The following is a 59,593-nucleotide window of genomic DNA, read 5'->3' on the forward strand; positions in this document are numbered from 1 at the left end:
ATATTGGACTAAAGTTCATAGACCACGTTGCTTTGCACATTGAATTAAAGTTCAGGAATTACATTGCACATTGGGCCAAAGTTCATAGATCATTTGTGTCATTACTCTCTTTTTTTTTTTTCAATCATGTTTCTTGTTCTTAGTACTTCTTCGGGAAAATTGTCAAAAGAGTAGAGTCCTAAACTTATTTTAATTTTGTCATTGCCAATTCAGTCATAAACATTTTTTTTTGTCTCGATTCAATCCTAAACCTTTTCTATTTGTGTCAATTCAGTCCGTGCAGTCAACTTTGATCAACCAACTCTAACATGGATGCTGGTTGGCACCGATATGGGCGCCGACATTGATGTGGATAATTATTAATAATATTTTAATATTTTTTTCATTTTTTCATTTTTGTTTCTTTCCCTTTATTCTCTCTTTCTTCTTCCTCCGTTTGCACTGAACTAGTATCCCTGTGTCAAAGAAGTCAACATAACGTGGAGGAAGAAAACCTTGATGCCGCCCCCATCGCACCGCATGGCCAACCCGACCCCTTCGATGTCCTCACCGAAGAGATCATCCACCTCATCCTTGACCACCTCGGTGATGACAACCCTCTTGCTCTCAAGTCCTCCCTCTCCACGAGTCCTGCCACCACAGGTCTTCAGACCCCTCTCCTCTCTTCAATCCCTCACCGTTACCCCTTCATTTCGCGGCTTGATCTCTTGCGCTGCCCTTACGTCAACGATGGGATACTGACCTCGTCTCTCAGTCTTGGAGCTCCACCCTCGGATCCATGGATCTCTTTGGCCCATGTTCTTCAGATGTGTAGGGCTCTCGAGCCTGGCCACGAATTGTGCAGGCCTAGTCGAGATCAAGCTGAAGAATTCAGCAGCAGCAATGATCGCCCTGATCTGGCTTGGTCGAGGCCGATCTCGTGCAGTGCCAGCGAGGCTTGCTCCTCCAATGTCCAGCAAGGTTGAGCTTTGCCTAAGCTCGCTGGTCTTAGCATCTAGCCGGTTGCCACTGGTGAGGCCATCAAAGTGGTTGGGTTGGTCATGGAGTGTGGCGACAGCGGCGGCGGTGTGGTATGCTTCTTCTATGTTATATTCTTGAGTTTCTTCGGGACACGAGTTCAGTGTAAACGGAGGTAGAAGAGAGAGAAAGTAAAAGGAAAGAAACAGAAAAAAAAAATTTTAAAATTGAAAAAAAAAAAATCATTAAAATTTGTTCACGTCGCTGCCGACATCTACCTCAAGACTGGTTGGCATCCATGTCGGTGTCAACTAGCCAATGTTAACTAGATAGATTGAATTGACATAAATAAAAAATATTTATGACTGAACTGGCATAAATAATAAATGTTTATGGCTAAATTGACAAAATTAAAAGATTCAGAATTGAAATGACAAAATTGAAAAAGGTTTAGGACTTTTTTGACAATTTTCCCGTACTTCTTCTGGTAACATCTTTACACGATGCAAGAATTCAATGTCGATATTGTGATTGCTTCATCTTTCAATATAATTATCATCTATTGAATGTTTCTGGACAGATTCGGATCCAGACAAATGATTTTTTTTTCTTTTAGTGGAAACCTTGACGGTGAGTTAAGCTTAGGTATTGTTGGCATAATCACGCCATCTCCACATTCCGATAGGATCAATTTGGAGTTACATCAAATGATTTATGGCATTGTTAATCACAGATCGTGGATTTAAAGTTCAGATATTCATTTGTTGATACCAATTTTGCGACGATCATATAATTTCTTAGTTCTTACAATCTTGCCATTTTCCTAAAAAATAATGGTGTGTATGGAAAAAAAAAGTAAGACAATATTTGAAGGTGAGAAATCTATTTATTGAAGGGTTCACTAGGACAATGATTAAAAGATATCTTTAGCTAAATCCATGTTCGACCAAAAAAAATTCTTCCTGTTTCAAGTGGGATGATTCTAGTAATGCTCTTAGCTTTTGGTGATGGGCTAGATTGCATTGCATGATAAAAGATGAAAATATGAGAGTTGTGCAATACCTGTATATGTAGTATACTAGAGAATATTTATAGATTGTAGGTGACAATACAAGGTAAAACAAAAAAGGACTAATATCTTGACTTACAATATCAATTACAATCAATTATGTATTTAGATAATCAAGGAGAGAACTACGACAAATCCCATTAGTATTTCTAACATCACTCCTTCAAATGTAAAGTGATGTAAAACAAGTCAAAGTGTATTCAGAGAGAAAATTCGCGCAATGCCAGCATATATGTGTCTTCGTGAAGGCAGCACAAGATGAAGAATTCCATTAAGCACCTGTTGTTGTCCATTAACAACCCGATCTTGTACAAAGTAACAGTTGTCAATGTACTTGAGATGCTCGTGGAAAACATAGGACCTATTTGGTTCAGCATTTGCAAAAGACTTTGGGGCTCTAAAGTCCCTTGGCCAAATGCAAATAGCAATTGGTTTGTTTTTTGCTCAACTTTGAGAAAATGCAATTACATCTCTAAAGCCCCTTAAAGGCCTTTTGCTCAAAGTACCTTAGAGGTACTTTGGGAAATTGCATTTCCGGAATGCAACTATTTTTTTTCGTTTAACTTTGTCACCTCCACTTGCCCCCAATGATCGCCGCCCACCGCTGCCCGCCGCCCACCACCGCCCACCACGGCCTACCACCATTGCTCGCCGCCGCTGCCCACCACGGCTCGTCGTGACCTACCATCACTACTTGCCGACACCGCCAACCATCGACCACCGCTGCTAACCTCCACCACCTACCGTCGCCGACTGCCGCCCACCGACCATTGCCACCCCCGCCGTCGATCGTTACCCGCCATCGCCCACTATCGCTCGACGCTGCCGACCACCGCCCGCCGGCCGCCACTACCCGCTGCCACCATCGCCCGCGACCAATCGCTAAGCATCGCAACCACCGATGGCCGCCGACCAACCATGGCTGCCAACCACCACCGCCCGCGACCAATCGCTAAGCATCGCAACCACCGATGGCCGCCGACCAACCATGGTCGCCAACCACCACCGCCCGCCGACCTAGCCCATCGTCACCCATCGACCGCCTTTTTTTTCAAAAAGTAAAAATACTTTACAAAGTTTATTTTTCACTAAACGGCATTTACGTCAAAGTTACTTTTCAATGTGTTTTTAAAATATATTTTGCCAAATACTACTTGCCTTTTGGAAAATACCTTTAGCCCAAAGATATTGCATTTTCTCAAAGTCTCTTTGCAAAATATTGAACCAAACAGGCCTATAATTACTTGCTATTGGGAAAAAATATCAAAAAAAGTTTTAAACCTATGGCAATTGTGCTAATTTGGTTCTAAACCATTTTTCCAATTTCATTACAAGCTTTTTGCATTTACGACAAAGTTTTAATATTTTTATATAATTATTTCAAATTTTCTATTTCTATTTCTTTTTCTTCTCTTTAATTTTTTTTCCTATGCTTAGGCCTGGCAATGGTCATAGATCCACCCTCACTAGTCACAGGTGATGGCCGCGATTCCCTCGCCATATGCGGTCGGGCGAGAGCACCGCGGCTCTCACCAACCCCAAGCAAGGGCGTTGCCGCTTGCAAACCTCGAGCGAGGGCTGCAATGCCCTCGCCATGTGCTAGCAAGTGTATCCAACCCTAAGCAAAGAAAAAGTAAAGAAACAAAAATAAAAAAAGAAATTAAAAGAAAATTCAAAATATTATTAGAATTTGTACACATCGGTGCCAGCGGTGCCACGTGGATAGCTAGCATCTACAACAGCATTTTCCAGGCAAGAACAGACTTAATTGGTAAAACTAGAAAACATTTAGGGCTGATTGGCAACAAAAAAAAAAGAAAAGAAAAGTTTATGATTGAGTTAACGTAATTACAATAGATATAAGACGTTTTTAGAAATTTTTTTCCGTGTTATTAAACAGCATTCCAGTTGTCATGAGGGATGAATGTCCCACTAATATGACGAACTCCTGTGTCTTTGAGTAACCATCGTAACCATAAAAGTCGGGCGACCGTCTTAGCAAGAGTACGGTATTCTTATTTTGTATTAGATTAGTAACGACGATCTGTTTCTTGCTCCATCTGGAGCTAACTGAGTTGCCCTGAAAGAAATAATGACCTATCGTTGGTGGATCATCGATCGAGCTAGTCATGTCCGAGTTAGTGGACGAGCTAAATTCGATGGTCTGCTTCTTATCTGTATTAAACAAACTAAAAGCCATGTCCAAGTCAGTGGACAACAGATGGAGGTAATGAACGAGCAACGTTCGCGAGGGCGAGGCCAACTATCGTATCTTGACTTCTACTTTGGCTTTTGTTGACACCTAAATTTTGATTTATTTTTTTAGTCATTTATTTTGCATAAAAAATTAGGAATTAATTTTAATTATTACCAAAAATAATCAGATCATTTTTCATATTTATTTTAAGCATCGTATTTCATTACATTGCATTTATATTTAATCGGATCGATGGTGAAAAATGGATTGAAATCAACGAGCAATGGACCGAAGCTCAAAGACCATAATTCGGCCAGCTAGAGAGCAATTTCGAAAAATTCATCGGGGTCTTGAGGTCTAATTTGAGCTTAAATCAGCCCATTTTAATTAAAAAAAAGTCCATTAATTAAGAAAAAAGGTTTTATGGACAAAATATTTTGTCTTCGGATCAAACTGCGATTATCCAAAGTCGAGGGATAATTTTGCAAATAATAAAAATAACACGAAACCCTAGCTCACTATTATAAATAGGTGCTTTAGGGTTCACATAGGGGGCCACGAGAGATTACAATACACGGCTGAGAAAAAAAAAGAGGTTTCGGTGAGAGAGAAGAAAATATGTGAGAGGCACGAGGAAAGACGAGAAAAATTGGGTGATCAAGCTCCCTCTAGCCGCAAGTCTTCTTCCAATGAAGACGTTGGGCCACTGTGTGCAGAGAAAGATGGTAGAAAAGGACGAAAAGGGAGTGTCTCATGTCCTTCATCACGTTATTGCAAATCTCCCTATGTTTTCTTTCTTTACTTCTATTTCTTTTGCAGAAACATCATAGTCTCATCAGCATGTCTACGGGGTCTTCTGGTCAGCGTCTGTTAGTCAAGGACCAGCGCACTTTTGATCTTTCTACAGGTCTCACAGTTTTCTAACCACCACCACCACCACGAGCACCCATGGTTGCTATCATTGCGAGCTTAAGACCGCCGCCGTCGCCGTCGCTACGCATTTGTAGATCCGAATTGCCAGTTTTCGTTCTCAACATCCACAGCAGTCCCGTTGTCGTCCGTAGATCAGTAACGAAGCCTCAATCCAAGACACGACGATCTTCAATAAGTGCTAGCAAAAATCCTCCTGTTCCTACGGTGCCATCTTTTCGGGCAGGCTTGTTGTTCTTTTGCAGGTTCTGTGCGACAATTGGAGGCTATTCGGATGAACCAAGAGGGTTCTGTTGCAAGAAAGTCCTTCATGATCAGATGACACTTTGATTATTTCTTGGAATTAATTTGGTGAACACTTGTTTTCTCATTCAGTGAACATTTGGAGCCATTGTGGACAACACTTGATTGATTCTTCACAGGTTTCCAAAGTGTATTTGATTTTCTAAGCCAGCCAATTATTCTCGCCACAAGTCAGCAGGTACTTTAGAGTCCACCCAACCGAGTCCATTCGTGCGTCACCGTCGCTGCCTCATCGACCATGAGGCCATCGTCCGAGGAGTCCGGCCAAGCACAAGAGTCCCTAGCCGATCCACAATCCACGAGTCGATCGTGATCTGCAAGCTGATTTGATTTCGTTTCAAAATTTGTAAAGAGAATATTCATTGGATAAGATAATATTACATATTTTTGAAAGGATGTAAACCCATGTGGATATGTAATTTTATCCTATAGTTTAAATTAGGCTCTTATCCGAAGGTAAGAGATTTTATTTTTGCATCTTATCTTATCTCTTTATTTTATGTGCATCTCATGTTTATCATATTTTGGTTGTTAAAATTTGCACATTAACAAACAATCTTGCCCATAGCACATGCTCCCTAATTGTGCATTGTCCCTCGGAAAATGTACATTAAATGCAAGATATGGCTTCGATCTCGAAATTCGATTGTGCCCGTACGTGTGAATTAGACATCATTCCTAAATAGAATTTCAAGGTTTGCCCTATATATATATAGGGACGACGTAACTCTATAATATATTCACTTGCTAGCCCCAATCTCGGGGAATGTTGTGAATTAAAATCAGATTTTCGGAATTAAAGGTGTATTATGGGAAAATTTGTTTATTTTTGTTCAAATTTTGTGTTTTCCTCTTTTCATTAAATTCCCAAAAAATTCCAAAAAGATGACACCTTTTTCTTGAGTAAATCACATTTTTTTCATGCTTTTTCATGACATGAATAACATTTAATATAAGTTGGGACTTTGAGAAATCAATTTCTAAACTATAATGAATGTTTTTTCACTTCAGGGTAGTTTTTACCTTTATTTTTCATAAATCCGAAAATACATGAGAAAACACCAACAACAACAAAAAAATCATTCGCATTACATATTATATAGTTGTACGTCATATTTTCCATGTCATTCATATTTGCCACGTCATTGTGCCATGTCATGCATTCTACCATGTCATCTTGTCCCGTCATTCATGCATGCTTCATATTATGTTGTAATTGCCATGTCATTCTTTTACGTCATCGCATTTCACATGTCATATAGTTAATTTACATTAGCATTGCATTTAATAAAGAGAAAACCCTAAAAAATTAACTCAAATCACCCATCAAAGGATCTTAATGAAAATTGGTACCAAAAGGATATTAATTGAAAATTTAATGTAACCAAGTCCTCGAACTCATAATATCTGGTTCGTAGAAATAAAATAGTTCTCCCACTATTTTATTTAGATTTCTTATCAACCTACTTTAAATGATTACTTGTGACTCCAAGATAAATCTTTGCATGAAATTGAACTTGAGTAGGGCTTGGGAGAGTCCGTAATAGGTTAGTTGAATACAACCTAATAATCCATTAACCTGGAATTTTCTAATTTTAGGTCACGATAGCTTGTCGAACGGATTGAACAGCACTTAAGCAAAGGAAGGAGTAGGCGAAGTACACCTTGAGTAAATGAGGCAAGGCGCGTTCAATTACACTCAAGCACCAGCGATGGCTTGTGGACAAACACAACTCCGGGTCTACTCACACTCGCGGCAAGTCTTGACCTTGGTATGAGGGGAGAGAGAGGATAAAACAAGGGTGAGCCTAACGGAAGTCTAAGGGAGAGTGGTTAAGAAAAGAAACAAAAGGGGGATATGTTCACTGAAGGTCTTAAAACTTGTCAATAAAGTGCAATTGAGTCCTAAAACTTGTCAGAGCAATTTAGTCATAAAATTTGGATGAAATGTTAAGAAGAATGAATTACCACATGGATGTAGGTTTTGTAGAAATTTCAAGCCAAACATACGTTGGGAAGTCCCACTTTGGTGGTCTTAAATCGTAGTTTTTAGATTGGTTCACTAGAGTAAGGGTCGGCTGAAACATTCTTGTAGAAATGCAAATTCAGGGAGCTACATGAGCCATATGTCGTTAGAAAATAGACTCAAAGATGCTTGTTGTGATGTGACCGATGTCTAGCCTGCAGTTCTCCAAGTTCCATTGGCCTTTAACCAAGCAGGAGAAGCCGGGCAAAGAAAACTGAGTAGAAGTTCTTTAACTCTAGTGAAAAAAGAAAGTTGATGATTTCATGAATATCACTGGACTATCCTTTCTATATAAACTGTGATCGATAGGCTATTGATACCCTAGATCTAGAGGCAAGATTTCAATTTAGAGTGGTTCCAAAAAATAACTGAAAGACGGCTACAACCTTTCATCTAATTGGCTACATAATTTGGATTGTGGATCATGGAGGCTAATTCCAACTTCTCTGTCAGCCAAAAGCAAGCCCCATCTATCGGTGTGCTCTTTAGTTTGGCTACATACCTACCTCCATTATTTATCTTGACTATTATTAAATTCTTATCTTTTTTAGTTTAATTATAATCTCCATTATTCATTTTTTTTATGTTTTTATAATATTTCAGAGATATAGACATGGAAACCCATTGACCTAGAGGCTTGTGAAACTCCATGCATATTCTAAAAACCAATAAAAAATCAAGCTTCGGCCAGAATACATAGTCCCAACTCAAAGTAGTTTGTATATAGTGATGAGATTCGAACAAATAATCTGAAATTTACATCCTTTTTAGCGCATGACGTCCTCTTCATGTTGAATGTCACCGAAAACACAAGTTCTATTATTTTCTATAGTTCCCTTGTTACTGTCCACTAGGCACGCGAGCATCTTCTGTTTCTGGTCATCCCTAGATTTAATGTCATCGTGTAAGACGCGGAGCGAACATGTGCGTGTTGGGGTTCCAAGTTTGAGGTACTGCCAGGGCGATCGCCAATCTTGAGCCCAGCAATGGTTGTTGGGTCGCTCAAAGTTGAACAATCTGAGTAAATGGACTAAATTGACCCAATGGGCCCGTCCGCAACTTAAGAAACTAGGATTAGATTTTTCGAACTTGCATTAGGGCATCTCTTGAAAGTATATTTTTATTAGGTCAATTATCGGCGCAAAACATGTTTCACGCAGTTAGTTGGATGACTGGCATGTAGAAGAGTTCGATTGCAAAACTAACCCCAAGAACAAATATTATTCATCCAACAATCAATGTGGAAAGTTCTATACTGGTGATGGGCCTAATAATAATTTGAATAGTATTTTATCATAACAATAGTAAGGCCGAAGCAATTTACTAGTGTGCTAGGAAATTTTTGCAATTTAGGAACCGGAGATTTCTTGTTTTCCTATTAACAGTGTGTAAATTTCTCTAGGTAAAGATCATAATTATAGATAAATGGCTTGGACTTAACTGGCTTATGGGGCTTGTAGGATGTTTTATGAGCGTTTGAATAGCCAAATTCTATGCTTGTGCTCTTGGATTGTAAAAAAAAAAAAAAATCTCCTCTTTCCATGTTAAGTAGGTGTATCAACAGTTTGGGCTTCTAAAATACTTGAACCGATGCCAACATGTTGGTACATGTGGATGCGCGACTAGAACCATCAAGTACACATTTGGTACATGTTTGTTTAGGGGCCGAGGCCAGTCCCTAATTTTTTTTTTGCATTTAATTTCTAAATAATTAGCCAAAATTTTTGCACATAAAACATCCGACCACAACTTGGGTTCTTAATTCAAACATGCAGTTAAACTTACCTTAGGAACCGCAACTGATGGATTATGGGTTGGTTATGAAACCAAGTAAGACAGGGTAGTCTAACATACTTTTGTCAATTGGAGATTCAATGGATACGAAAATTTGATTTTCAGCAGCTTTTCTTTTTATGTGAAAGCGTTTGCATGCAATCTTTTTGTCAATTTAGCATGAAACCACTAACATGTAATAATGATCATGCACGATGCGCAACAATAAAGTAACATCCAATATTCGAATTTGTAAATAAATTACTGGAAATTAAAGAATCTGGATGTACTAAGCAAAGCAAATCCTCACTATCGTCCATCGCAATGAGGTTTTCTGCAAACTATGACTCAGGAAGCAAACAGTTAATGATATGATGTATGCATGTGTTATGAATCTCAATGGCGCCAAGCTAGGCACTTCGTCGATGGACTGGAGCTCGGGCGTTGGGGATAGGGTCATGGGCACTGGTCTCGAGCATGGTCACGATGGGCTCGGGCCCAAACGCCAGGAGCTCAAGCCTTGGTATGGAGCCCAACCTTTGTAGATCTAAGTCCGACATCCATGGACCTAGTTTCGACCTCGATGGACCAAGGAGTCAGCATTGGGGAACCGTGTCATGAGCATCGGGGTCTTGGGCCCCATCTCCATCACCTATGCCGAACCTCGATGGGCCCAGGGGCTCGGGTTCGTCAAGCTCGAGTGTGGAGTACTCATGGGGTCTCGGGCTCAGCTTCTGTGGACCTGGGATTGGTGCTAGTGCTCGGGTTCTCAATGCCATTGCTAGGGTCCATAGTGGCCCAGCCGAGTCCATAGAGGTTAGGCTCGGACCTCGGTGTTTGTGCTTGATTTCCCCACTACTCATGCTTGAGTAAGAGTAACTAGCGCTCACATAGTATATCTTTTCGAGAAAATAAAAGAAAGTTTTCCTCATCAAACTACGAAAAATATTCTCAAGTTCATTTTCAGGTTTAGCCAAATTTCGAAAAGTACAGTCATTTTCCAAAAATGACTTTTGGGAAAATACTTCATAAAAATGTCATACGTATTCATAAAATCAACAGCGTCTTAATGCATTGGTGAAGTTCATGTGGATATTCATAAAGAGTTTCCAAACCCGTAGCGAAGAAAACATGGCAAAAGTTCTTTTCTCTAGCATTGCCGGTAAGAAAAGAATCGGTGATTCCATCAATATCAGTTTAAAAGAAGCTGATGTTTGATGGGGGGAAAATACGTTTCATGACACATATGAACATACATGAACTGTGATAAATAGGCTTCTGACATCCCAAACCTAAAGGAAGATTTCAATATAGAGCGGTTCCGGAAAGTAACCAAAGGACGGCTATCACGGAGGCCAAGAACTGTCTTTAGTAAGCGAAAAAGCAAGCCCCACCTATTGGTGTGCTATTTAGTTTGGCTATAGCGTATATGCCAACTTCCATAATCATCTTGACTATTCTCTTTGTTCATTCATTTTTCTTCTTCACTATTCATTCTTCATTTTCTTAATATGCTAGGGGCATAGACACGTAGACTCGGTCACTTAAACTTATGAAGCACCCTACAAGCCTTATGAGCCAATTAAGTCTAAAACTTAGCGGTATGAGATACAAACCTGTAATCTCCTATTCCTAAATTGAGATGCTATCGATGCCCTAGCCAACTATGTTAATCCTCAGTGCGTATAAGTGAATGGCCTGGACTTAATTGGCCAATGAGTTTTGTATAATGCTTCATAAGCTTTTCAGATAGTATGTCTGTAGGCTTGTGTCTTTAGATTATATACAAAAATGAAAACCTATTTTTGCATTTATGGTCATGGGACAATCTCTCCTAGGAGTACAAAACTTCAACATGATAAACAGGTGGAAAAATTTTAAATAAGGGATTGAACTACCATCATTTTCTCAAATAAGGTTATGAATTAGACAATTTTCAAATAAAAGCTTGAAGTGTCACCATTTTTCTCAAATATATGCATGAAATGTCCATATAAGTCTCTCACTTTCCAACTGGTCAAAGGTATTTTCATCCTTTACATTATTGATTTTTCTTCCTTTTCCTTTTTTTTGTTTTCTCCTTACTTTTCGCCCATGGCCGGTCTCAAGTAATGGCCAGCCATCGACAATGCTTGGAGAGGGTTGGGCGAGGGGCCAAGGTACCCCTCGCTTACCATAGGAGAGGGACGGCCTCACCTAGGCAATGATTGACGAGCCCTCGCCAACTCTCGATGGTCGCAACAAAGAAAAAAAAAGAAATGATAAAAAAAGAAAATAATACATAATAAATAATGTAAGATTAAAATTATCTTTCAATAAAAACTCCTTAACCGACCAGCAAAGTGAGACCCTTATTTGAAACTGTCATAGCCACTTTAGACCTTATTTGAGATTGATATAGCCACTTTAGGCCATTATTTGAATAAGGTCCATTTCAGATCTTATTTGAGAAAATGAGTATACGTTAGACCTTTATTTGTAATTTTCCTTGAAAGAAGTGGATCTTCAAACGTTTAATGGGAAAGGTACCAAAAAAGCCCTAAACCTATTGTATTGGCACTAATTCAATCCTAAACCTTTGAATTGGATCAATTTAGTCCTGAACTTTTTTGCATTAGTACCAATTCAGTCAATCCAGCCAATTTTTAATATTATTTTTTTAGAGGTTAATTTTTAATTATTTTTTTTTCTAAATTTTAGCTTTGGCTTATAAGGGTTGTTGGCAGCCCTTACAAACAGCAGGGGCTGATTGGCAGGGCCATCGCAGCCTTGATGGAAAGTCAGAAGCCTGTTAAGAGGAGAGAGAGTTCGATGATTGAACCTCGATCTCCACCAAGCTTGGTGAATGCGAAAGGACGAAATGAGAGAACCCAGAATGCCAGGGGGACGAGGCCAAGGGGCTAAAGGGTCACATTAGGTCTAAAAGAGAGACAAAAATGAAGGACACCCTCCTCCCGTCCTCTTCATCTTCCTCCCTTCACACACTTATCTCTGTTCTTCGCTATTAGTTCTGGGGCAAATCGATTCATCTCTCCTCCGCCTCACATCTCTCTATTTTCACTCAGCTTTTTCGAATCTCTCTCAAGGCGGCCCTTGCCCAGATCTAGTAAGGGCTAGGTGCCAAAGGCCGGCCAAGTCTAGCTAGCCCTTGCACGGGGCCTGGTGAGGGTTGGGTGGCAATGGCCAGCAAGGGCTAGCCAACCTCTGCACAGAGGCTGGCGAGAGCTGCTTGCGAATCTCGCCGACCGAAGCTAAATTTCATAAATAAAAGAAAAAACAATTTAAAAATAATTTTGTTTACAAATTAATATTAAAAATATTCACATCGGCGCCGACCGTCTTTTGTGGCATCGCCGACATTCACATCAGCGATGCCCATCAAAATTAGCCGGATGGACTAAATTGATAACAATACAAAAAGGTTAAGGATTAAATTGATTTAATTAAAAGGTTTAAAATTGAATTAGTACTAATGCAATAGGTTTAAGAAAATTTTGGTACTTTTTCCTTCAACAAGGTGTGACTGCATTCATTGACCCAGTAGGTTACATCACGATCCAAATGATCTATTTTGTTTCATTATGCTTAGCAGTTATTCCCTTTGGTTTCATTGTGGGAGCATTTTAGGCAAATTTTCGTTGTTTTGGTCTACATGGCTGTGCATGTTCTAATTTTCCTTATATAATGGTGGTGACTTATCGTTATTTTGAAAGATTTTGCATGAATTGTTAATCAATGTAGGTTATAGGTATTTAATGACGATATCTAGATTGACCCCCACTGCCGATAGATATTCCCCACAATCTCTAGTTTGTAAGTTATTCGAACTATCAACTAGCTAATCTAATGGAAGAAATTCCTTAAAAAACCAACTTGCGCAAACACTCAAGGCGCAAGGATTACGCGAGAAATTCCAAAATGAAATATCCTTATAAACGCGATATATTATTATTTCATGACTTTCATTTGAAAATTCCAAAAAAGGGTTGTTATTGTGAGCCGTTATTTCATGAAATGAAACGGCATAATGAAACTAGAAATGGGAAGAAACAGAGAATCCCAAGGTTAGAGCCTGGCTAGTTGGGAAATAGTGAACGGGTAAGTGAAGAATTCAGCTTCGTCGCTGAGCAGCTTTCTGGCAATGACCAGATTGGCGGCTTCAGTGACATGGTAAGAGTCCCAAAAGCAGTGCTCGTCCCTGTTCTTGCGTGGAATTTGGTTTCTAGGACAAACGATCGAACCACGCTTCCTTCCAAGCCCACAGCAAGCAGTTGTGGTGACTTTGAAGCCTGAAAATTAACATCATAAAAAGGCTTGTTCACCTGAACGGTTTGACATCATTCCAGCACCAGAAAATCATCCGAGAAACGTAGATAATTTGGATACCATATCGCGAAGGATTGTCTAGTAATTCATGAGAGATAGCGTAAGCATTCAGATAAGTGAATTTAGCATTGGGGAAGTTCTCGTTCAAGTAACCGACAAGAGGTTTACGCTTCTCATTGAATGTCCGAATAGAGAAATTGATGTGGTCTATGCACTTCGAAAAGGTTGGAGGACTAAGTGCCAATGCATATGGTGCGCACCCAATTAAGTTTGCCCCCACTAGGATCATCTTCCTCGTATCGTACTTGTACAATTCCTGTAATACAAGGTACAATCCTCTAAACGGTTTTGATTTAATACTTTAGTCGTGAAATAAGAGGAAAAGACTAGATAGAAGTTCAGGAAATTGAACATGGTGAACTTTGTTTCCCTTTTAATTTGTTTGCGGCAATTGTGATATTGTGAGGCTAATTAAACAGATATGGCAAGGTAGGAGTGAGGTAACGATAACCAATTCTAAAGTACTTAATAGAGAACAAATAAATAAAGAAAAAAAAGGATATATAACTTGCCTTTATCTTTTGATAATATGTTCAACGAGAAGATTGGCATATAGTTCCGGTGTATATAGCTGTTTGACATCCGCGAAAAGGTAGTAATTTGCGAAATCGTTATTGCCAATGTCGACATAATATAGACACTTGCTTAGATGAGATGTAGCTCTCTTTTATCTTAAAATCTTCACCATTTCTGAGGATATGTATCCGTGATGCCTCAGTTGATCAGTAAATGTTGTTATATTTCCCTGTAAGAAAGGACACATAGGAAGAACATATGCGCAATCAACAGTGGACCCAATCTAAACAATTACATACTCAGGAAACAAGAAACTTGACCAGGTACTTGAATAAACTATACCAATTGCTTCCCAGTTTTATCAAGAATTCCAGCACCACCAGAGGCATAATTGACACCCCGAAGTATATCTCTACCAGTTGCATTTGCATATGGAGGGATAAAGTTGTGAAAGCCCAAGAATTGCTCTGCAATGACAAATTAATGCTAGATGAGATTATGCTTACTTTTCACTCCACTTACATTTGAAAATTAGCAATAAAGTAGAATTAGAGAATCTTTGTATTGCACACGTCTAGTTTAAACTTCTTTTCTGGTAAAATTCTTCTCTTTCTGAAACAAGAACGTTTTATACCTCTCACCTTGACCTCCAATATAATGATACCATCAAGAAGCGCTTTGATTTCCTAGGATGGCGACCCAATTCCGACCGTTGGTGAACCTTCCTGTTGGTCCGTCAGGAAAATCGACCCCATATGGCACATAGTTACCTTTAGCAGTAGTATTGAGGTTGTTGTTATTGCCGTTGTCGTTGAAGGAGTCCCCAAACATGAAAAAGCAGGGTAACAATGGCTTTGCGACGAGTTGCTTGAGGGTTAGCAATAACACAAACGTAAACAACTTTTGGTCGGAATGAAATGCCATAGAAATTTAATCAAACGAGTAGGAAAAGTGTGATCCGGCAACTGTATGTGTCGGAAAAAGCTGAATGTGAAGAATTTGGTGAAAGATTAGCAAGCTAAGATAAGATAAGTAAAGAAGCTAAAATCTATGAGTTGCTATATATATGGAGAAGAGTTGGAAAAATTTAGGGGGAAAAACCTCAAGGTTTGATTGGGGTGTCGAGGAATTTCCTGCTTGAAAAATAGGCCTAACCCCCTAAGAAAATTCTCAACTTTACGTCCAATCCCAATTTTACTGCAAGCTCTTTTTGTCTCATAGAAAATCCCAAACTTTATGTCCACTCCCAATTCTGCCCTAAACTCTTTTTGTCTTATAAACCACCAACATTTACTTGAGTCCCAAATTTTCCCCATTGATCCTCCACTCATAATTACTGTCTAACAACTAAGAGATGGAAAACTCCCGAGCGCAAGCTATTTGAATGTCCCGAGTTGGAGTTCTCTAACCATGAGAGATGGAAAACTCTTGAGAACGAGATAGTGAAAACTGAGCGCAAAAACGAAGATCTCAAAGTAGGATGAAAGGAAGACTCTCTTAGGAGTAATAGTAATTGAAGAAAGCCAAACCTAGTTGCCCTAGTTTTTATCCAAATTTCATATCCAAGTATACATCATATGGACTTGGATATGAAATTTGGGCAAAAGCTAGAGCAATATTGTGGAAATACCGTGCATAATTCCTAAGGGCGATTATGGAGGGTTAACGGAGGAGCCGATATGGGACCAAGCAAAAATTGGTATTTCTTTTTATGAGAAAAACAGTTTAGGGTAGAATTGAAACTAAACCTAAAGTTGGAGGTTTTGATTGAGGCAAAAGAAAGTTTAGGATAAAATTGGGACGACAACTAAATTTGAGATTTTTTTTTTAAATTATTAGGCCCTGGTAAATAGGAGATTAATTGTTCAAATATCACTCGTGCAAACTCTTTCAGATCAGAATGACTTGCATGAGCCAAAGGTCTTTTGGACTTGGTTCATGGGGCTTGAAGGTTAAACCACTAGCATCCCTTTCCTGGAGAAGATTCCTTTTCTTGACAAGGTGGCAAAAATATGTATTGAGAGAAATATTACTAATACGGGCAATTTAATCAAGCATCAAAATTTGGCCAAAAATAAATAACAAGCATTAAAAGCTTTAGCCTCTAGCGTTAGCACGTCGAGTGATTTCAATTCAGAAATTAGAGGTCACCTATTAAAATCTTACTCTACTGCATGCAAAATGCTCTGGTTTAACGCCGTCTGCACAGCCCAAAGAACTGGACTAAATCAATTCGGGGTGCTTGCAAAATATTCCATCATTCTTCAGGCCTTCTACGCTTTTGGCCCTAGATCGTCTAAAGCATCAAAAGCTTATGGACAAAAAGTGAGAACATAAAGGGTTGACAGTGCCTTGTTCGGGTTATTTTGATTCTGCGATCCTTAAAAATATGTGTCGGGTCTAAGTTTGCACGAGTGTCGGATCATTTATATGGCATGGTGATAAGGGTCGGTTGCATGTTCTTTCAGCCATGATTCGTGTCTGGGTGCCATTCGGTTGGAATTCATCAGTCTGAATTGTCAACCTTTGTTCTACTTACCATAACTACTTTGATTTTTAACATTTGGGAATGATCATACAAATTTGCAAATACGAGAAAACGACCGAGAACATTTACATTATTTCGAAAATAAAAAAGCGGAAATAGCCAAAGATTTACTTTTAACATTTTATGTAATTGATTTTACTGCATCTTCTGCTTGTCACTAACCTCACTTTCACAGATATCAAACCATCCATCTCAACTTTATATTTAAAAATGGTTTTGTAAAGATAGATATCATATACTATTTATGAGATGCACATGTTGGATATATACTGTTATATAATCAAACGTGATGAATTCTCGCACAATTTTTTTTTTTATCATTATAATATCAACTTGATTTTACTCAAATTATAATTTATTGATTCGGTTAAAATGTTGCAGGGAAAGATTATCACGCATGCGCAAAGTACTTCATAGGTTCCGCTCCATCGGAGTAATAAGGCCATTATGCTTATTAATTTGTCGAAGAGATGAAATAGGGTCGCCTGTTAGGAATCGCACACCGAGCCCAAGAAAAATAATCCTAGCAAACAATTCACACTAGCAAAATATAATAAGGGCCTCGGGGCTTTAGGGCCTAGGGGCTTGGGGCTTTGAGGCATAGGGCTTGTAGGTTTAGGGCTTTAGGACTTAGGGGCTTAGGGTTTTGTGAGTTTAGGATTTAGGGGTTTTAGGGTTTTGGGGGTTTAGGGTTTGGAAGTTTTTGGATTTTAGGGCTTAGGGTTTAGGACTTTGGATTGTACTTAGAGCTTAGGGCTTTGGGTTGGTGCTTACGGCTTATGGCATGGGGCTTGGGGTTGGGCTCAGGGTTTGGGGTTTTGGGGTTTAGGATTTGGGGCTTAGGGCATTTTAAGGCCTAGGGCTTATAGCTTTTTGGGTATAAGGGCTTACGGCTTCGGGGTTTTTTTAGAGCCTAGGGCTTTTTAGGGTTTAAGGTTTCGAGTTTAGGGATTCGGATTTCGGGCTTGGGTCTTTAGGGCTTGGGGTTTTCGATTTGGGGCCTAGGGCTCGAGGCTTAGGGTTTTAGGGTTTTTTGGCATAAGGGCTTGGGGCTTGGGCTTGGTGTTTAGGGTCTAGGACTTAGGTTTTGGGATTTAGGATGTTTTGGGTTTTAGGATTTAGGTTTTAGTGTTTTAGGATTTAGGGTTTGGAGTTTTTGGGTTATGGGGTTTAGGATTTCAAGGTTTGGGGTTTTAGGGTTTTGGAGTTTACGATTTTAGGGTTTTGAAGTTTAGGGGTTTATTTCAAGTTATTATTTTTTATTACATTCACAATTGATTATTTTGCTTAATAACGAAAGGGCTGCCTAAGAAGTGACCCGGTCAATGTGTTATACGACCTAGAATTGTTGTCCAATTAGATGTCTTTCCAAAAAGAAAAAACAGTAAAGTTGTTGTAATGGCTTTTTGTCAATGCTTTATTTTAAATGATTGATTTTGATTACATTCACAACTGATTATTTTGCTTTAAAAAAGGGGCTACCTAAGAAGTGGCCCGATCAATGGGTTACACAATCCCGAATTGTTGTCCAATTAGACGTCTTTCCAAAAAGCGAAAACAATAGAGGTGTTGTTATGGTCTTTTGTATGTGGTTTATTCCAAATTATTGATTTAGATAATATTCACAATTGATTATTTTGCTTAATGAAGAAAGGTCAGCTTAAGAAATGGCCCAGTCAATGGGTTATACAACCCCGAATTGCTTCCCAATTTTATGTCTTTCCAAAAATAAAAAACTGTAAAGGTGTTGTAATGGCCTTTTGTCAATAGTTTATTTCAAATTATTGATTTTAATTACATTGACGACTGATTATTTTGTTTAATAAAGAAGGGGCTGCCTAAGATGTGGCCCGGTTAATGGGTTACGCAACCCCAAGTAGTTATCCAATTAGATGTCTTTTAAAAAAAAAACAAAAACAATAGAGGTGTTGTAGTGGCCTTTTGTCAATAGTTTATTTAAAATTCTTGATTTTGATTGCATTCAAAATTGATTATTTTGCTTAATAAAAAAAGGGCTACCAAAGAAGTGGTCCAACCCCAAACTATTATCCAATTAGATGTCTTTCCGGAAAGCAAAAACAATAAAGGTGTTATAATGGCATTTTATCCATGAGTTATTACAAATTATTAATTTGGATTGCATTCACAACTAGTTATTTTGCTTAATGAAGAAAGGCTACCTTAAGAAGTGACTCGGTCAATGGGTTACACAACCCCGAATTATTGCCCAATTATACATCTTTTCATAAAGCAAAAATAATAGAGGTGTTGTAATGGCCTTTTATCCATGTTTAATTCCAAATTATTAATTTTGATTACATTCAGAATTGATTATTTTGCTTAATGAAGAAAGGCTAGCTTAAGAAGTGACTCGATCAATGGGTTACACAACCCCGAATTGTTGCCCAATTATACATCTTTTCAAAAAGTGAAAACAATAGAGGTGTTGTAATGGCCTTTTATCCATTTTTAATTTCAAATTATTAATTTTGATTACATTCACAATTGATTATTTTGCTTAACGAAGAAAGCCCACTTGAGAAGTGGCCCGGTTAATTGGTTATACAACCCCGAACTATTGTCCAATCAGACGTCTTTCCAAAAAGCAAATAAAGATAGAGGTGTTGTAATGGCCTTTTGTCCATGGTTTACTCCAAATTATTGATTTTGATAACATTTACAACTGATTATTTTGTTTAATGAAGAAAGGCCAGCTTAAGAAATGACCCGGTCAATGGGTTACACAATCCTAAATTACTGCGCAATTATATGTCTTTCGAAAAAGAAAAAACAGTAAAGGTGTTGTAGTGGCATTTTGTTAATGGTTTATTTCAAATTATTGATTTTGATTACATTCACAACTGATTATTTTGCTTATTAAAGAAAGGGCTGCCTAAGAAGTGGCTTGGTCAGTAGGTTACACAATCCCAAAGTATTGTTCAATTAGACGTCTTTCCAAAAATAAAAAATAATAGAGGTATTCTAATAGACATTTGTTCATGGTTTATTTCAAATTATTGATTTTGATTGCATTCACAACTGGTTATTTTTCTTAATAAAGAAAGGTTAGCTTAAGAAGTGGCCCGGTCAATGGGTTACACAGCCCCGAATTACCTCCCAATTATATGTCTCTCAAAAAAGCAAAAACGGTAAAGGTGTTGTAATGGCCTTTTGTTGATGATTTATTGCAAATTATTGATTTTGATTACATTCACAACTAATTTTTTTTGCTTAACAAAGAAAGAGCTGCTTAAGAAGTGACTTGGTCAATAGGTTGCGCAACCCCAAACTGTTATCCAATTAGGCGTCTTTTCATAACGGAAAAACAATAGAGGTGTTGTAATGGCCTTTTGTCAATGATTTATTTTAAATTATTGATTTTTATTACATTTAGAATTGATTATTTTGTTTAATGAAGAAAGGCCAGCTTCAGAAGTGGCCAGATCAATGGGTTACATAATAGAGGTGTTCTAATAGCCTTTTGTCCATGGTTTATTCAAAATTACTAATTTTCATTACATTCGCAACTGGTTATTTAGCGAAACGAAGATAGGCCAGCTTAAAAAGTGGTCCAGTCAATTACACGTCCTTCCAAAAAGCAAAAAATTGTAAAGGTGTTGTAATGGCAATTTGTCAATGATTTATTTCAATTTATTCATTTTGATTACATTCACAACTGATTATTTTACTTAATAAAGAAAGGGCCGCCTGAGAAGCTACTCGGTCAATGGGTTATACAAACTTGAGCTATTGTCCAATTAAACGTCTTTCCAAAAAATAAGAACAATAAAAATGTTGTAATGGCCTTTTGTCCATGATTTATTCCAAATGATTGATTTTGATTACATTCACAACTAGTTATTTTGCTTAATGAAGAAAGGCCATCTTAAGAAGTGGCCCTATCAATGTGTTGTACAACCCAGAACTATTATCCAATTAGACATCTTTGCAAAAAGCAAAAATAATAGAGGGGTTGTAATGGCCTTTCGTCTATGGTTTATTCCAAATTATTGATTTTGATGACATTCACAACTGACTATTTTGCTTAATGAAGAAAGGCCAACTTAAAAAATGGCCCGGTCAATGGGTTACACAAACCTAAATTGCTACCCAATTACTCATCCTTCCAATTACAAAAACACTAAGTACACAAACACATTCACTCTCGGCAAAATGAAAGCATTCGCATTCGAAACAAAACATCGCTATAATCATTCCTCACACGAGAACTTCCCAGACCCTAACCACAACAACGTCTATCCATCGCCAAACACTTAAGCTCAAACTATCCCCCACTAGATAATTCAATTGAGCGAAACTAAAATCCCTATATTATTACGACGATTACCCCCATTGCACCGTGAGTGACTCGTAATCCCAACACTCCTTGGGACGAATCACGTTCACTTTAGCGTAAGCCCAAGCTTTGGACATGATTGCGAGGTCCCCCAAACACGAGATCTCGCTATCACGGACGGAGGTGAAATCGTTGCCGAGGATGCACGCGCTACAGGGAGATGCGCGACCGGTGCACGCTAGTAGGAGGTGGAGGTGGACGAGAGGCGGTGCGACTTCTCGGAACGTCCTTCGCTCTTTTCGCTTCCCCACAAAGGCAGAAAGACGGACGACTCCGTCAAGACTAGGATTCCAACTGAATTCAAAATTGCCTTTTGAATTTTCAGATCTCTCAATCTATGAAGATTTTGATTCCAACGGCTAGAATTCAAGATCCCTCGATTAAAATAATGATTCCAACAGCTGAATTCAAAATCCCTTGATTAAATCTTCATAAAATTATCTCATGGATTATTCTGTAGATATAATGATCATTCGTTTCTTTCTTTTTTGTTATAATCCAATCAAAATTTATTGAATGCTCTTAATTTTTAGACAATATTCACTGATTCTTCAAGAACCAAAAAAACAAATAATAATAATAATATAAAGAAGGAGAGAAAGAGATAAAAATGAAAAATACAAAAAAGATTTGAGTGTGGGTGAGGATGATACCATCCATCTATTTCCTTAACGGAGAGAACGAATTCTTCTGAAAATGAGCAAATACTTTGAAATGGTCCACTTTATCGTTGTCATTTTCACATACGCGTAGCGCGTGCAAAAATGCTAATTACTATATTATTGTTTTCCTTCCAATTGCTAACACCTTTACTGCAATAATTGGAAAAAAAAAAAAAGTGCATTGCGAGCAAGCCAAAAAGTTACTCAAGAAGATCCTACCTGTACGCGGGATTGTCAACGTCGAAGGACGGTGGAAGAACCATATCATCAAAGGAACAGTCACAATAGCTAGACCTTCACGTAAGAGTTTTCTTAATGTGTATTTATATTAATTGAGATTGTAATTTACCATTTTACGAGATTAATTTACCATTTACGGGATTGGTCTAATAAGGTAAGATATAAGGGTTATTAATCAGTCTAATGTGGATCTAGCTTGTGTGGGCCGAGTTCAACCTTACCCGTGATGAGAGGATCTGGCTGGAAAATCTATAAATAGCACTCAACTCTCTCATCTAGCCCTAACGAACTTATAAACAACCTCACATAAAGAGCGCATACGGATTAGCGATATGAGGGGCTATCCCATTGAGCCGTAGATGCCGAGGGCGATAGAGAAGAAGTACTTGAGTTTTGGAACGTCGATATTCCGTCTCAAGAACGATGGATTCCAAATCAAGTGCACAAATTCATTTATACCATTATTGTGTTTCTAAAATTTTATCTATGTTGATCCTATCCAAAGCTCAAATACTTATCCTCTAACACCCTCTATATGTCTAGCTCAATGAGATAGCCCATCACATTGCCAATCTGTATGCACTCTTTATTTGAAGTTGTTTATGAATTCGTTAGGGTTAGAAGAGAGACTTGAACGCTATTTATAGAGTTTTCGGCCGGGCCTTTGGGCCGGACTCAACTCGACCCACTCAAGTCAAGTCGTCATTAGATCGGTTAATAGGATTATATCTTACCTTATTAGACTAATTCGTAAACGGTAAATTAATCCCGTAGAATGATAAAGTACAATCTTAATTAATATAAACCCATATTAAGAAAGGGGAAATGAGAGCATGACGGTGCTATTACTTGTACGAGAGTAACGGCATTGTTTTCCACCACATATTTTTCAAAGGAAACCGGGTGAATTATTTACCCGGTTCCTTGGGAAAATCATATATCCCACTGGGCGGATTTGCTGGCCCATCGAGTGGGATTACTCGTATTAGACAAAAAAAATCAGCCAAAATAAAAATAAGGGAATAGAAAAGAAACATATTAACATTATTAATGGTAGATATTTTTAGATTAAGTGAAAAAAAACTTATCTAAACATCTTTATTTTAAGAGAAAATAAAAGGAACATTACCATTAGCAGTAGCACCATTGCTGTCGCGACCTAAAAATTGGAAAACTTTCTTAGGTTAATGGATTATTAGGTTAGTTATTCAACTAAACTAATACAGACTTTCCCAAACCCTACCAAATCACAACCTTGGTTCATTGTTCAAATGATTTTAAATTTAGAGTCGCCACTAATCATTTTTGATAAGTTAATTAGAAATCTAAATAAAGTATCGGGAGAATATTTTATTTCTACGAGCCAGAGATTTTAAGTTCGGGGACTTGGTTACATTAATTAGAAATTAATGCCCTTTCGGTACCTCAATTTTCATGAAAAATGTTAAGTTTGGCAACTTAAATTGATATGCCCTTTCGGTACCTCGATTTTCATGAAAAATGTTAAGTTTAGCAACTTAAATTGATTTGACTTGATGTTCAGAAAGGAGCGATCATTTTTAGATTTTTTCTTATTTAATGAATGCATGAACATGAAACAAAACTATACTAAATGACATGAAATGCTAAGTAAAACACACAAAAATGCAAAACTATCCTAGCATGCAAAATTTATCTAACGACATGTTTTAACTATATGCAATGACATGAATTACTTGGGTTCTAAATTACATGACACGGCAAATAATTATGCAATTAATTACCTAAAGATGCAAAAAACTATGTAATATTTGAAAACTATACCTAGCCCAAGTAACATTAAAATTAAATAACCCAAACGTGCAAATTAACTAATTTAACCTAGGATGGATGATCCTAAACATGGTTTTCTACATAACATACGAATGACAAAGCATGATGACGAAGCGAATATGGCATGGCAAAAAGCGACATATAATATGCAAGAAGTGACATGGCAAGATATGTTATGCAAATATGTAACATGCGAAAATGATGATATGATAACCACGGGGGACGCAGACAATGACATAGCAAATAATATGTCATGCAGAGAGTATGACATGACAAAGACGATGACATAGCAAAATGAGTGTGACAAATCATATGGCATGTCAAAATATGCATTCTAACCTATATGATATGCAACATGATGACGTGTAAGCATGCAACGTGCGAAAACATGATGACATGCAAACATGACATATGAACATAAGATATGCGAAATTGTTCCCGCTCTTAAGAACCACGTGGTTAAGGTTGTCCAAGATAAGGCCTTGACCTTCAAAGATGTAGATGATACCTCCCGCAACAGGAGGATGCAGGCCATCTGGGGCTGTTCTACTTCGGTTTTTGCCTAATCGGGGGCTGTTGTACAGTTTTCGGTTTTTTCATCTATTTTGGCTGCTGTTTTGGTCTTGTCCTTTCGGACTGTGGCTCCCTGGAGGTCCTTCTCCCCTTGTTCCTTCTAACCCGTGTTCCCCCGACACCCCTGCGCCCGTGGCAACATTAGTGTCCCTTCGGGGGGAAGGTTGTTTTGGTCGGATCCCATCTTATAACTGTGTGCTTTTGTTTAGTCAATATACTTTTTACCTTTACCCAACCAAAAAAAAAGAAAGTGGAACCTGATTCTCGAGTCCTCTGGTTCTCGGGAACACGCGGCCACGCCAATGAAAATTTTCTTCACCCAGATGATCTCACTGGAATCTGACAAGGAAGGAAAAAGTTAGACACCTCCTTGGCGTTTTGCGAAGGTCAATGGCCAATTCCTCCTTTGTTGGATACTAGACGTGGCTATAAAAGACCACTGATGACACAATGTATTTGATTCAGCACTTGGATATTCTTCATCTGCGTCTTGGTGCAGATTGAGGTCGTGAAGGAAGTCGCTCGATCGCCACTTCTCTCTTTCTTACCCCTTTGATTCTGACGTGTGTCTCCCTGTTTTGTGCCCTCAAAATTCTGCCGTGTGTCAATTGTGTCTGGCCTCTGAATTTTCAATCCCTCTTTATCTTTTCATGTGCTCGTGCACTTGTGGTAAGTGAAGAGATTTATCGAAATCGAATCAGACGATCACACGGACAATCAAGAAAAATTGGAATGACGCACGAAATTACCCGGATTCACCCCAAGATTAGGGCTGCGTCTTGTAAAGAAATTTCACTATATTTTTTCGATTTACAGCCAATTCAACACTTACAATGATAAAACCGAGCAAAATGTATATGCCTCAAAAATGGGTTAAAAAACATAAAACCTCTTAATTCCAACTATACGGGCCAGCTTGAATAAAAGCCCAAACCCATTGAGGTTTTGGGGGCGCTGCCCTCGAACCCCTGCCCGCTCACCGGTGAGCGGGGTAGCCGTTGGCTGATCGGGTAGCAGAACCCCCGTTGGGAGGCGCCGCCCCCGAACCCCCGCTCGCCGACCGGGCAATAGGACACCCGTGTCGGGGGCGCTGCCCCCGAACCCCCGCATCCCGCATGCAGAGGTCATATATCGTTGGGTAACACTTCGGTTTCCCTAAGCTCACGTGGGCGTACCCGGTATGAGAAGGTTTCTGAAGTATTCCCCAACTCCAATAGTAAGTGTTACCTGTGCGTGGGGTCAAGAAAAGAAACAAAAGTGAGCCTTTTATAATGGATCAAAAGAAACTCCCCTGGTGATTTGCTCAGTCCACGCCTTGCGTTGGTCTCCTCCGGGACTGAGCCGAGAAGGTGGGAATGGAATACCGAAGATTCGGGTTGGACAACACCTCAAGGTCTAAGGCTCGATGATCCCGATGCTCCGCAATTCCTGTTGTGAACTGAGCGCAAAGAATCAATTAATTTACAATGAAGAAACCCGCAAATAAATTCCACGGAGACAAAATTGAGCACGGCTTGGACTTGGTAAAACACGGGTGATATGCATAGGGAAAAAGAAAGTTATTTTGTTTTGTTCTTTAAGAGGCTTCCCTCTGACTTTCTCTCTCTCAGTGTCCTTTCTTGAGTGCGGCCGAACACTCAATAGACTGCGAGGGATTTGTTGTGGACTGGACTAATGTTGCGGCGGGTACTGGAATTCTTGAACAGGTTGGGTACCAAGGTTCGCGGCGACAGCTCGGGACTTAGCGAAAACCTTCAAAGCGGAAGGTGTTCATCGGGCTACGATTCGCCACGGTGAGGATCAGTGCGTGTACCCCGCCTGGTCTTGCGGGCAGTCTGGTGATTTGTGGCTGAACTCGACGGCTGATGGCTGGTTCACGGTGATGGACAGCTTCATGAAACCTGCAAAAACAGTAACAAAAGTAACGTTGATGGACAGCCGCGATGATGGTGAGCCGCACGCAAGATAGCCTGATGGCGCCGTTATGGGACTTCTGGACTCGGTGCTGTTCGTCTGATGCTATTGGAGTCAGCGGTTGACGTACTGGAGTTGCAGAAATAGAGAGGGACCTCCTTTGATCCTGTAGAGCTAGGGAAGACAAAAGATTTCTCCTTTTTTGCTTCTTCCCTCTGTCCCCTCTTCCGTCTTTTTTCCTGCACTCCCTACTCACGTTTTTCTCTCTGTAAAGCTTTGGCCTCCCTCCTCCCTTCTCTTTTTCCCTCAATGGCGGCAGACCCTCTTCTCACTTTTGCCATGCATCGAGCTTCAGAGACGATTTGGATCACCAAATATTGAGATTTCCGTGACATGCGTGACATTACTTAAATTATATTGTCTAAATAAAAGTGGACGGCCTGATTTGAGCCACGTCATGTGTTGAAAGGGAGGAAAAAAATATGGGCGGGAATTTTTTTGGATTTGAAAAATTTTGAATCCTAAACGTGGCTTAAATCAGGCCGTCCATTTTCATTTGGACGGCCTAATTTGAGTAATGTTATACATGTCACGAAAATCCCAATGTTATGCAATTCGGATCCCTTCAAAGAACATATTCCCTCTCTCAATGTGCCATAAGTGTAAATTGCATGGCTCCCTCTTGTGAACCCTAAGGCAAGCTTCTTTATAATGATGAATCTAGGGGTGCAATTTTCTGAATTATTATCCATGTAATGTTATTTAATAAATCAATTATTCCAACTCGGCTTTTCCATTTAAAACTTTCGGCCATAATGAGTTCGCTTTGCGCGCGGGCTTGATATGAGACCTTTTCCTTAATTAATTGGCATTTGTAATTAAAAGGCCTTAATCATTAATTAAATTTTAATGGGCTGAATCAAGCTCAAATATGTCCAAAAGCCCCTTAGAAAATTCAACACTCCCAAATACATTGGTCGAAAATTTCATGCTGAGTCCGGTCCACTGCCCCGTCAATTTAGCTCAAATCCTTGCCATCGGTCCAAAATAATGCATATGCATGGATGCTAAAAATAAATATGAAAGATGATTTAATTATTTTTTTGTAGGAAGTAAACTAATTCCTGATTTTATATGAAAAATAAATGACTAAAAAGATTAGTCAAAATTTAGGTGTCAATAATTGCAAAACATTTTTACACTTGTATTTTTTTTTATTCAAGAACTTGCTTGTTTCGCTGAGAAAAAAAAAAAAAATCAGCAGCCCTACATCGAAAGAACCAGGGTTAGTGAACTGATCTCTTTTTACCTAAAAGTTAGTGTTCCAAATTGATAATGAAAAACTTAACGGTGAGTTATTTTATCTCAAGAAAAATTTCATGCATTTTTTTTTTCACTTGAAAGTGAGGATAGTTTTGTCACTTTATGTAATTTGTGCAATTTTTTTGGGGGATTTGGCTGAAATTATTCTAGGGGAAAACGTTTCTAATGCCATTAAAAAGAAGTACAAGAAAAATTTCTAAGTTCTATTTTACAAGTATCTTGTCGTTTCATAGTAAAATAACATTTTCTTGACTGATTTGATCGGCATATTCACTTTCCTAATTTGATTTGAATCGGTTGATTGCTATATCTTTTTTAGAATATATCTGTCACTTGATGTGATTATTTCAAAAAATTCTAATAAAGATTGTATTCATTCGTTTTTCATATTTAAAAATTCCCCCTTTTAGAATAAGGAGGTAAATTCTTCACATTCGCAGCCGGGTCAGTTTCATCCTCCCGCTTTCTCCCTGCTCTTGCAATGGCTGACGCCAGTGGAACCCTCAAAACGGTGACGTTGGGAGCAAAGAGTTCCTCCCTCTCTGCCTCCTCAGTACACGCAGTATCTGCCGGTACTGCTCGGATATGTGTAGACTCGTCGGCACGCGATCGTCTCGCGTCTTCGCCTCCCGATGGGAGGTCTTTTTCGGCCAGTTTCCAGATATCCTTCCCTCGTTACTTTACCATTGAGGAGACACGCGCTTCTCTTACGGTGCTCCTCAACAAGCTCCTTCTCTCCGGTCGTTCGGGCACGGGCACGGTCGTTGTCGACCTCATTTCGGATTTCCTAAATTCTGTGCCTCCTCTGGGATGCCCAGATTTTGGGAATGTTGCCGTCAGCCATGAGGAACTGTGTATATTGGACAATTCACAAGCTAGTTTGTATGGCATTTGCGCAGTTTTATATCACCAATCAACAGCCTTGTCGACTATCATTGATCCAGTTGCTGCATTGTCATGCGAGGCTATCAGCGAGGCGGCCTTCGATCGGATGGGCTCGGAATCAGACCCGGCTGATTGGCTTACCTCCTCGGACTCGAGTGATTGGCTTACCTCCTCGGACTCGAGTGATTGGCTTACCTCTAAAGAGGAGATCGAGGTTGCTAGGGTTATGAGATTATTGCTTAATGGGTCTACGTTGGCGGGTAAGGCACAGTGTGAGGCATTTTGGTGCATTCCCATAGTTCATGCAACATTGAGAGAGGTGGTTAAATCAGTACAGTCAGAGGTGCTGGTGAACCTGAATTCCTCTGTAATAATACAGAAAGTTGGGTCTAGCGCTGATGGTGCGGCAAAGGCCCTTGGGAATAAGCTTTTGGAACTGGTCAATGTGCTTCTGAGTATCGGTAAGAGCTCTTTATGCCGAGCGAAGATGAATTTAGATTCAATTGCTGCTGATGCCCTGAAAAGCAGCTTAACCCTTATCTTTGAAAAGGAGTGTGTGAGCATGGAGGATTTGGATAATGAATTTAAGGTGCTGATGGACGCATTTATTTGCAGAGACTATGAGATGATTGTGCATGAATTATATATGCTTTGTGGTTGTGTCTGGAAAATAGTGGTTTGGGAGGTGATTACTGCATTTGTTGCACTTGAGGGAAGCGTATTGTGCGAAAAGGGGAAACTTGAGGAAATTACTGGAGTGCGAGCCGATAAGACAAGTGAGAAGAAGGTGGTGCTGGGGAAAGGGACAACTGTTGTAATGCAATTACTAAAGGATAGAATTCAGAGGAATGGAGAAACCGACGGCGATAGTCCAACGCTACTGGAGAAACTTGTAAAAAGTTTATTACTGTTCCTGGACATGAAGGGTCCAGAATTTGATCATTTCTGGAACAAAGTGAAGGACATTGTGAACACTAATGGAAGTAGCAGGCTACCGAAGCTTCCCAAGGTAATTTATTCATGCTATAAAATGATCGATATGATGTCATGGAATTGTTTTTATCTAATCCTTCATTGGTTGGCTCATCACTTGATCTAGTCTTCGAATGGATCTCTTAATTTTTGAGAGGTTGCCCAAAAGCAGTTTATAAGACCCAGTATAACTTACAAGTAAACCAGAGACAGCATTTAGGGTTGCTGTTTCCATTACTATGTAATTTCAAGACCAAAGTGGATCCATGATAAGATCATCTATTTGCAACGGGATGCTATACAAAAAAGGGATGTCAATAAATTCAAAATAGGATTTATGAATCCCACTATGCGTTGCCATTCGAAATCAAGACGTAGGATGTTCTAGAGGAAGATGGACATAGTTAAGAGGTGCCACAAGTAGATCATGTCCCACGAGCTTGTATGCATGCTTCCTGAGCTACTTGGTACCCTGATCGTGTTATGGTTTGATTTCTAATTGAAGTAAAGGCTGGATGATTCTCAAGTTTGATTTCCGCTGTCAATGCTTTTGATGTCTCTCAGTCAGTTTGACATTTGCATTTGTGGTCCATGCAGGGAACTCGTGATTTTGCAAATGAAGAAATGGTAATAAGAAACAAAGTATTCTCCATTGTAACAAGTGTTTTCAAGAAGCATGGTGCCGCGGCCCTTGATTCTCCTGCTTTTGAATTGAGAGAGACTATGATGGGAAAGTACGGGATGGACTCGAGGCTAATTTGTGATCTTGCTGACCAGGTAATCGTTGACGATTTTTTATTGCATACACCTTGCTAGTTGCTTTAGATTGTATTACCAGTTGAAATCCTTATGCACGTCAAGCTTAAGTTCATAAACCCCCTTGCTCTGCGAATGTAAGGTTCTCACTGACATGGAGAACCGGGGATTGGGACATTGATTTACTATACCAATGTTAAGTGTTCTCTGTGTTTTGAGTTGTACTCGCTGCTTCTGCTTTGGAAGGAATTTGATGAACCATCTTTTGTCTTCCCTCTGACGGGTATCATGCTTATTTTTTTTTTTGGACAGGGTGGAGAGCTTTGTTCTTTACAATACAACTTGACCATTCCATTTGCAAGATATATGGCTATGAATGGACTTACTTCATTAAAGAAATACCAAATTGCTAGAGTATACAGGTGGGATAACCCTTGTAGTGGTAGATTCCACGAGGTTTTCCAATGTGACTTTGACATTGCTGGGCAACATGTAAGGATGGGGCCAGATTTTGAGGTCATACATGTTCTTACTGAGCTGCTTGATAAACTGAGTATTGGAGATTATGAGGTAAACATCCTCTCTCTTTTCCTCCTTCCCCCACCCCCTTCTCCGTCCCTTTGAAGACAGATTAAAAGAAGGAACAAAAAGATGAGTTTAAACAGGAAAATGAAAAAGAATGGAAGGAGAGTTTTTTATGGATAAATGGGCAGCACTTGTCCGCTCTCTAGAATTGTCCTTTTGTAATGTTAATTTATATCTGCGCTATAAACTGAACAAATTCAAGAAACATGTTGGGTTTTAGTAAAAAGAAGTTCTTTATTCTTGTCATTTTCGTCAGAGTCTGAATACCTTCTTCTCAGCTGCTGTTGCTTTATTTTTATCTCGCTCATAATGTTTATTCTCAGGTTAAGTTGAACCACCAGAAGTTATTGGAAGGTATGTTGGAAATATGTGGTGTGCCGTTGGAGAAATTCAGAACTATTTGCTCAAGTATAGACAAGTTAGACAAACAGTCATTTGAGCAGATTGGGAAGGAGATGGTAAGAGATTATACCGTCCTTGTGTGAATGCTTATGTGTGAATTAGGTATGAAATGGGAAGAAATTGTTTAGTAGCCTTGCTTGTATGATTGTGTCTGAAAAAACTGTTGGACCAGTTCAAAACCAGATTTGATTTTTGGTGTTGTGATCATCAATTTCTTTGTAAAACTCCATTGGAGTTCCACTTTCTTTGTTCTGTATCGTCAACCAATTCCAATGGAGGAAAAGATAGCATCGGGTGATTCAAATGTGGACATTCTTGAAAGAGCTTTGTTATAATTATTATCTGTGGGCAGTCAATTCGCCATTTGCCATTGGAAGACGTTGTTGAAGATTTTTTTTTTTTTTCTGGAAGGAAGAGTTTAAGCACATTTAAGGCTCCGAAAATTAATGCATGAGTCATGAAATATCCGAAAAAAGTTGTAGGTAATGTGCACTTGTTATCATTCAGCAAATATCGATAATAGTGTGGTGTTGTAATTCACTGCTTATGTATGAATATGTACTCATTTTTCATCTATTTGATGGGTCTCTTTAACAACTTCACCGTTGAGTTGATTGTCATGAGCTGTGCTGATTATGGAAAAATATGTGTTCTTTGAGTTGGTAATTGATATTTCCAGTGTCTTATTGTTAAACAAATGATTTCATATTTCCACCAACATTTTCTAACATCATTTGTTTAGATGGAGGAAAACGGTTTAACTGCTGCGATGGTAGAAGGAATTGGCAATTTTGTAAAGGAAGGGGGTTCGCCTCTGGAGTTGTTGTCAAAGCTTCAAGAGAAGGGGAGCAAATTTCTGGAAAATGAAGGATCTATGCATGCCCTGAATGACTTGGAGATATTGTTCAAGGCCTTGGAAAAGTCAAAGTGTATCGACAAAGTTGTATTCGATTTGAGTCTTGCCAGGGATCTCGATTATTATACAGGGGTGATATTTGAAGCAGTTTTTAAAGGGGCCACACAGGTAACACTTTGCGAGTACTTCCTTGGACATATAAGTAATTGCTTTGCTTCCAATCTTAAAATAGAGAAGTTGCCTTGTAGTTGCTATTGTCTTGTATACACATCTACACGGCATAAATTTTCTAAGAGAACATGGGGTTGTATTGCTGAATTGTCTGCATCTTGATAGAATAGAAGGCAAATTAATTCCAAACATAGTCACAGAATGTATTAAATGCCTCTCTATCCTGTTGCGAATAGTGATGGACTGAACAATTTCATGGCCTGAGATTTTTAGAGAAGCTTCCGCATTAAATTTGGTCTTCAGTTTATGAAGGTGAATGTGAACCGCCATCCACATTTCAGAGCCTTGTTTTTGCCGTTCTTGCACTGTTACCCGCTGCTTTGAAGCCCCCCATGGAACAAATATTTGCACTTACCCACTGTTGCAAGAGATGAAAGAATTGAGAGCTTTAGCGATCTTGGATGGTGATGCAGTTGAATGTGGTAGATGTAGCTTTCGATCCTTTGCATGGTGATTGTCATGATGGGATTCGATATAACTGCAATTGTTGCTTCTTACAGGGATAGCATAGTGCAATCGATTATACTATGTCTTCATGCTTTTAATCTTCTGATTGATCTTGTTGGTCATTAGATGGTATTAATAGATTATATGTGCAGGTTGGATCAATTGCTACTGGGGGGCGTTATGACAACCTTATAGGAATGTTTGGTACAAAGCAGGTTCCGGTAGTTGGTTTTAGTCTAGAAATTGAACGAGTATTTGCAATGATGGAGCAACTTCTGAAAGATCAGAATCAGGTACCCAGATTTAAGATCTATCTCGTACTTCACTTGTCCCCTTGCCCTTCCCTTAATGTTTTTAAGCCTTCTTGCAGATTTTAAGAACTCGTTTCTGAACTTACTGAATCAATTGCGGAAGCAGTCGAATAGTTCAGATGCCTTGAAAAGTTTTGCATAGGTTTATAGCTGGCTAACCGAGATAATATTTCAGAAGGCATAGATGACCCTTTTCGTTGGGGATTTCGTGGAAAAAATCATCGCATCGTCCTACAATTTCGTATGAAAGATATTCAGTGCATCCAAGTGTATAGCTAACCAACCATGATAATATTTCAGAAGGCATAGATGACCCTTTTTAGCAGAAATGAATGCATCAAAAGATTGATTATTTTGTGGAAAAACAAAAGGCTAATAATAAAGTTGTTGCATAGGTGGTACTGACCATTTGAATGTACTTTCTGGTATTTAGACATCGTGATGGCCATAGGAGGCTAGTGTTAAATATCAGTAAAACCCTTGGCTTGTGTCCATCCGACGGCCCCAACTATTATTACTGCTTGTGAGATTTTGTACAGCAAAGTTGTTTGATTGTTATTCACATAAGTACATGAAAGCTCTTTGTGGGCGCAGCTTACCATTCCAACTGAATTGTTTGTTTCCGTAATCTCATGTCCGCACTCGTTTGTGCTTTTCTATAACTTGATCATATCCAGATAATAATAGGCCTTCCTATCTGAACTGCAATCAATTTTTCCATGCTAGTTGACAAGAGAGATCAATTTTGTGCCATCATTAGTCATGCTGGACCTATCCACCATTCTCATATCCTTACGAGGGGAATGAAATTGCTTCCTTATAAACAAAAAAGAGGTCTGCCTGAATTTTTCATCAGTTTCTTTCCAGAATTTCATCTATTGTTTGCAGCCAAATATGAGTACGGATCGTGGCTTTCTGTCACATTCTTAGACATCTAATTCCATCAACTGAGGTTGACATTGTCTTTAGCACTTTCATCGTTAGGCAGAAGTTAACTAATTGAAAGTTGCTTCTGTAAACTTGCACTAGTAGAATGTACATAACATTATAGACTTGGCTCGTGCTGCTGAGGACAGAGGAGAAGCTTCTGGATGATGATTATATCCTTTGATGATAAGAGTCATCTGATTTCTTTTTCACATCAACAGATCATTCGAGATACAGAGACGCAAGTCTTGGTCGGATTTTTGGTCGATGACTTGCCTTTAGCTGCGGAGCTAGTGAGTGAGGTCTGGAATGCCGGATTGAAAGCAGAGTTCATGGTAGATAAGGAATTGATGAAGCACATTGATTATGCCAAAAATTCGCAGATCCCCTGGATGGTGCTGGTAGGCGAACAGGAATTGAGTGAAGGTGTGGTAAAGTTGAAAGATGTTGAGAATGAGAAAGAGGAATTGGTTCCTAGAAGCACAATCGTTGAAGAACTTATCAACCGTACGGGTGAGTTGTGAGAACTCAACAAGTGCTTCGTTGGCGTCGGATTGAAGACTAGCTTGATTAAGATAATTAGACCTAGCTTGATTAAGATAATTATCTTATTTCTTATGAAGCAGTTTCTTTGGCTTTTTTCTAATTATATATGTTCCTCGTTGAAAAATTGACCGACTTTTTTTTTTTTGGGGTCAGAAACTTGACCGACTTAAAAAAGTATAAAAAGTTAACCTACCAACTTCCGAGTAGCCTACATCTTCAGTGCTGTTTTGTGGTGAATCCAGTGGGATTTGCAAGGGGGATTGGCTCTTTTTGGGGATGATGATATGAACGTAACGGTTGATTGAGCTTCTGACGACTTCGTTGATGTTATGTATGAGGATACCGCAAGTTCACTTTTTTACATGCTCCAACTTCATTTCAGGCTCGAATGATTTTATGGGAGAAAATCCAAACCTTAAACCTGCAGGAACAATGACCATGGGTATGTTTAGGTGACTTCAATGAAACTTTGTATCACTGAGAGAAGGTGGGTAAGAGAATGACTGAGACTTACAAGTTAAATGCTTTTAGAGAGTTTCTAAATGCACGTCAGTTGATGAACTTGAAAAGCAAGAGTTGCACATTCACATGGGCTAATAATTGCCAAGGAGACGAATATGTTAAAGGGAGGCTGGATAGGATAACTAGCAATATCGAATGGGTGCTTTCGTACCCCGAAGCAGAAGCATTTGCAATTCCAGCCATTGGCTCGGACGGCAGCCCCTCTTCTATTGTTTTTTTCAGCGGATCCGGTTAGGACAACTAGGTTGTTTAAGTTCGAAGCTTTTTGGCTTGAAAACGAAGATTGTGGAAGAATTGTAAAACAGGTATGGAGTCCCCTGTCTTTGCTGATTTATGCTTAAACAAGAAGTTAAAAGGTTGTAGCGAAAGAACTGGAGAGGTGGAGTAAAAAGTCCTTCCCTAATAGTAAAAAGAAGGATTTCTGAACGGGACATCCAATCCTTACCAAATACTCGAAATCAAAACTTCGCTAGAAACAGGGTAAAAAGTTGTTAACAGAACAAATAAAGAAACCCTGGAGATAAGAGGAGATTTTGCGTTCAAGAATTAATTGGTCGAAATGGGGCTATAAGTGCACTAAGTACTTTCGTGCCACGACAACACAGAAAAGGCCAAAAAAAAAAAAAAAAAAACAGAATTTCAACATTGAGAAAACCAGAAGGGAGTTGGACTTGGGAGCCTAGAGAACTAATGAAAATGACGGCTGAATTCTTCAAAAAGCTGTACAGCATTGTGGTTACCCGGAATTTCGATCCCATTATACAGCAATGCCCTACTCTTGTTGCGGACGAAATGAACAAGAAGCTAATTGCTGAGATGACAACGAAAGAGGTGCAAAAGACCGTGTTTGAGATGGGAGCCACAAAAGCTCCAGGCCTGGATGGGCTAAGCGGACAATTTTATCAGTTATATTGGGAGTATATAAAGATGGGAGTTGTTCAATCATTGAAAATCTTCTGAGAGATTGGGTATCTTGATCATGAAATCAACAAAACTCATATCTCATTTATCCCAAAAGTGCCCAACCCTGAGAGTTTGGATCAATTTAGACCAATCAGCCTGTGTAATTTTGTGCACAAGATCTTTTCAAAGGACTTGGCTAATAGGTTGAAACTGTGTATTCCAGAAATAATAGCAGGTGTGAAAAGTGCTTTCGTGGGAGGGAGACAAATACAAGATAACATCTCTATAGTGCAAGAGGTACTTCATCAATCGAGAATACAGGATAGAAAAAAAGAAATTTCAGCCGTTATTGAAACTTGGCATGAAAAAGGCCTATGATAGGGCGGGATGAGACTTCTTGGAGGCTTCTATGTTAAAAAAGGGAGTTCAACAAGTTATATATTAATCAGGTAATGACCCGTGTCAGGATCATATCGTTGAGTGTAAAGTTCAATGGGGAGCTCTCGGATTACACGTATGACTATCCAATATATTGTGAAGATACATTCCCTAGAGATTAAGCGTATCTTTCTTTCCTTGTTGACCCTTTCCGGGGGATAAAGTTCATTTTCTTAGTATTTGGCCATTCGAAAACCTCTCCGTGTGTGCCGGTGGCAGCGCAGTTGCACGTGCACGGGAGTCATCCACGCTCTCCAGTGAGCATTGGCATGTGAAAGTGGAAAAAGAACCTCTTTACTTTGCATCGGATATCAAATTAACAATACATAATTCCCTTGCTTCAGCAAGGACATCACAAATGCTGAGTATTATTCTACACTTACAAAAGCACAATCGGAAAGAAAAGAAAGGAACCAAAATGAACAAGAACTGCTGGAGGCATCGGAACTATTCCTTACCTGAAGAATCTACGGTTGGAAGGTTCAAGATATCACAAGTACTTTGAACTCGCCTCTGTCTCCTCTAGCATACCGGAGTCAACATATGCAACTTCAAATTCGCCGCTTCCTGTTCTCGGTGACCAAGGTGTATCCAAAGGTGTGGAGTTGTGATAAGTACCCCATCGTCCTAACTGTCGTTTTCTTGGACGTTATCTTGATCCTTGCGGTATGGTCGACTACGTTATCGAAATCTTTGCTCAATACAATCACTTCGTTGGAAGACCTGAAGGAATTCCTGGAGAAATGGGTGGATGGGACAAATTGTTAAAAGTGGGAAGTACAAAAAATGAGTTACATAACAAATGATGAAACAACTCTGACAAGGGATGGGATTTTTTGGACGAATTTTCCTGAAATCAAAGCTAAGACCATGATTTCGAATTCTCTCATTCCCTTTTCTGGTTATTCGACTGTTTTTTTTTTTACAGCTTAAAACTTTTGATGTATAAAACTGTGTATGAATTCAGTATGGAAGTCCACATAGCACGCAGAAGGGAAAGTCTAGATTTCTTATATATAGCTAGGAATCAATTAAAAAACAGAAAAGTTTTCTAGTAGCTAGTTTTGTGAAACCACTTAGCGTGTAACTGGTGGTAAAGGGGTCATACTCTTCATAAATTAGATAAATACCACAAAAAAATTCAAATCAAGTATACTGTGACAAATGAAGGGTAAAAACACCAAATCGGTACACCTATCAACTGTCGCGTGTCATTTAACCCAGTAATTTGACAATAAAATTTAACAAAAATTAACAGAGGAGGATGAATTTGTTACATGTGTGGATTTTTGGTGATCAAAAAATTAGTTTAGGATAAATTTGTTGCGTCGTCTCTCGCCACCTTTTTAACTCATAAAAAGAACGACTTTTTTGCTGAATCAAAAAGCCTTCAACGAAACTGATTTCCATATATCTAGAGAGACAGTCTTAAAGGAATTTGAAAAAGGTTACTGTCAAGTGCAAATATCAGTAAAAAAATTGGAATAATTCTCTCACGACATGCCATTGGCCTATGGAAAATGACTGTAACTTATATGTAAATTGAAGAAAACAAGACATTGAGTCGCTGAAGCGTATTTTTCATTGATACATTGTACAATATAAATAGAATTATTGTCATCTATTACTATAGTGGAAATAAAAGATAATGATATGATTTACACAATAACAAATCAGAAAAAGATAACAACTTGATGTACATGATAAATAAATAGCAAATCAGAAAAAGATCACCAAATGTTCAACTCGCAGATACTCTGCTTGATGTGCTATCTTCATGATCTTCATGATTTGTAAAAAAATATGCATTGTGACCATTCTGATTTTTTGCCTTTCGATTTATTACTTCAATACTCCCCTTCAAACTGGGCAATGAGGAGGACCGGAGACCAAGTTTGGTTCGTAAATCGAAAAACCTGTCTCGAGTCAATGGTTTGATGAAAATATCAGCAACTTGCGAGGAGGACGGAACATATTGAGTTACAATAGAACCAAGAGCGACCTTTTCCCGAGCAAATGGTAATCAATATCAATATGCTTTGTCCGAGCATGAAAGACTGGATTAGTTGTGAGATGTAATGTTGACATGTTGTCGGAGAAAAGTAATGAAGGTTGACATTGGTAGATCCCAATGTCACGTAGTATGTATGAAATTCAAGTGAGTTCAGCAGTTGCGGAAGCAAGAGCCCGATATTCCGCTTCAGCTATAGAGCGGGCAATAGTAACTTGTTTCTTGGCACACCATGAAATACGGTTCGAGCTGAGAAAAGTACAATAACCTGTGGTAGAACGTTGGGTGAGTTTGCACCCAGCCCAGTCTACATCGGTAAAGCCAAATAAATGGAGAGAACTACGAGATAAAATGCGAAGTCTGAGGTGTAAAGTGATGCGTATATATCGCAAGATATGTTTTACCATCCGATAGTTAGCAACAGTTGGAGCATGCATATATTAGCATACCATGTTGACCGCAAGTGAGAGATCTAGACGGGTGAGAGTAAGATATTGAAGAGCGCCGACAATGCTTCAAAAATGGGGTGGATCAGCATAGGGCTTATCACCATTTTTGAGTGGTGGATGCTTGACGACAATCAGAGTAGCAATCGGCTTACATTGCGCCATTGATGCCCGATTGAAAAGATCCAACGCATATTTTTGTTGTAAGAGAAAGAGTCCATCGGTGGATAGATTGACCTCAATGCCCAAAAAATAATGAAGGGCCCCGAGGTCTTTCATGGAAAATACTTGACCAAGTGCCCGTACAAGACGGTTCAATAATATCGAGGAATCACTAGTGAGAATTATATCATCTACGTAGAGTAATAGAATAATAATATGATTGTTATGACGATAGACAAATAATAATGGATCGGCACTACTGTAGAAAAATCCATACTCCACAAGAAAATCATCGTACTTGTCGAACCAAGCCCTAGGAGCTTGTTTGAGGCCATAAAGTGTGCGCTTGAGTAAGCAGACATGGTCGGGATGAGTTAAATCTCGAAAGGCTGGTGGTTGTTCCATATAGATAGGAACATCGAGATCGCCGTATAGAAAGGTGTTCTTGACATCTAATTGGTGAATTTCCCAATTCTAAACAATAGCAACAGATAAGACAAGGCGAATAGTGGCTTGTTTGACTACCGGACTAAAGGTTTCCATGAAATCAACACCCTCCTCTAGATGAAAGCCTTTTGCAACAAGCCGGGCTTTCAATCAATCAAGGGAACCATATGCATGTAGCTTTACCTTGTACACCCATTTACATCCAACCACATTCATTGAGGGATGACGAGGAACAAGTTCCCATGTTTTGTTAATTCTAAGAGCAACCAACTCCTTAAGCATAGCGGCTGTCCAACCAGGGTGTTTTAAGGTTGAATGGACGGTGCGTGCCGCGGGAGGAATAGATGATCTTGCTATATTGGCATACTTGGGGTTTGGCTTCGACATACCGATCTTTGAACGTGTAATCATTGGATGCATTGAGGATGTGGAAGCTTCGAGTTGAGTCCGAACGACAAAGTCACTCTCCTTGACCTATCGCACATGATTTGATGAACTATTAGAGTTTGGTTCTATCTCGGAAAATAGACCTGCACGTTCTTTGGGAGAGTCAATATTTGTTGATGAGCAACCATTTTGATCAACATCTAGGTTAGATAGGGGCATTGTCGAATGATCACCAGAGACTTTTGTTTGTGGTGGACTTAGAGTTGAACTCCATTGCAATATCTCCCCCTCGGTCATGGTAGGAACTAGAGAAGAAGAGGCAAAAGGAAAGTAATGCTCATAAAAAAAAACAAGTCGAGATATATAAATGCGATCGGTAGATTGATGAAGGCAGCGATATCCTTTGTGATTTTCGTTGTATCCCAAAAATATGCACAGTAAAGAGCACTTGTGAAATTTGTTCATCGCATAGTTGCATAAGTATGGATAACAACGAGAGCCAAACACTCGGAGTAATGAATAATCAGGATCCTTCTTGAATAAGATCGAGTATGGACTTTGGTTACCTAGAGCAGTTGACGGAAGCTAATTCATCAACTAATTTTTTGTTGTAAATGCTTCCACCCAATAGTTAAGCTACATAGTTGCCTCAAATAATGTAGCAAGCCCCAGTTCAACAATGTGTCGATGTTTTCTCTTAGCAATACCGTTTTGCTCATGTGTACTTGGACAAGAAAGTTGGTGTTGTATTCCGCATTGATGAAGATGCGTAAGAAAATTATTGCTCATGCATTCGCCTCCTCCATCAGATTGGAAAACTTTAATTTTCCTATCAAATTGATTCTAAACCAATTTCTGAAAAGATAGGAAAATCCCAAGGAAATCCGACTTTCGCTTCAATGGATACAACCAACAATATCGGGAGAAATCATCAATAAATACCACGTAATATCGAAAACTTTGCATAGAAGAAATTGGGCTTGGTCCCCAAATATCACAATGTATTTTCCCTAATGGATGAGTACATCGAGAATCAAATAAAGAAAATGGCAATCTTGAACTTTTACTAATCCGACAACTTGTACATAAAATACTAGTTGATTTATTTACTGAAATCAAATCATTAGATCGCAAAAGCTGTAAAATACGACTATTTGGATGGCCCAATCGTCGATGCCAAGTGAGTTCATCGGCAACCTTCTTTCTCCGAGAAAAGAATGACATGGGTTACGGATCCTTATTGGTATATAATCCTTAATGATTAGTTCCCTCACAGTATGACGATGTGTCTTGGAGTCCTTGACAGAAAAACCAAAGGCATTAGACTCAAAGTAGCAAGGATAATCTCCCGTCAATTGAGAGACAGATAATAAATTTTTCTTAATTTTCAGAACAACCAGAACATTATTAAGTGAAAATTGACCAATCTCATTGCCAAATTGACCAGTCCTAACATGAGTAATCGGTATTGATGCACAATTTCCAACTATCACATTATCATGGCTATGGTAAGAGACTACATTCACAAGATTACCTAGATTATCTGTCATGTGAGTATTAGCACTTGTATCTGGATGCCATTCTTCGTCTTTTGAGTTTGAGATATGAAGAGTTGCCGGGCCATGAGGTATATCGCCACTCCGATAAGCGTTGTCGAAACTATACCAGCAATTTAATGCATCATGCCCCTTTTTCTTACAAATCTGACGGATGAGATTTGACACTCCAACGTTTGACTTTGGTGAAGTACCAAGGACTTTGAATTGCTGAGGAGCATAATATTGTGCTGAAAAATGCCGACCATTCTTGTTCGTTTGAGAAAAACTACGACCCCTAGAATTAAATGTGGGTCCTTTGCCTCTTCCTCTGGGGCTATTTTTGTGGCCACCGTTGCGTTGCTGTGAGATAAACGCCATTGAACTATTCGGGTGCATGATTTGAGTGCGCTTGTTTCGTAACTCATAACTTGGAAGTTGTACAACCACTTCAACATGAGATAAAAGAGGAGGCTTGAACATAGTCGTTTTAAATGACTCATAACTATCATCAAGTCCTTCAAGTAATTTGAAGACTTTATTAGCATCTGTCACGGGTTTACTAATGGAATGCAATTGATCGCAAATGGATTTAAAGTCACGAAGATAAACAGATAAAGGCTTGAAATGAATGGTGAGAGCTCTCCACACTTCGATCTTTGTTTGGAGACCAACGGCATGCCTAAGAACATCTTCCAAGAGTGTGCCCACGATCCAAGACTTTACAAGACGATCACTACGCACCCATCATGCATAGTATGGATTATTGATTTCAATTTCGTTTTTCGGTGCCCAAGTCTGTGGTGGTGCCTTTATCTCTCCCGTAAGGAAACCAAGTAGGTCTTGACTTTCAATCGGAGACAATACCTGTGTCTCCCAAAGCAAAAAGTTATTTTCATTGAGCTTTAACGTGACAAAATTTTCCACATTGATGTTTGAAGGAAATGGAAATCTTGACATGATTGTATCAAGTTTTTTTTTCTCTCTTTACAAGAAGAAAAGATCAGCGTGCCTTACGTGGCTCTGATACCATGAAGAAAATAAGAAATTGAGTAGTTGAAGTGTATTTTTCATTGATACATTGTACAGTATAAATAGGAGTATTGTCACATATTACTATAGTGGAAATAAAAGATAATGATATGATTTACACAATAACAAATCAGAAAAAGATAACGACTTGATCTACATGATAAATAAATAGCAAATCAGAAAAAGATCTCCAAATGTTCAACTCGCGGATACTCTGCTTGATGTGCTATCTTCATGATCTTCATGATTTGTAAAAAATTCTGCATTGTGACCATTCCGATTTTTTGCCTTTTGATTTATTACTTCAATAGAAAAAGCTGCGACCATAGTCACCAATTTTGATTGCACTATCCATTTGATCAATTTCTTCCCATTATGAAAGCAGAAGCGTCGATAACATTTTTTTTCCATGGTCCGTGGACCAATTAACTTCGGCCGCACGCCGCTCAACTTTAGTTGGACTTTGTACTTGAAACTAATCAACTTAGTTGTACACGTACACATCCATAATTAGTATAGGAGTATTTTAGACTTTTCATATTTTCTTACTTTTTGTAATTTGTAGATAGTGACATCTCAAGCACTTGTAACTTATACTCCTACTAAAGTAAGTAATACTTCTAAAGCTCTTTACAGGGTCAAATTACTCAAACTCTCCTATCCTAGTAGCCCGTTGACATACATTGCTTATATGGTTGATTAATACAACAGAGTAGAAATTTTTTTTGTGACCTGTATACATCCTTGCTTTCTTACAAGCTGTTGGTGCGTTGGACTTACGGTGTAGCCCATGCGGGCAATCACCCGCCCACTAGCAGTTACCTACTATTTCAAACGTAAAGAGTCACGTTCCTTCACATACGTAAACAAGGGAGTGACTCTTCTCTCTTCTTATTCATTCTGTCACTCTTTCAAGAAAGACACGTAACATCTCTTCCTACTCATTGTTGATTGATAATCACACCAAGGAACTTCCAAGATCGCAAAGGGGGCATTTAATCTGTGACAATCAAGGTATGTCCTCGTGATATATACTTCTCAATCAGTGATTCAAGTGTTATATTAGGCACGTTTCTACAATTTGATCTTCGATCGAAATAGGATTTTGTACCCTTCATTGGTATCGGAGCGAATATTACTTGTTTCCTGATTGATTTGTCTCAAGATTTTGAGTAATTGAGTGATTAAAGCCCTAATTGCTTTGTTACTGTTCATGCGTGATTGTTTGAGTTCTCTGTCACAAAAATGCATTTTGAATACATGGTTGGATCAGGCTCGTTGAGACGATCATTTCGAGTAGTGGATCGTTGACGATGGCTGCCAGAGACGGCCGCACGAGCAAGACGCACCGAGGGCGTCCAATGCGCGCGGGCGTCACGCACCCACGTGCGCAGCGCGTGCTCAGGCCTGTTTTTGGCTTAGTTTCGTATCCTAACCCGGTTTTAGCTTATCGCTGTCCCGGTTTAATGCAATTCTAACTCTATTTTTGATTAGTCCTAATCTAGGTTTGGGTTAATCATAATCCGGTTCTATTTTAACACAAACCCGACACGTGACCCGTTGACCGTTGACTCATTGACCGTTGACCCCGACCTTTGACTATTGACTAAAAAAAAAAAAGGGAAGGGTCGACCAACCTATAAGGGCTTGTTTAATACCTGGATTTGTATGTTCTTGATTACAATAAGTTTGTAACAACTACATGGTTGATGAATTTTAGTAATCTACTTTGTTTTGCATTCGTTGCATGAACAATGTCATCCAAACCAAGCCCTATGATTAAATGGGTAATGCGAAGTTCAACAACGCCTAGAAGACCAAGAACAAATGAGCAAAGACAAGCCCCGAGTGCAAAGGTGAGCGATTGGGCCGATATAGATGGGATAATGTATGTGACATTATAACCCATGTACAAAAGGGTCAACAACATGCTCCAAGAGATTATATGGTAAGGGCATGAAGTATCATCGATGGATGCCTTTTATGCACTAAGGAACTCTGTCCCCGAGGAATGGCATGAGTTGCTTACTCGTGCAATAATTGAGCACAACACATACAAGAAATCCGTGCTACATTTCTTGCACGAATACATGAAGATAGGGGAGGCAAAGACGTCATCGCTTGGGATGAACGGATCTTTGCATAGACGATATGCACCTTGGCGTATCAACAGAGGTGCTCAGAAGGGCTATCCTAGGACATCGATATGGGTTCCCAACATTATAGTACATCCCCCTAGAGAACTTGAAGCATCATTTCCTTGCAATAAGGGAATTGAATGGGTCGAAGGTGGAATCGGGAAAAGGAGCAAAACACATTATTACATTTGATTTTGTTTTTATGTTAAGTTATTCTATAGTATGTCTAGGAGTTTTTTTTTTTTTGGAACTTATTATCGTCGAATTGATATTTATTTTTTTTAGAATATTATGTCCATTGGATATTCTATTTTATAATAAGGATTTTGATTTTTAAATGCAATATCTTTTATGCATATATATTATTATCTTAGTTATACATTTGAGTGGGAGTGTTCATGAGTTTTAGTAACTTTGCATGAGCACAAATGGAATAATTGTATTGATATTATTTCATATTAGAATTTCTAGATGATAATGGGGAACCTAGTGACTCGACGATTCTAAAGTCTACAATGAAATCGTATATTAGTACAATTAAAATGCATGAATATAATGCATTTGTTGCATTCGAATAGACTTTATTAATTCATGCGAAATGTCAAAATTACCTCATATTCTTATACAATGACAACGGTTTCAAAGAATATCGTGGCCGAGCTCAATAAGGGCGAGAAGTTAAACGGTGAAAATTATGAGATCCGGAATATGAAAATCCAATATGTGCTGGAAGAACTAAAGGCATTGGAAACTCTTAACGTGATCTGATTGAGCCGGAGGATGGCAATACTGCATAATAGAGGAGGGATAAAGAAGCCTTTGCTGCTTGAAAGAAAAAGAACTCAACTGGTCGCATTAAGTTGTTGAGCAAGATAGATAATGATATCATGTGAGAGTTCATGTAGCATGAGAATGCAAAAGATATGTAGGATCCATTGAATGCTAGGTTTGGACAGACTTCTGTCACCAAGCTGAGGCAGCTTACAATCAGATTCGACACTTAAGATGCTACATGGGCGTAATGTGAAGCAACATTTGAGAAAAATGTCGAACATGATTAGTGAGTCGAAGGATGCAAGTCACACATTATCTGATGAACAACAAGTGCAGTCAGTGATTCGCTCTTTACCCCATCGTTGGGAACACATGAAAGTTAACCCGACCCACAATGAGAATGTCAAGACATTCGAGGATGCTATGCGCTATCTGGAGCTGGAAGAGGATCCTCTTCTATCGGCTAATATATAATCTGATGTGTATTTTGCTAGTTCTAGTTCACATGGAGTTTTGAACTTCAAGCGCAAGTGTCCTGGCAAGTTCATAAAGAGAACGGGTAAAAGACCGGAACTATCTGGCAAGAAACCGAAGTTTGAGAAGTATGGAAAATGGAAATGTCCCGTGAAGAAAAACATTTCAAGGATGAAATGTTATAACTGTGGCAAGAAGAGTCACTTCGCTTGAGACTGTGGTGAGCCGAAAAAGGTAGAAACCCTTAATACACTTAAAAGTGTTAGTTATGTATCAAGTTTTGTATTTTTAACTGAATCTTATCCTATGTGGACTGTAGACTCAAGAGCCATAGACCATGTAGCCAAAGATAGAAGTACTTTTGTGGAATTTCGACAAATTCCAAGTGGAGTGAAATGGATCTATGTAGGAAATAATTCCAAAGTGAAAGTTAAAGGAATTAGCATCCGCCAACTTATCATGCGTGGTGGATGCACTTTATTCCCGCATGATGTCCTATACGCTCTAGAGATTCGTCTGAATCTTGTCTCCGTGTTGGTGTTAGTCAAACTTGATTTTTGTATGAATTTCCATAACAATGGTGTGGATTTGTTGTTAGGTATAACTTTTTATGGTTCGGATCGTCTCGTTGATGGCTTTATCGTGTTGGATGTTGAAAATACAAATGTGAATGTTTATTATTCTCTATTTGTATCTTCCAATTCTAGTGAAAATGATGTGAATATTTGGTATGCTAGGCTTGGTCATATTAGCCAACAAAGAATGAATAGATTAGCCAAAATATGGCTTATTATGCAATATTGAAAAAGTCGATTTACCCTTTTGTGAACGTTGCATAGCTGGAAAAACTACACGAAAGCCATTTGGAAAGGGCACAAGAGCTGAATTTCCTTTGCAACTAATCGTTACGGACATCTGTGGTCCAATGAATGTGAAAACAAGGCATGGTGCTATTTATTTTATCACATTTATTGACGATTACACTAGTTTTTTTATACGTTTATCCGATATCTTATAAATTGGAAGCATTTAGTTGCTTCAAGAAATTTATGACCTTAGTGAAAAATCAGTTATACAAGAAAATAAAAGCTTTGAGATCCGATTGAGGTCGATAGTATCTATCCGATCAATTCGGAGATTTATGTGATGAAAAGGGAATAGATAAACATTTATCCATTCCATATACTCCTCAACAAAATGGAGTAGTTGAGAGAACTTTACTTGAAATGGTTAGGTCCATGATGGCGCAAGCTAATTTACCGATTGCCTTTTGGGGCGATGCTTTATTGATTGCTGCCTATGTGCTTAACCGTGTACCTTCAAAATTAGTCTCTTCCACCCCATATGAGTTGTGGACGTGTCGAAAACCCGATCTCAGCTTTCTTAAACCTTAGGATTGTGCTGCCTATACTTATAAACCCACTCATAAATATGAAAAATTGAGACCAAGAGGTAAAAATAGTATCTTCATAAGATATTCATAATACTCAAAAGGGTATGTGTTCATAGGTGAGCAAGAAAGCGGAAGAGTGACTGAATTTGAATCACGAGATGTCATACTCTTAGAGAATGAATTTTCGAGAAAAGGTGAAATAGGTGAAGACTATTCCCTATTTGAGACCTTAGATCAAGATAATGGAATAGTTGGATATAATGATCCAAGTGAGAGTAATGTGAGAAGTGGGGAGTTAAGTACGAACCAGTCTCAATTGCAACCACTTGATGAAATGATACCATTATTTGGCCCAAGTGGGAGCGTAATGGAGAATGAAGTACCCTTAGTGCAATTTTCTTCTCGGCGAACAAGTCTCAAAAGCATTCCCCGTCGACGCTTTGAGATTGAAAGGGAAGCTTTCATGATCCCTTCACTAGAATACGATGAGCCAAGGAATGTAAATGAGGCTCTATCTTGCCCCGATAAGGAAAAGTGGACGAAAGCAATGGAAGAAGAATTAGAGTCAATGAGATCAAACCACGTTTGGGAACTAGTTGATCTCCCAAAAGGACGTAAGGCTATTGGGAACAAGTGGGTTCTCAAAATAAAGTGAAAATTAGATAGCTCAATTGATAGGTATAAGGCTTGACTTGTTGCGAAAGTATACAACCAACAATAAGGAATTGATTACGAGGAAACTTTTTTCCCTGTGGTAAGATTTACTTCGGTTCGCCTTATCTTGGCAATAGCAACTAGTTTGGATCTAGAGCTACATCAAATGGATGTTAAGACTGCTTTTCTCAATAGAGAATTAGAAGAAGAAATTTATATGGAGGAAGCCATTGGGTTTGTTATCAAAGGCTAATAACATAAAGTATGTCGACTTCTGAGATCAATATATGGCATAAAGCATTCTTCTAGGCATTGGTATGTACGCTTTCATAATGTTATAGTGGCATATGATTTTGATATGATTAGTGAATACAATTGCGTGTATATCAAAAGGTCCAAAGGTCATTTTGTAATTCTATCATCATATGTTGATGATATACTGATTGCTGGAAGCAATATGGAGTTTGTCAAGACAGTAAAAAATTAGCTATCTTTTAATTTTGAAATGAAAAATATGGGTGAAGCTACATACATTCACGGAGTTAAGATTTCGAGAGATCATTCGAGAAAGTTATTATCTCTTTCCCAAGAGATGTACATTAATAAAGTTCTTGAACGATTTCGTATGCAAGATTGTAAATCCATTGATATTTTATTGCAAAAGGTGAAGGATTGAGCCGTAGAATGTGTCCTAAAACTCCACATGAACAAGAGCAAATGAAAAATGTACCATATGCCAGTGTTGTTAAAAGTCTCATGTACGCAACGATGTGTACTAGACCTAATATTTGTTATGCAGTATGATTGGTAAGTAGATACCAATCCAATCTAGGTCATGCACATTGGACTGCCGTTGAAAGAATATTGAGGTATTTGAAAGCAATCGCTGATTACTCGCTAACATATCAAGGAAGTGATCTACACCTTGAGGGATATACCGATGTTGGACTGGGAAGAGATTTGGATGAGAGGAAATCCACTTATGGAAATGTATTCTTACTGAATAATGGCGCCATATCATGGAGCAAGAAGAAACAACAGCGTATAGCCTTATCCACCATGGAAGCCGAGTTCGTAGCATTATCATCGGCAACACAAGAGGGTGATTGGCTTAGAAGATTTTTGGATCATTTAGGTGTTACAAGAGATGCTGCAAATCCTGTGAAGGTGTATTGCGATAGTGAGGTAGTAATAGCTTACACCAAGAATCCTAAGTTCTATAGCAAGACCAAACACATAAACATTAAGTATAACTATGTCAAGGGCATGTTAGCACGAAAAGAAGTGAACATACAATATTTATCTACGCATAGAATGTTAGCGGATCCTATGACAAAGTCGATTCCTAGATATGTTTTCCTTAGTCATGTAAAGACTCCAGGATCGCATAGAGGTTGATGTATTGAATATTTATTTTTTCCCTTTAAATGTTCATAGTTGATGATGTTGTTTATCAAAATGGATATTTATAAGTCTATTTGATATTTATGCATATATAATGCTTAGAGCATTATATTGAGAAGGTATGCCAAAAAGATGAAAGATTAGCACACTCACACGGGTAATCGCCTCTATTTGCTGTGTGATAAATAGAGATGAGACAATTTTAAGCTTATTGTCTAGGTGATAATTGAGAGCTCAAGCTTAAAATACTTAAGCCGCCTTAACAGAACATTAAGATGAGGAGTTAATATTTATAATGTATGAAAATGAAATAACCCACATATTTCATTTTATCTATATTTGTTGCCGGATGAGAGTTTTGATGGAAACTCTTAGCTAAAGTTGTTACGTGAACTCGAGTTAAACATTGAGTGTACCTAAGTTACCATCCGTATGGTATTAAAATAGAAAGACATACGCTCCATGGAGAAGGAGAAAATACCATAATATGTATTTCATATTACGTATGCATGAATCGACCAATGAGAGTAGGACAAAATTAGATCTCAACTTTTCTAAGCCGTGTGAGACCAAGGAGAAGAATTCCTCATTTTATGTACCCTCATGACTATTCATTATTCTCGAGATTTCTTTTTAGTGTTCACTATCTTATAATGTTACCTATGGTCATGAAATTGATTAGGTCTAAAGGGACATTTCTAGAAAAGCGAGGTAAACTAAGATTAAGAGGTCTAATGAAGGAGGAAGATTGATCTTGAGTTTTAAAGTCACATTATGGATTGTATTCACAAACCGGTCGGTTATGATTATTTAGTGTAATCATAATTGTAAATATAACGTGTCATATTTTAATCGAGATCCGGAGAAATATATATATATATATATATATATATGTGACTAATCGATCTAGTGTACAGCATAAAATTTTTCTATTATTATTATTATTATTATTATTATGTCCATTATGAGCTGTCATATACTCCCAATGGATGTATGACAATGAGCTCTTAGTGTATGCTGGTCACACGTGTTATTTGTCAATATGAACTTTGCGAAGATAAAGATATTTGTGTTTAGTCCTCGGTTGAAGAGTGGGAGTTATTGGTTTTTCGTGGGCATGTGGGAGCTGTTTGCTCTATATAGACAAGTGGGAGATGTTGGTGCGTGGGACTTACGGTGTACGCCTATGCGGGCAACCACCCACCCACTAGCAGTTACTTGCTATTTCAATGAAGAGTCGCGTTCCTTCACCGACGTAAAAAAGGGAACGACTCTTCTCTCTTCTTATTCATTCTCTCACTCTTTCAAGAAAGATACGTAACATCTCTTCCTACTCACTATTGATTGATAATCGGACCAAGGAACTTTCAAGATCGCAAAGGGGCATTTAATCTGTGACAATCAAGGTATATCTTCGTGATATATCCTCCTGGATCGATGATTCAAGTGTTATATTGAGCATGTTTCTACAATTTGATCTTAGATCGAAATAGGGTTTTGTACCCTTCACGAACGATCTTGCGAATTGTGCGTGCACCTTAGCATTGGGGCTTTGCATGCTTGAGTCGACCGGTGTACTACTTGTAACCGAGGATAGTATACGTTGCACAGTCCTTTGACAAAGTTGAGACAAATATTGTGTGGTAGAAAAATATTTCAAGAAGCTTTTTTCTCGTGCTTTCTTATGCTCCACATTATTTGAAAAGCTCCCTTGTATGGGTCGAATCTAAGTGTAAATTTGGATTAAGCTCCCTAATGCGCAATTTATAAGCAAAGCCCAACACCGGATTGCTTTCTACCAAATTTTTCCTTTTAATTCAGGCTGGTCAAACTAACTGTTGTGATATTTAATTTGCCTACTTGCCTATAAATAGTGATCATCCTGTCCATTGAAGCATGGACACGAAATTTGTCCAAACAAAATTCTTCCTCCTCATTCTCTTTTTTGCTGCTTTGGGTACGATCTCATTGTTTCTATTTTGCCTATGCAGAGAAGAGCACACTTTGTTGAGGGTCCGTTAAAATCCTTGAGAGCCATGACGCCTTATCTTCAGCACTATGAGGGGTGAAAATTATCTTCGAGGACAGTGCTTCCACGCCTTAGATGTTCATAAAAAATTCAGCGGTTCTTGGATTTTATAGTAGAACAAGCGGAAATTTAGCTTTGTAAATATGGTCGAGAGATTCTTAGATGAAAGGTGAGACCGTCTTACCTGTTGGCTCAAAGTTTATAGTTGACGCGTGGTTTCGGAGAAATCCTTGATCAGATTCGTATAATCCAAGGTGCTATATTCTTAAAACATGTCTCGACATCCTAGATACTTTCCATATCTTTGAACTCAAAAGAAAGCTGGGAGACAACCAAGTAGCAAGTGCAGTTTTTGCTCGGGAGGCTACACTAGCAGCTCCCAATGCTTTAAGCGATGGGTGCTTGACAAAATGGAGGAATCATGCTGCAACTCAAGTATTGATATAATTGAGAATGGAGGACAAGGAATGAAGCTGAGTGTTGTTTAAAGCCGAGGGGGTTATTGTTGCGTGATGAAGAACGAAGGGTCCGACCTCGAATCATTAGACAAGTGAAGTGGGCATAGTGGCAGTGGTTTGTTGGTGGCAGTGAAGAGTGCAAGCATGACGATGAAGGAGTGTTTGATTAGTTCATGGTTGGTAGTGGCTTGGAGGTAAAAAGAGTGAGTGTAACTGGAGAGAGAGAGAGAGAGAGAGAGAGAGAGAGAGAGAGAGAGAGAGAGAGAGAGAGAGAGAGAGAGAGAGAGAGAGAGAGAGAGAGTTCTTGTGGCTCTAAAAATGGGGAAATATAGTGAAGGATGAAGGAGAATGCCGGAGGTGAGTTTGGCCGTGCAAACAAAAACGGAGAGCATTTTAGGGTGAAAATGAAGGTTAGGGTTAGGGTTTCATACATGGAAAATTTTTCTCCATATGGTAGCATCCCAATTGAGGTTTTCTAAGAAGGAGGGGGGGTAAAGGTGACCTCCTAAGTGATGAGTTGGGATAAAGATAGATTCAGCATTTTTTCAGTTCAATGGGTTGATGGGAAAGGTCCTAAACTTTTTGTATTGCAACCAATTCAGTCCTAAATCTTTTACTTTGATACCAATTCAGTTCTTCCGATTAAATTTGGCCAAAAAAATCTAATGTGGATTCCAAGTGAGTGCCTACCAGCACTATCGATGCTTACATGGACACTGCTATCGGCGCTTACATGGACACCGCAAAGGAAAAACAACCTCATTCCCTAAAAAATAAAAAATTGGAAACAAATTTTCTTTTAAACCAAAATAGCTCCCTTCTACTGATATGATCGCTCATCAGCTACCTTTTAAACCAAAATCGATTACTCCCTTCCGCCCAAATCGTTATTCGCCCAATATAGCTCGTGCAAATCGATCTTCGCCCAAACCCTAGTTTGATCTTCGCCCAAATCGCCGGATGCCTACGTCTGTCGCCCTACACCCACGCTTTCATCCAGTCACCCTACTCCCAAATTGTTACTCGAGCCCCCTTTCGCCAGACTCCTTCGTTCGTCGCTTGATGTCTATGCCTTTGTCCGATCGCTCTCATGTTCTTAATGTTTCAATTTCCCCTACGGAAGGTCAGTTTTCTCTCTCTTTATGAAACCTCATCAAATTTACGGATTCCTGCTATGCCGAATTTATTTGTGACGTTGGAAGGAAATGTCAATACGTGATCTCTAGTCCGTACAGGAAAGGTCAATACGTGTACATCATGCTTAGTCTGCTATATTTATTGGTGATATTAGAAGGAAATAGGAAATGGAATCAGTGAGGCTGAGATTAATAGACCATTAATGCAATCATAGTTGTTTTGCTTTGGCTAGTAAACTTTGGAGGAAAGTCCCCATTTCTAGATGTGGCCATTTGGAACCGTGGGCCCGGAATCGGCCCGTTGACCGGGCCCACGGTTCCATAATTTTCGGAAACCGGCGGTTCCGGGCCGGTTCCAACCTGTAATTAATAAAAAAAAAAAATAAGTTTCGGTGGGGCAAAGAGCCGTTGGGCTCTTTGCCCCAAGGCGATGGGCCCCCCTGCGGGCCTGCTCCCCCCTACACCCCCCAACGGCTAATTTGGTCGATGCACATGCATGCAACGGCCAAATTGGCCGTTGCCTTTTAAATTAAAAAAAATTGAATTATTTTTATTTTTTGCCTATAAATACATATCATCGCCCTTTTATTTTTCTCACAAATCCTCTCAACAATTCTTTCAAATTCTCTCAAATCCTCTCAATTCGCTCAATTATCTCAATCCCGACCCAATTCTCTCAATCAGATTTCCGATCAATTCTCTAAAAAATGGCAAGTGGAAGCGGAAATGCTGACAAGGGCAAGATGACTATGGGAGATTTCGAGTATTTCATTCTTGAATATGATCCTCGTGAGTATGCAAGTTGGGAAGACAATGACGATAATATCAACTATGTCCCGATTCCAAACGTCGAGCACATCCCAACACAAGAAAGTCTTCATCCTCCCACCGGTGTCGAATAAACGTCAACGGCAAATGAGCCGGAACGGAAGGGCCGAGATAATACATCCGACTTGTGGCTACACTTCGACAAGGTACGTGATGAAGGCGAAGGTAAGTATAATATAAAATGTAAATATTGTTCGCAAACATATAAATTTACGAAAGGAGACGGCTATGAAACATTCTGTCAGCATTTGACCAAAAAACATCCAACGCAAGCGGGGATCGACAATACGCAACAACAAATTTCCAGGTACGCCACTTCTAATCCTCATCCTATTTTCCGTTACACTGATGCACTTTATAAACAAACATTAGTTGAATATGTTGCCCTTGATCATGCTCCATTTAATACTGGTGAAAATTTTAATATGAAATATTTGATAAATATTGCGTTGGTTCCGCAAGCACCAACTATTCCAAAAAATACTCTTAAACGCGAAGTTTTTTATCTTTATAAAAAAGGAAAAAAATCTTTAGCAAAATTTTTTGCGGAATTCAATAGACGTGTGCATATAGGTAGCGATATTTGGAGTGATCCTTGGCAAATTCATTCTTATATGGGTGTCGCGTGTCATTGGATAGGTGAAGATTGGACCATTCAAAAAAGACTTATTGCATTTCGAGTTTTTGATGAAAGACATTCGGCTCATAATATTTACAGAATAATTAGGCAAGTTTTAGAAGAATATAATTTGATAAATAAAATATTTTCAATTGGTTTTGATAATGCCGCCGCAAATACCGCTTCTATTCCCGAATTAGAAAATATTTGTAAACCCACTTTTAGCGGACAATTTTTTCACATTAGATGTGCTTGCCATGTTTTAAATTTATGTGTATAAGATGGTTTACGAACTCTTGACACTTATCTTGCCCCAATAAAGGGTGCAATTACATTTTTATGGAGTCGTCCCCATTTGATTAAATCCTGGGGAAAATTTTGTAAACAAAATGGGAGAAGGGCAAGAAGATTTCCAAAAGATATTCCGACTCGTTGGAATTCTACGTACGAATTGCTTCGGCAAACTTTTGATTACAAAGATTTATTATGTATGTTTATTTCATAAAATATTCCCGAAATTACTTTACTTCCGCAACATTGGGACGTTTGCAAAAAAAAAATTAGATTTGTTTAAAATTTTTAATGATGCTACTAAGACTTTATTTGGTATTTATTATCCTACTACGCATTTATTTTTAATAGAGTGTGTTAATATTGGTAGTGTTTTTAGTGAATATGAAAATGATACTGAATTAGCTCGAACTATTTTAGTAATGCGAGAAAAATGGTTGCATTATTATTTGCAAATTCCTCTTGTCTATTTAGTTGGTATTGTTTTTGATCCACGTATTAAATTAGACGGTTTACTAGATTATTTGAATGTGTATTATCATGATTGTTTACATTTTGAAGATTCAATAAATATTTCAAATATACTAGGAGATGTTAAAGAATCTATAGTAGTATTATATGGAGAATTTTGTAGTAGATATGGTTTAAGTGATTTTGGATCTTTACAATCTACTGCCTCACGTAGCGAAGGTGGTAGTTCACTTAGTAGAGGGTATAATATGCTTAAGAGTAGGCAAAAAAAATATAAAGGGGCAACAGGTAGTATTTCTGAATTAGAAAAATATTTAACCACTTAATTTGAGTTTCGTGATGCAGAACATAGTACAGATTTCGAAATCCTAAAGTGGTGGAAGAGTCACCAAATCGATTACCCGGTTCTCGCCCTCATCGCTCGTCAGATATTAGCAACCCCTTCTTCAACGGTTGCAGTTGAACAAGCATTTAGCGCTGGAGGATTAGTTTTGGACTCTCACCGTTCATGATTAAGCCCGGAGTCTATGGAAGCTCAAGCTTGTGTCGATGATTGGACGATGGCGAAATTTCGACACCAAGAGCTGGATCGTGAACACGAATTTTTTAGCGATGATATTGGAGATACCACCGCCAAGGGTACCACAACGGGTAGCGACGATTGACGATGAGATAAGTTGGGGTTATCAAAGGTAAAAGAACTACATGGGCTTTGATTCTTCTATCCCCAAGAAGATATGTAGGTACTTAATGATAATTCATTAAGTTCAAGCCCATTCCTCCTTTCTCTTTTTTTCTCCATATTTTATTACAATATACAATATGATTATATTTTATAATTTATAATTTATTATGTTTATTTTATTATTTATTATTTTAAAAATTAAAATTAAAAAAGGAACCGGAATGAATCGGCCCGGAACCGCCGGTTCCACCTTTTCGTGGAACCGGAACCGGCCATGTATAGCCATTTCCATCTTAACCATTTCCTTCCTATTATCTAAAGCAGAGTCTATATCTTCCTCTTTGCGTATTCCATCAATGAGCGTAGTGTCCCACAAGCTTCCTTTCATGATATGGACGAGCACGACTACACAATGAATCTTGTGTTTTTTTGTATAGGGTCGAGATGAGCAACAAGTCAGCATGGGTCTACATTTTCCATGGTGAAAATTTTTTTTGTCACCCAGTGCTTGAATATGTTGGAGGGAAGTTTGAACTGGTAAAAGTTAATATCAGTTCTAGCTTTGAAAGCTTCATCGTAGACATCAAGAATGGAGTAAATAGTAAGTTCGAAAAGCTTTATTTCAAGATTCCTAAAAAGTCTCTAGAAGATGGGTTGACATACATATGGAATGAAAGCGGTGTTGTCGATCTAGTTTTCAGTCAATTGCATTGTGGGCTAATTGAGGTATATGGGGAAAATTTTGCAACCAATGAGGGTGATGGTCAAGGTGTCGTTGTGGGTGTAGGTGTGGGTGAGGGTGCTGGTCGGGGGGTTGATAAGGGTGCTCTTGCTGATGTTGGTTTAGGTAACGAGAGAGTGGTTGAGCCGAAGGGCAATTTAAATCTTGATGACTTAGTTGATGAAGATGACTATTGCGTGGATGATGACGATGACGATGACGATGAGATAGACTTCTCTGTTGATATAATAATATGACTGATGATGATGACCGTGACAATGAGAAGCTTCTAAAAGCAAGGAAGAACATCACGAAGTTCCACATGAGGGCCACGAAGGATCTAATTAGAGGGGAATCATCCGCGGGATTGGTACCATCTCAACGATTGGATGTGGGTAATGTAATTGATGTTAAAGCTGGTTACGAGACATAATACTATGAAACAGATGGAGATGAGAGTTGAGTCTAATGAAGGGGGAGAGATGATGATTTTATTAGAAGGAGAAGTAGGTTTTCAAGATATGGTCATAATTGTGTTGTGCTTGTGTTTATTGTGTCTATGACATTTAATGGTAGTGTGCAATTCAAAGATGCTCTAGAAAAGTATTCAATGGCTGAGCGTAGAGAGATAAAATTCATAAAGAATAACAAGAAATTTATCAGAGCAAAATGTGCTCATAAAAATTATCCTTGGAAGATTTATGAATCTCTTAATGTCCATACTGGATCATTTCATGTGAAGACCTACTATTCAAAACATACATGTAGCATTAGCTTCAAAAATAGCAGGTGACGGGTTCTTGGTTGGCAAATCATTTCCTTCTTACAGTAAGAGCAATGCCAACCATTAAAACTATTGCTTTCAAGGAGCCTATAAAGGAACAATTGGGCTTAGATGTAAGTATAATTCAGTGCAAGAAGGCTAAGTTGTTTGCTAATTAAGAGTTGAGAGGAAACTATAAGAAGAAATATGCAAAGCTGTGGGATTATGCAAAGGATCTTGGGGAGAGAAATCTTGGAAGTACTATTACATTGAAGGTTGAAAAAATGCCTAACATACAATCTAAGACATTGTTTGAGTGAATGTACATTTGTGTTTGCTGCTTGTAAGAAAGGGTTTCTTGGTGGATGTAGGAAAGTTTTGGGGTTAGATAGTTGCTTCTTAAAGGGAATTTGTCAATGTCGGATCTTGTGTGCTGTTGGAAGGGATGCAAATAATCGGATGTTCCCAATTGCTTGGGCAATTGTCCGAGTTGAGAGTAGCAACTCATGGACGTGGTTCCTAATAAATTTGATACACAATCTCAACATTTTCAGCACACGTGGACAATGATGGGTCATCATTAGTGACAGACAAAAGGTAAGTTCATTATTTGTTCTTTTAGTAATTATGCATCTTCGGTAGTCACACTTATAACACATGCTTTACATTGCAGTCATCATTTGCAGTGCCTTGTGCAAGCTGTAGTTTGCAGTGCCTTGTGCAAGCCGTAGCTGACTTATTGCCTGTGGCTGAGCATAGGATGTGTGCGAGACACGTTTATGCCAATCCGGGCAAGAAGTATGAGGAGATGCAAATATAAAGATTGTTTTGGCAGTATGTTAAGAGCAATACTATAATAGAATATGATAAACACTCTCGGGCATTAAAGAAAATATATTATGCTGCATATCATGACTTGGTCAAATAGAGCCAAAGCATTGGTTTAGGACATTTTTCACCATTGATGTAAAATGTGACATTGTTAACAACAACTTATGTGAGGCATCGTCGTAATCTGATCTCGAAAAAATTGGGCTAATGAATTGCTAAGCCTCCGGAATAGGCTTAGCTCGGACTCTCCTGGGCCCATATCAAACTGCGGCGGGATATATTGAATTCAATCTTAGTGTCATTGGGTGGTATGTGTATGTGTATGTGTATGTGCAAAAAAGGAGTCGCCACCGGTCTTTGGGGAAGATAGACCGAAAACCTTATCGAGCAGTTAGGATATGCTATTCGATTCAATGAAATTAGAGATTAAGTGTTCAGGGATTTGGTTACACCACCGACGCCCTTTTGGTACCAGAATTGGGTGTTTTTCTAACTTGTTTCATGCAGGTGTGAGCCTATTCTATCAATCACGGTCGAAGCATGTGATGTACGCAATCGAGGAGTCACCGTATGGGGATAGATGGCATCATTAAACCCTAGTAAAGCCCTAAGGACTTAGAGAAATGTTAAATTAGGGTTTGAATCAAAAATTTGTACGATTCACCTATAGGGGTAAAATCGTCATTTTCGGGGGTTCTAAAGTTAAAACTAGGAAAATAAGGCCAACAAAGCCATTTCTTATTTTTTGTGATTTTCTGGAATTTTTCTGAATTTTTTCAATATTTTATTATTTTATAATTTTTTTAATTTCAAAAAATAATCCGGACCGGGTCGAGAGGCCCGGCCCACTCGACTAGAGCCCGACTCGGGCCTTATGGGCCCATGCTAGTCTAAGAAAAAGAGACTCATTGGGCTTGATTCAAATTCATTTTTTTAATGCCTTTAATTTTAAGACAAGCCCAATTATAAAGCCCAATTCTCGTCAGATTTCCACCCAATCACAAATATCGGACCCATATTCAGCCCTTGCTATTTCGAAAATAATAATAATAAAAAAAACCTTTTAACTAGCCTATTTAGTTTGCTAACCAAAATTAAGACCCTAACAAACTAACAAATCTCATCCCCCCTTGTTAAACTTTTCGTTTCCATTTTCTTTTCTTTTTCAAATTTCGGTTACGTTTCGGTTCTCCCTTTCTTTATATATTTTTTTCTCTTATTTCCTTTTCTCTCCCCCACGTCGTCTCCTTCGTACGTCTCTTTCACCGAGAGTTATGCAACACAGAACATCAACGGAGTGATCCTTCAATGACGTGACCTTGTCAGCAAATTTTTATCCAATGACCACCGACGCCGACAATGAAACGTCATTTTTTGTATATATCGCTACAGCACACACATTTGAGGTCCAGAAGACTTACCAATGCGGCCTCTAACCGCGAGCTGCCAACCGGCGGCGGCCGTCGGTCCACCATTCCGACCAAGATTCGACGATGTTCGGCCATATCTGCAGTTGTGACGACCGCCAGTGGACCTC

The 59,593-nt window shown here is 38.7% G+C and overlaps 2 protein-coding genes across 2 annotated transcripts; one reads left to right on the forward strand and one right to left on the reverse strand.

Annotated features, from left to right (window-relative positions):
* Positions 1–13,320: 13,320 nt before the first annotated feature.
* On the reverse strand, positions 13,321–13,870 carry LOC115726890 (GDSL esterase/lipase At4g18970-like). The gene is made up of 2 exons (XM_030656973.2): positions 13,642–13,870; positions 13,321–13,544 (listed from the first exon to the last, which is right to left on the reverse strand). Exons 1-2 carry the CDS (start codon positions 13,868–13,870, stop codon positions 13,321–13,323), a joined length of 453 nt encoding a protein of 150 aa, XP_030512833.2.
* A 14,197-nt stretch (positions 13,871–28,067) lies between these two features.
* On the forward strand, positions 28,068–34,512 carry LOC115726892 (histidine--tRNA ligase, cytoplasmic-like). The gene is made up of 7 exons (XM_030656977.1): positions 28,068–29,480; positions 30,041–30,220; positions 30,512–30,769; positions 31,108–31,242; positions 31,929–32,210; positions 32,873–33,013; positions 34,180–34,512. The coding sequence occupies exons 1-7, from the start codon at positions 28,068–28,070 to the stop codon at positions 34,480–34,482; spliced, it is 2,712 nt and encodes a 903-aa protein (XP_030512837.1). The 3' UTR covers positions 34,483–34,512.
* Positions 34,513–59,593: the final 25,081 nt, after the last annotated feature.

Source organism: Rhodamnia argentea, chromosome 3 (genome assembly GCF_020921035.1).
Source record: "Rhodamnia argentea isolate NSW1041297 chromosome 3, ASM2092103v1, whole genome shotgun sequence".
NCBI classification, from domain to species: domain Eukaryota; kingdom Viridiplantae; phylum Streptophyta; class Magnoliopsida; order Myrtales; family Myrtaceae; genus Rhodamnia; species Rhodamnia argentea.

What these genes read in the sequence shown, in the direction of transcription:
- LOC115726892 (XM_030656977.1), top strand. Translation starts at nt 28,068, where the DNA reads ATGGCTGACGCCAGTGGAACCCTCAAAACGGTGACGTTGGGAGCAAAG. An exon ending in TGAGTATTGGAGATTATGAG is followed by an intron (nt 30,770 to 31,107) that starts GTAAACATCCTC and finishes GTTTATTCTCAG; the next exon opens with GTTAAGTTGAACCACCAGAA. An exon ending in AGCAGATTGGGAAGGAGATG is followed by an intron (nt 31,243 to 31,928) that starts GTAAGAGATTAT and finishes TCATTTGTTTAG; the next exon opens with ATGGAGGAAAACGGTTTAAC.
- LOC115726890 (XM_030656973.2), bottom strand. Translation starts at nt 13,870, where the DNA reads ATGATCCTAGTGGGGGCAAACTTAATTGGGTGCGCACCATATGCATTG. An exon ending in AGACAATCCTTCGCGATATG is followed by an intron (nt 13,545 to 13,641) that starts GTATCCAAATTA and finishes GTTAATTTTCAG; the next exon opens with GCTTCAAAGTCACCACAACT.